A 62,320-nucleotide genomic window follows, 5' to 3' on the forward strand; every position below is an offset into this window, starting at 1 on the left:
AGAATTTACATTCAAAGGTAGTGAGCAATATCATGGATACTCTCTGTGACTAAAGGGGAGGGAGAGAGAACAGGTAGTAAAACCAACTGAGCAACCGCACGTTGCCAAGCTCTCTTCCAGGCAGTTTATTTATATACATCACCTCATTTCCTAAGGCAGCCTGGTGAAATAGGAATCATTATTTTCCACTTTTACAGATGGAGAGACTGAGGCTCAATAAAGTTAAGTAACTAAGGGCCACATACCTAAAAATTCATAGAGTCATGTTTGCTTGATTCTAAAGTCCTGCAGTGTTTCCATAACTAGACAATGCTTCCCTTCATGGAAAAGGAAAAAAATATATATTTTAAACATATCACATTTAGGTAGGCTCCCAAATTATTTAATTGGCATGTACCTGAGAGCCTTCATCAACTGTCAGTGTTCTATTTGGTGGTCATACCCAGTTTAATCTTTCCTCCCCAAAATGTCTGATTCTGGAACACTTAGCCACTGGTGACAGCATGTTACCAACTCTCAGACAGGAAGTTTGCATCAGCTCCCACAGCTGATAGTAGACGCTTGTTAAAGGAGCCAGACCTTGGGCTTTAGACAGGCTTGGAGTAGCAGTCAAAACTGTGAAAGGGCTCTAATTTCTAACTGATGATTCACCTACGGAAGTCTACTTGTTCACATATCTAAGACAGATACCAAGCTGTGAATTGTGGCTCCCTTTTGACTCACCTTTCCATTCCCTGCTCATCCTAATCTCTATGGTGGGTCATTGTCACTGTGAGTAATTTCTCTCCTGATTCTGGTACTTGGGGTCCTCTACTGAGCAACTGATTTTTGCCTCCACGAAAGTGAAGGTTACCCAGGCCTTGACAACAAGCACTTACTCCGCTGCCCTTGGCTGCCCTCTGCTGACCATAACTGGAAATTCTGTTTAACCTTGCAGGCCCTTGGCCCAAGGCCTAAGGCCTGAGATGAGTGAAGCATGGAATGCAAAATTTCAGGGTGTGCCAAAAAAATAAACAACATTATGATGCAATATTTTAAAAAGTCAAAATAATTTTTAAAAAACAAATGATGAAAAAAACATCTAACTGCATCCTAAGATAGTGGATGGAGTTTGGATGTGTTGCCCCCTCCAAAACTCATGTGGAAATTTGATCCCCAATGTGACAGTGTTGGAAACTGATTGAGTCATGGGGCAGATCCCTTATGAATGGATTAATGCTCTCCCTGGGGGAGGGGAGAGTAATGAGTGAGTTCTCGCTCTATTAGTTCCTGCGAGAGCTTGTTGTTTATAGGACCCTGACACCTCTTCTCTCTCTCTCTCTCTCTCACTTGCTTCTTCTCACCATGTGATCTGCTTGTACCCACCGGCTCCCTGCCACTTTCCGCCATGAGTAGAAGCAGCCTGAGGCCCATGTCAGATGCAGCTGTCCCACAACTGGAGGCCAAATAAACCTCTCTTCTTTATAAATTACCCAGTCTCAGGTAGTTCTGTTATAGCAACACAAAACAGACTAAAACAATAGTACTCTTAGCTTATGTGAGGGTACTTCAAAAAGTTAGTGGAAAAATAGAATTAAAAGTTAATACAGATATTTCCGTGATTTTTTTGAAGTACTTTGGTATAGTAAAAATTATAAATGAAAATATTCAAAAATTTCTTAACATTATGTTTACATATTATTAGGAGTAATTTTATCCTTCAGTTTTTTATGAAGTTCAAAACATTTGCACCCTGCTTTTTCTTTGATCAGAACTCTGATAAACATTAAAGGGAGAGTTCTAATATCACAGTGGAAAACCATGCTACCAATATTGATCAATCTTTTCTGTCACTCACATAGACTAAAAAAAAGAAAATAAGAAAATTATTTAGGAGAAACCAACAGCAAAAATGAGAAAGTCCAAGTGGAACACACATAATAGCTGACTCCTACAAATACATACATAATTAAAAAAACAAAAGAAAAAATTTTTAAAAATATCTTCAGAGTCAAGAAGCAAAAAAATCGGCGAGTATGAATCAAGAAAAATCAAAGCTGTTTAATGTTTTATGTTTAATTTCTTGGAAATTAAGAATATCATTAGCCAAACAAATAATATATATTTTTAATTTAATTTTATTTTGTCAATATATAGTGTGGCCGATTATTGTGGCCCATTACCGAAACCTCCCTCCCTCCTCCCTCCCAACAACCTCATATCTGTTCGCTTGTAATATCAACTTGAAGGAATTGTAAATGTTGTGTCTTCTCCCCCCACCCAGTTGTTTCTGTATTTATTTATTTATTTTTAGCTCCCACAAATAAGTGAGAACACGTGAGATTTCTCTTTCTGTGCCTGACGTGTTTCACTTAATATAATTCTCTCTAGGTCTATTCATGTCATTACAAATGGCAGTATTTGATTCTTTTTTATAGCAGAGTAGATATACCACATTTTCTGTATCCACTCATCTGATAATGGACATTTGGGCTGGTTCCAACTCTTAGCTATTGTAAAGAGTGCTGCAATGAACATTGGGGAACAGGTATACCTTTGACTTGATGATTTCCATTCCTCTGGGTATATTCCCAGCAGTGGGATAGCTGGATCATATGGTAGATCTATCTGCAATTGTTCGAGGAACCTCCATACCTTTTTCCATAGAGGCTGCACCATGTTGCAGTCCAACCAACAATGTATGAGAGTTCCTTTTTCTCTGCAATCTCGCCAGCATTTATTGTTCACAGTCTTTTGGATTTTAGCCATCCTAACTGGGGTGAGATGGTATCTCAGTGTGGTTTTGATTTGCATTACCCAAATGCTGAGGGATGTTGAGCATTTTTTCATGTGTCTGTTGGCCATTCGTATATCTTCCTTTGAGAAATGCCTATTTAGCTCTTTTGCCCATTTTTTAATTGGGTTACTTGTTTTTTGTTGTAAAGTTGTTTCAGTTCCATGTATATTCTGGATGTTAATCCTTTGTCAGATGTATATTTTGTAAATATTTTCTCCCACTCTGTTGGTTGCCTTTTAATTCTGTTAATTGTTTCTTTGCTGTGCAGAAGCTTTTTAGTTTGATATAATCCCACTTGTTTATTTTTCCTTTGGTTGCCCATGCTTTTGAGGTCATATTCATGAACTCTGTGCCCAGTTCTACTTCCCGAAGTGTTTCTCCTGTTTTCTTTAAGAAGTTATATTGTTTCAGGATGTATATTGAATTCTTTGATCCATTTTGAGTTAATTTTAGTATATGATGAGAGGTATGGGTCTAGTTTCATTCTCCTGCATATGGATATCCAGTTATCCCAGGACCATTTGCTGAAGAGGCATTCTCTTCCCCAGTGTATAGGCTTGGTGCCTTTGTCAAAGATCAGATGACTGTAGCTGTGTGGATTGATTTCTGGATTCTCTATTCCATTGATCAGTGTGTCTGTTTATATGCCAATACCATGCTGTTTTGGTTATTATAGCTTTGTAGTATAGTTTAAAGTCAGGTTGTGTTATGCCTGCAGCTTTATTTTTTTTGCTCAAAATTACTTTGGCTATGTGTGGTCTTTTGTTATTCCATATAAATGTCTGGATAGTTCTTTCCATTTCTGAGAAAAATGTCATTGGAATTTTGATTGGGATTACATTGAATTTGTACATCACTTCAGGTAGTATGGACTTTTTCACAATGTTGATTCTTCCAATCCAAGAGCATGGGATAGCTTTCCATCTTCTTGTGTCCTCTTTCTCTCAACAGTGTTTTGTAGTTCTCATTATAGCGATTTTTCACATCCTTGGTTAACTCTATTCCTAAGTATTTTATTTTTTTGGTGGCTATTGTAAATAGGCAGGTTTTCTTGATTTTTCTTTCTGCATGTTCACTATTGGAGAACAGAAGTGCTACTGATTTTTGTGTGTTTATTTTGTATCCTGCAACTTTGCTGAAATGATTTATCAACTCCAAGAGTTTTTTTGTAGAGGCTTTAGGCTGTTCCATGTATACAACCATGTCATCTGCAACGAGGGACAGTTTGACTACATCTTTTCCAATCTGGATGCCCTTTATTTCCTTCTCTTCTCTGATTGCTCTAGCTAGTACTTTCAACAGTATGTTGAATAGGAGTGGTGAGAGTGGGCATCCTTGTCTAGTTCCTGCCCTTAAAGGAAAACCTTTAATCTTTTCCCCATCCAGGATGATATTGGCAGTGGGTTTATCATACATGGCTTTAATTATGTTGAGATACTTTCCATCTATACCTAACTTGTAGAGAGTCTTTATAATGAACGAGTGTTGAATTTTATGAAAAGCTTTTTCAGCATCTCTAGAGATGATCATATGGTCCTTGTGTTTGATTTAATTGATATGGTGTATCACATTTATTGATTTGTGTATGTTGAACCAACCTTACATCCCAGGGATGAATTCCACTTGATCGTGGTGTATAATTTTGCATATGTGTTGCTGTATTCTGTTAGCTAGTATTTTATTGAGGATTTTGCATCTAAATTCATCAATGATATTGGCCTGTAGTTTTCTTTTTTAGCTATATCTTTACCTGGTTTTGGTATCAGGGTGATGTATGCTTCATAGAATGAGTTTGGGAGAATTGCCCCTGTTTCAATCTTTTGGAATAGTTTGTAGAGAACTAGTGTCAGTTCCTCTTTGAATGCTTGGTAGAATTCTGCTGTGAATCCATGTGGTCCTGGGCTTTATCTTTTCAACCTTAGAATATTTATTCTTCTCATCAGCACATGGATTATTCTCCAGGATAGATCACATGTTAGGTCACAAATCAAGTCTCAACAAATTCAAAAAAATTGGAATTATCCCATGTATTTTTTCAGACCACAATGGATTAAAATTAGAAATTAATAACAAATCAAATTCTGGAAATTATACAAACACATGGAAATTAAAAAGTATTCTATTCAATGACATATGGGTCCAAGAAGAAATCACACACAGGAAATCAAAAAATTTCTTGAAACTAATGAAAACAGTGATACATCATATCCAAACCTGTGGGATACTGCAAAGGCAGTACTAAGGGGGAAATTTATCACATTAAGTGCTTGCTTCAGAAGAATGGAAAGATGGCAAGTGAACAACCTAATACTTCACCTTATAGAACTAGAAAAACAAGAAAAATCCAAACCCAAAGTTAGTAGACCAAAAAAATCATTAAGATCAGAGCAGAACTTAATGAAATTGAAACCCAAAAAATGATACATAAGATCAATGAATCAAAAAGTTGGTTTTTTAAAAAAGATATATAAAATTTACAAACCATTAGCATGGCTAACTAAAAAAAGAAGAGAGAAGACCCAAGTAACAAAAATTGAAATGAAAAAGGTGATATTACAACTGATATCTTTGAAATACAAGGAATCATTGGAGACTGCTATAAACAACTATATGCCAACAAATTTGAAAATCTGGAGGAAATGGATAAATTTCTGGACACACAGAAACTACCAAAACTGAGCCAAGATGATGTAGAAAATCTGAACAGACCAATAACAATAAAGGAGACTGAAGCTGTTATCAGAAGGCTCCCAACAAATAAATAATTTGATAGGAAGTGCTCAGTTTCTATGGGTTTGAGTTACAAGACACACTTCTGGGTTTCTAGCAACTCCCCAAGGTCTCAAGTCTCCCCTCCAGGCTCTCCCCTAGAGGAGAGTTACTGTTGCTTATTGCACCTATTTTTCATACCAACACCAGGAGATTGAGACCATAATAGGTGGACTATGCAAATCTAGTAGCTGAGCATGCTCAGTTGAATGGTTATATAACCCTAGTAGAGAAACAGAGTCATGACCTTCCATCAGAGGTGCTAAAGAGTACAGAATATTCTTGCACATGTGCAGTACGTGTGAAAGAATTTGGCCAATGAGTGTGTCCTAAAAAGATACCAACTGAGCGTGTGCATAATCTGTTACATAACTGGGAGCCATTGCCTTAGCTGTATATTCATTTGATATTATGAATATGTATTAGATAGCAAAACTATAAAAGTGGAATTCCTGTAGGAGGTGGGGTTGTTGCTCATTTTCTTGGGGCCAACACACACTGCACCTGAAGTGTGTATTTCTTATTTTTTGTATCAAACTTGTCTTTAGCAGGCTGCTGTTCACTCTAAAGCCAGGCTGCACTTTGTGAATGTGTATTTAATTTTGTATTAAACTTGGTGTGGGCCCTGCTTAGTCTCTGGAGCTAGGTTGCACTTTCTCTGTGAAATCTATGCTCATTCATTACACTAAACTTGTTATCTGTTTCTACAGTGACTCTGCTCTTGAATTCTTTCCTGTAGCTGAGTCAAGAACCTGGTAAGAGGACAGTGTGGGTTGAGGCTGGCATCAGGCCTCCCCAGACCCTCTCCTCCAGTATCAGCTTGAAGACTGAATTTATGGAATCCCATTTGACCTTGATACTTGAACATTTATCTTGCAGTTTTTTTGGTTTTTTTTTTGACCAGTAAGGGGATCGCAACCTTCCGCACGTTGTGGTCTGCACCACGCTCAGCCAGTGAGCGCACCAGCCGTCCCTACATAGGATCCGAACCTGTGGCCTCTGCACTACCAGTGCCGCACTCCCCCGAGTGAGCCATGGGGCCAGCCCAAGTTTTAATAATATAAGATTATTATTTTTTCTTTAATAAGTATTTGGTCCTTCAGTAAAGGGAATTTAATATTTGGAATAACATAAATGCTATTTCACTTTGTAGAGTCAGCATATAAACAAAACTTGGAAGACAATAATAATTATGAAAGAGAATCTGACTAGTATGAACGTTGATAATACAAAAAGTGGAAGTCTGAATGCTAAGGTAGCAGAGAGATGTGGAGGGTAATGTCAGACAAATTTTCTCACCTTTATAGCAAGAAATCAAGATATACTAAAATTGATGTAGCAAACTATAAAGTTTAAATGTATTTTTTAAATTATAAAGATAACCTCCAGAAGAACCATGGACAATGAACTATGAACTAAGTTTTTCATATATCAATAGATAATACCTAAAGCTGAAACACAAGAAATGACAGTATATTTAGAGGTACAGTGATAACCACCAATGGAACAAAAAATGTTTTCAAGTAGGGAACTAGATTAGAAGTAGAGACTGGGGGAATGAAGTCAGGTGGAGAATTTACTTTTCATTAGGTACACTCTGTACTACTTTATTTTTTATAACTTGCGTATATATTAATTTTATATCATAATTGTTAAAAGTAAAAACAAAAACAGAAATAAAAACTTTCTGCAACTGCAGCTCTTGGCACTGTTTCCTTCCCTGCTGCAGCCTCTCTCCTTATACTCACAGTCAGATCTTGCTGAGAAAGGAAGACATAAAAGAGGGCAACAGAAAAAGTTTCTGCCCTGAAGATCAGGTTTTCTGTGGTCATTTTGTTTGTCTGTTTGTGCTTGTGTCCTATCTTTTAAATGACCCAACTTTTTGGAATACTAACTTTTGACTACTTTAATCCATTTCTAGAATCTCCTTAAAGTTTTGATAAACTTTTGGAAGCTTCTGTTATTTCTTGACAAGAATAATCTCAACTCACTGGCCCTTTCTGTGATCCTTGTATTATAATTTAAAAAAAAAAAAAATCTTGCCTATAGTCAACCATTGGCCAGCTGGGACCAACTTCACCTGCCTAGGTAGGAATAAAAAGTCTATGGAAGATGATGACAACAACTGTTATCAGAACAAGTAAAATATGATATATTACTAAGTTTAAAGAGTGTTGAGGGAGCAGGGTAATGGTCATTACTCTATCCCTCAGGTTTTCATAGAGAAGAGTGAACTCCAGTCTACTGGAGAGAACACATATGGAGGAATTTGGGAGTAAAGGTTTTCTCAAGACTAACCACAACTTTGTGTTAAAGTGCTGAAAGCATGAGACACTCACTAGATGTAAGGAAACTAGAATATCTGAATTTTCTAAGAAGGAATAATGTCTTAAATGCCACTCACTAAGTAGGTAATATAACAGGTAGTTTCCCAGAAGCATCATTATGACCACCACCACCAACCACCAAAAAAATCCACATAAACACATATAATAAACATGTGGAAGCACAATTGTTGATCACCAACTTCTGCTCAGTGAATACAGATTCACAGGCTGTGGACTCTCGACACTGGTGTAGTCAACTGGCCTTCAGTCAACTGAAACCCAGCTGTCCTCAGGTCCTTGCTCTCTATAACACAGGTACCACTAAGTTCTGGGCCATGCTCTTTGGCTGGCAACAGCCATGTCAAATGAGATTACACCATTCACATAATTCTGGGACCATAATTTTGCTTGTGATAAGTGGTGGTATAGCTGCAGTTTCCCTTGTGACTACTGATCCCTTGGAGAGCTAAACTAATTAGAGATTTGAATTAACTTAATTTTGAAGATACTAAAGAAGCCATATCCATTCCTGTGAAAGACAGCCAATGATACGGCTGTAGTTATAGGAACCCATGGTTTCTGAGACCCTCTGAGATTGAGCCGACTGTATAAAATTGGGAATGAAGGAATTTGGACTTTAATTTCTACAGGTTTTCATTTGCAACGGGATTGAGTTGGGGGGAAGTTGAAAAATGAGAAAAGAGGTTCATATAGTCCAAATTTGGCATGTCTTTATGTTGTTGATCCAGTCTTTATATTCATTTCATAAAGTCTGGTGAGCTATTTTGGAAAACATGACTGGGCATAATTAGCGATAAATAGAATAGGGAATGAAATTTCAGCTTAGAGTGCTGCATGGAGTGATGTCTGACTCATGTTGCTGGAGACTTTTGTGGGCAAAAAGTGAAATGCCTGTCAGCAGTTCCAGAGGGACTTAGTGTAGAAAGCAGCAGGGTTTATGAAAGAGAACACAACAGTCCTGTGAGAATGCAGACTTACCTGCTGAGAGGAACAGCCCACCCTGGCTTGCTTCCGAAATGTTTGTTAAGTCCAATAGGTCATGACATTAATTCTCAACCTTCCTTCATATGCATGCAGCCTTCATGATTTTTCTACATCTGCATGTCACTCATACTAATATTGATATGTTTCTTTAAATATTCAGCATGTACTTTTGAAATCTTCTGCACAATCTTTTGCTCATAATAAACGTGATAAAATGTATTATACATTTTTCTGAATACAAATTAAAATATATACACAATTACTAATTTTTTTTTAAATGCCCATCAACATGCTACCTAAAATCAATTTACATAATGCTAGTGGAACACATGCTGCAATATACTAAGAGAAGAAAAAGCTAGCAAATATTGGGAGGAATGCTCATTACTCCACTCTTCAGGTTTCCACTCGAATGCTGGTGATAGTAAATGGCATTGGCAGAATATTTGGGGCCCCTTTCCACCCTCTCTTTCATTTCATCCCAAGCAGCATAGAAGAAACCTTTCTAAGACTTACAAGAGCTCAAATATAGCACTTTCTAATCCTGCCCCTGGCAGTTCAGCATACAGGGTATAGTCCCATGTTGGAGTTGGGTTGGAGAAGGAAGACTGAAGTTGTCTGGCCATTTCACCCCTGACTACATGGGCTGCTTATTTCACTTAAGGAGGAGGAGTAGCAAACCTTATTTCTGCCTTAGGTATAAGCCTCACTCTCCTACCTAGCTCTACTAGAGAACCCAGTAATTTGTGTAATAACACATACATTGAATTTCAGTCTCATTCTGTTTCCTGTGTTTATTTCTCAAATTGGTTAAAACTCATGAAGTAGAAGAATCAGGATTACATGTTAAGTACTAATTCCAACACATCATTTGGTTACAAAAACAAGTAAAGGAATGAAAGTGTTAATGAAATAAAATAAAATTCCTGTTATACAGCAAAATAGCCTGTGTTAATAAACATTTAATGGCGGCTTATTATAAAAAAGTATTTTTTTAAAAGTTAAATACTCAAATATTCTGTGTATTAGTCTGCTTCTGTTGCTTATAACAGAATACCCGAAGTGGGTAATTATAAAGAAACAAAATTTATTTCTTACAGTTTTGGAGCCTAGAAAGTCCACAGTCCAGGGGGCACATCTGGTGAGAACTTTCTTCTTGGTGGTGACTCTCTACAGCAATGTAGGGTATCACAGGGCGAGAGAATGGCATGAGCAAGAAAGAGCTAACCTTCTTATTTGCCCTCCTTTATAAAGCCATCAGAACCACGCCCATGACAACTCAATAAATCATTAACCCATGACTCTATGAATGGACCAATCCATTCAAGAAGGCACAGTCCTCAGGATCCAATCACCTCCCAAAGGTCTCACCTTTCAAATATCAAAACTGGATTTTCACCCTTTTAACAGTGTTACTGTGAAGATTACATTTCCAACACATGAACTTTTGGGGGACATATTTGACCCATAGTATTGTGACTAGAAATTCTCCAGCTTTCCAACTTGGTGTGAGATTCACATGATATTCTAGTCTTTTTGCAGCTAAGTCTGCAGCCAGGGAACCCTTCCTTGTCCCCTAGTTTCTGAGAGGCAATGAGACATAGTAAAAACAATATTAGCTTTGGAATTGGGCATGGGGATGGATTCTGGATGTTTGAAGTTGGGCAAATTACTTAACCTTCCTGATCTCAGTTCTTACATCTGTAAAATGGGGATTATAATCCTCACAGGATCATTATGAGGATTGAGATAATGCATGTAATGAACTAATTTGATGACTCATTCCTTCTCTGCCCATAAATTTAGCTAAAGAAACTTTCCAAAGGATTCTCTCTTCTTAGTTTCTTCATGGTTTTGCTTTATGGGTTTCCTCTGGGACTCATTGGCCACCAGCAGAGTTGTAAAACCTTCATTTCTTCTCTACCCATGTTCTTCTCCCTCATGGCCCTGAATTGAGGTTTTGGGGCTGTTCTTGCTGCAGAGAACTCATTTGGGACTCAGACTTCATCACTTTGTTTTTCTCATGTCTATCCCCATGTTCCATTGTCAATTTCCAAGACCACAGCCTGTGGCCCAAGTCTCCCACTTCCCCACCAACCTAAATCTCCATTTACTTAGAAGGAGCCAGCTGAACAGGTGTAAAGCACCTCATTGGTGCCTGGCACACCGTAGATGATCAACACCCATGAATTTCATTTCCTAGACCTGGAAGGTATACATTGTACAGCTCTTTTTACAGAGCTGTACTGGCTATTACAATTGTGAACACAGTGATCCAAGAACTGTATTTTAGACATGAATACTTTGGACACGACAGGCTCAATCTTCAAAACCACTAGTTTCTGCCCTTGGTCAGTGAGACTGCCATTTCAGAAAGCAATTCATATCCATGTCTAGGCATCCACTGGATAAGTCCATATCTAGATAGTTTTTAAAGACGTTTGAGATCTTTCCCTTGCAAGGAAATGGAATATGGGTGGTCCAGCTTATACTTGGAGGCCTTTTTCAGCACAGATAAAATTCCAGGATAATAAAGATTACTATCTGATTAGGTTTTTTTGTGCAAACAAGCTTGCATGGCAAAATGGTGCAGATAAATGTAGATGAAAATAGGCTTTGTACAAATAAATGAAACTATATCATGTCTCTGATATAAAAATAGATCAGATGGTAGAGGACAAAAATAGGTGACATGGTAACATAAACTGACTTGTATAATCAGAGGGTCAACTTTGACATTTTTCTCTCTAGGCCTTTTCTAATAGTCTTGTTGCTAGGGCTACAATGTTTTTGCCAGATTGGAACAGAATTGTCAACTCTAATAGAGATTAAGTAGCTTGCCCAACTAGACTTTTTTTTTTTTAAATAAGCATTAGTGAACACTGCTGGCTTTCAAAGTCGTAATCATGAAGAATGGAAAGATCTCTCAAGATCTGTTTTTAGAAAATATAACTGATAAAACTTGAAATTTAGTAGTTTCTATTCCATAGTTATTTCAATATAACCTTTTATCATAATCACACTGAACAAAATAACTTAAAATATAACTTCATTCATTTAAAAAGTAAATAAGAAATTATTATTTGTAAGTTAAACCAAAAATTAATTCCCTGAAGACTGAGTAACTGAAGTTGCTTAATGAACAATTATTCTGAGTAGTTGGAAAATGATGTTTCATAACTATTCACAAATTCACACCTAATTTATTCTTTAGATAATATAGTTAAGGTACAGGATAAAGTCCTCAGTCATTTTGCTCTTCCTATTTACTGGTTAAAGTCATCTGACAATTAACTATCTGAGGAAAGTGTAAATACAAACTCAATAAGACATGGTCAAGTTTTGCAAAGTACAGTAAAGGAAAACCACTGTGCTCAGGACACACAATTGTTAAAAGGATGTAAAAGGTAAGAGGAAAAGGGAGAGGGAACTCTTTTTGATGTGCTTGTTAGGGAGTCAGAGGATGAGCTTCCTTGGCCTGGGACCATTTAAACTTAAAAAAACAGCACAATGGGCTGACCCCGTGGCACACTCAGGAGAGTGCAGCGCTTGGGAGTGCAGCGGCGCTCCCGCCCCGGTTCGGATCCTATATAGGAATGGCCGGTGCGCTCACTGGCTGAGTGCGGTGCGGACGACACCAAGCCAAGGGTTGCGATCCCCTTACTGGTCACAAAAAGACAAAAACAAAAACAAAAAAACCCAGCACAATGGGCATGCTAACTGACCCTATTCTACTGTGCACTAAAGCATGAGAATTAAAGGAAATAATTCTTGTAAAGTGCCTAGTAGATAATAAATGTTAAGTGTCTTTTCCCCCTGAGGTATTTATATTTTTATAGCCAGAAATCTCAATGTTAATTTCCAATAAGAAAAGCTGAATATTAGAGGCAAAAGAAATTCACCTTAATTTGAATATTACAGCATTAGTGACATCTGGTGGAAAACATAGAAGTTACAATGTAACCTTATATAGCTATTCTGATCTTTCATGTATAGTAAATTTAAGATAAATTTTACATATAAGCAACTAAATAAAAACAGAAGGTGAAGACAAAATGTCTATGAAGCTACCTACCTTATTAAAAATTTTGAGTCTATATTCTAAAATATACAGGAGGTTAATGAACATAAGAAACGCTAGTACATTCTAAAAATAGAAACAACACTTAGCATGCATGCTTATATAGTGAAAAAAATGATTTAAAATAGAGGTACAGATCCCCTTATGCTATTCTGAGTCTCTTTTTATACATCATATGACAAAGAACCTCCCTTCTCAAGCTTTCAGATCAAAATTCACTGTGGGGTATCCTAAGAAGTACCTCAAAGAAATAGCCAGTTGTGCTTCACAGAATAGGGAATTGAAATAAAATTAGGAAAGAAATCCAACTTGAGATACTATGAAGGGAAACAACAATTAAGCCTTAAATATCACAACATCAAATGCTCTGAGCTAGGGAGGGGTTTGAATATCTATGACCAAAAGAGCAAACTGTGATCTATTACAGGGTTGGCAAACTGCAACCCTGGGCCAAATCCAGCAGCCTTCTGGGTTTGGTTATTGGAACACAGCCATGCTCATTTATTTACGTATTGTCTATGGCTGCTTTCAAGCTACTACAACCAACTTGAGTAGGTATGTACAAGAGACCAAAGGTCTGCAAAGCCTGAACTATTTACTATATGGCCATTTTCAGATAATTTGCTGATCCCTGGTCCATTATATCACTTTCATCAAACATCCACGTGCCCTTTCCACTATCTCCATGACAGAAGTATACCTCCTGGTCCCACTGAAGTTTGGCTTAGCCATAAGACTTGTTTTGGTTGGTGGAATGCTGGAGAAATGTCAGTGAGAAAGTTTTGAAGCTAAGCCTTAAAGAGTCCTAGCTAGTCACAGCCTCTCCCACGGCAGAATAAGATATGTGGAACAGAACCACCCTGTCCTGCAGACTTGCATGAGAAAAAAAATGCTTATTGTTGATATTCTATCATTGTTTGCTATACAGGAAAAGCCACTAATACAGCACACTGTTAATACCTCTGTTGAAGCGTTCCCACAGAGGTGTGACTTCTCTGATTGACACTAGAAGGATCCTGAAGACCAGGTGTAGTTTAGTCCCTTGTAGGTCTATTTCAGACCTTGATGGGCTCAACTGGAACATGTTTTCATTACTCTTCCTATGGTAAGCAAAACTCAGTCAGAGTCTGGGCCAGGCCTAGAGGCCCACTGGACTCTTGAAATCTTGGCTTCTCTATGATTGACATGGTGTGAAAGCCAGTCACAATTCTTTCAGCTGTTAGTTTAAATGTCTTCCTCCTAAGCTGAGCTTAAGACATAGAAAGAGGGTGGGACAAGTCTACTTGGAGCCATAGGCCAAAGCTTTCCCAATTAAGCTCATAGCTTGGCTCCTACTCAGCTACAAAATGTGTATTTCTTATTGATCATAATTTGTAAGGGGTAAAAAAGATCATGACTGGCTCCTCAGAAACCTCACAAGAGAAAGTACAAATGATATAAAAATGTACAAATTTAACCCTGTCACAATGTTAACTGAATTAAAATGATCAAAGTATTCTCAACCTTTAAAAATGCGATTTCACAGAATTCTTAGTCTTATGTCTCAAATTGTTAAAATGCAAAAAGCTTTTCATTGCCGCTTTTCTTGAAATCATCAAGCTAACACCAGTGGTCCACTTATTCCGTAAAGATATGCAGAATTCAATTTGTCACTGAGAACCCAAAAACATATGCAGAATTCACAAATTTGTCACTGAGAACCCAGAAACATATGCAGAATTCACAAATTTGTCACTGAGAACCCAGAAACATATGCAGAATTCACAAATTTGTCACTGAGAACCCAGAAACTACGCTTGCACTCAGGTTTTCAGACTTTCCTTTGATTCCCTATGCAGTTAATACCCTTTAAAGTTATATCTTTCCATAGCCAGTTTTTGCTGTTTTCAAAAAAGTCAGGAGCCTACTAGCTAATGCAGACTGGTACGAAAGAGTGAGTTGCAGGCAATAGACCATATGGCAGAAGCTCCTACTATTGAGACTAACACTCAAATCCAGAGTATTAATTTCTGGATATAATTTTTAAAGAGAAGTCAGTAGTTTAATAAACCACAATAGTTGATATTAGAATCATTTAGTTTGCCAAATAAAGACACAAATGATTGACATGTTACTTACTGGTGAGCTTTTTTAGGGGAAGAATATTTTATTATTCCCATGGTTTAGCAGAGACAGTCAGGTTTCTCGAAGCAGTCACTACTTTCTGTATATTCAAACATATTTCCTAAAGAGAGGACCAGAATTTTCATCTCCATATTTTTACTGAAGTTCTATTTCTGTTTTCCTTCTCAATCCATACTTCAAATATTAGAGGTTATGAACAGTCCAAGAATTCAAATGAATGTTTTAGTCTTGATAGTGTCCACTTTAAACTTCACCTGATGTTATTTGGAAACCCAGACTTTTGACCGTACCTAATTCAACATCATTTCCATTTATGCATAACTTTTATTCAGGAACAAAAGACTTGTATGTGGCCCTTTCTGTCCTCCTGGACCTCAGTTAGGTAGCTTCAACAACTCTTCAGGTAATGGGCTTTTATAAAAGCATTAACTAACCTGTCATCAAATATTGGTATATATTTGTACAGCACTGAGAGATAAAAAATGTAAGACAATGCCCTTTATTCTTAACAAGCACACAATTGGATCAGAGATATGATTCATCCTGGTGAGATAACAAAGACAAATACATAATTAAATAAACCTGTTTGATTACCATGGTCCTCTGTGGTATATTCTAGGTCCTCTCCCTTGTAAGATCTCAAGCTTCTGAAAGGCCAGTACTTTTATTCATCCTGGCAACGGGCATACACTATTTTGCACATTAATAGATGCTCAATGTGTAATGTTTGAATAAATGTTTATAGACCATGTCCACTTAATAGTGAAGGTTAAATAAGTTAATACATAGGAAGAGCTTAGACTAGTGTCTAATGCTAAGCATTTTAATAAGTTGAATTATTACAAAATGAGATTTTTAGAATAAAGATTAGAAAAGACTTTTCAGAAGTTTGCTTTAAAGTGACCTTGGAAAAACAGGTGAGAACTGGATAGAAAGAATACAACTGATTAGGGGCAGGCCGGTTGGGTTAGTGTATGGTGTTTTAACACCAAGGTGAAAGATTCAGGTCCCCACAGTGGCCAGTCACTAACAACAAGGAAAAATACACCTGATGAGAATATTAATGAAGGCACAGGGATAAGAGTGGTGTTTAAATGTATAAAGAAAACTAAACCGACAATAAGGCTAAGAGTAAAGAAAGGTACAACAACCTAACGTTTGCTAAATTACACTAATTCCAAATGACATTTATCCTTTTACAATATTCTTATTTTAAGTCTACTGTTATGAAATGAAGGGAGTATAATCAAACCTTATCCATTAGATTGAAAGTACCTCAAGACTTCTTCAACTTTATATCCTTAGGCCCTACCTAAGACTTAGTAGGCACAAAAAATCATTTGCTATACTAAATCCATTCTATCATTTAACTGTATTAACACCACACCAATATCAAAATATTTTAAGACAAATTTAAAACATACAAGTTTAACTTTATTTCCTCATTTTCATTTAAAGCTTGATTTTTATAAAACACACAAAAAACATTTTTAAGAGCTCTGTATCACAGGAAATTATACAGAAATATCCATTGCTTCATAGGTTCAAGTTATATAAATTAAAATCAAATAATTGGAAATTTATTCAATATGGGAACTATACAATGAAATAAATGACAAAAGAACCTAATAGAGTAATATTTCATTACTCATGGATTATTATTAGTTACTTTCAGGATCTAAACAAAAATTCTGATTATTCAGACTTCTTTTGCTGTATCTTATATTTAAATATCTCCCTGCCTATACTCTGAGTCAAGCTAGTTGACCAAATGTCTGATTTAGGAAAGTTTTTAGCTTTATAGTAAAAGTTTTTCCATCTACAGTTACCACCTTCAAGGGAACTGACATTACAATGCTGACAAAACCTGTTGGTTCCTTTTGAAAAATATGCAACAAATTCATTATGTCAATCCTATGATAAACTGAATAGGTACCAATAAAAATGGAACAATTATGCACAGTTTGGTAAAGTATAATGTCAGTTTTCCCCTTCCAAAATTAACCAATGAAATGAAACATATCAACCATAGGTGACTTGGTTTCTGGAAAACCACATTTGAGGATTACAATTACATTATCTTCCTCATCTCACCGTCAGTCATTGACAGGGATTTTGTAGGCCACCATGCTATTTACTTTGTGGATTGTAGTAGTAAATGAACGAAGACGAACTTCCTCAGAGTTGGTTATGAACTGTGGTCCTGACTCTTCCCATTTTTCAGGTACAACCAAATCTTTGTCTGTATAAATCAGCAGATCAAATGAACCTAAATTGGGGTTAAGATCATTAAAGTACATTATTTTCCAGAAGTAAAACTACCCTCCCTGTCTCTCTCACATTGTGAACTACCCATTGTTAGAAAACATAGTTTAGCCTGGTCTCTGATGACTAGTTAACTTATTTTTCTCAATGGGAATTTATTTTAGTACAGAAAATATTGTATTCTTCTATTTTATCTTATTAAAACTTCAATTTTTTTTCTTTAAAGTCATTAAAAAATATTTAAAGTATACAGCCATATGAGAAAACATGAATGTAAGCCACAGGAAAGCTAACACCTTGGTTCTGTCACATTCTAGTGCCCAAAACAGTGTATGGCATACAGCAGGTACTTGGTAAATATCTGATGAATGAATGAATAATTAAGATTGAAAATGGAGACAAAATTATAGATACAGTCTTAATTATACACATAAAAATGTGTAGAAAATAAAAATAGTGAAAGGAATTACATCGAAATGTTCAAGAGTAGGTGTTGTGAAATACTTTTTCCTTCCTTTTCAGCACTTCCAGATTTTCTAGAATGCATACACAATAGCCCTCACTTATGCATGGTTTCACCTTCTGCAGTTTCACTTTCCATGGTTTCACTTAACCGTGGTCAGAAAATATTAAATGCTAAATACAGAAATAAACAATTCATAAGCTCTGTAATGCCTAGATGTGAATCATCCTTTTGTCTAGCATATCCATGCTGTACAGGCTACCCAGCTATTAGTCACTTAGTACCTATCTCAGTTATCAGATCAACTGTCACAGTATCACAGTGTTTATATTCAAGCAACCCTTATTTTACTGCATAATTGCACCAAAGCACAAAAGTAGTGATATTGACATATTGCTATAATTGCTCTATTTTATTATTAGTTATTGTTGTGCCTAATTTATAAATTAAACTTTATCATAGAACATAATGCATTATAGGATTCAGTACTATCCATGGCTTCAGGAATCCACAGGGGGTCTGGGTCTTAAAACGTAAGGGGCAACTACTGTACATCACTTTCGCTTTATAATGCTTTCCCCCAATTTATATTATATGTTACTGATAATTAAGAAAAAATTTAATAAAAGGGTAATTCTTACAGCAGTAGCTTAAGTCTTTCCTCAGTAAATTTAAGTCAGAGAAATGTTGTATAATACTTACAAGAAACTTCCAACAGTGGCAGAAATGTCACTGTGGCTGTGATCTGTCTGATCACTGAACGGATTTCATCCTGGATAGCTTTCTGAGACTTTTCTCTGGGTGCACTATCAAAGAAACCAAATCAATTAATTCATTTTAGGTTTTAACAAGTTATTTAAAACATATTGGTAAGTAAGCTTATTTATCTGATTAATTGCTTCCAAAATCAAACAAGTAACACATTAAAAAGATTTCTAAAAAAATGAGCAAAAGTATCCTTAGTACCTATAACCCAATAGGCACAAATACATATTCTAATTATTTCATTCATCCTTTTAATCATCTTTTAGGGATGATCTTAGTATCAGGTCATTTAGTATCAGATGACTAGAAAATATGCCAACCACTTCAAGATAGGAAAACTTAGGCATCTTTAAAATAAAAGTAACAAGTGGTATCTAAAATATTTATTTTGAATAATCATTTTGGCATATTTAGTAATGCCTAAATGTCTTAATTTCTTATTGCTTCAAATAAAATATTAAGTTGTATATCAAATTATTTTCAAGCTAAAAATTTCCTAAAGTAGACCAAAGGCTTCAGAAGCAAACTACATTTCACTATGAGAAATGGTTTTGAGTTTACAGAAAAGCATGTTTAAGACATTGCTAAAAATTAGAATATAAAGATGGGCATTTCCTATCCAGAGAGTCTGGAACCTTCAGAAGCCTATGAAGTATCTTAAGAAGTTCATGGCATTAAATTGAAGCACAGCAGAGCTGCATCTTAAGCTGGACGAGTCTAGCTGGGATCATCCCTTATAGTTAAAAGTACCTCTGAACAATTCATAAAATGACTCAACTAGTATTATATCATGTGTAGTTTTGCATATACCATCATAAATACTAAAGTATGAAATTCACTGATTTAGACTAAAAGCAATTATGTTAAAAGTATACTATCTATATAAATCAATGACATGGTAAAGTATGCACAATTCTTTTCTGTAGGTGAGTGATCTTAGAAAATATACCTTAGACACAAACTATACTTTATATGAAACTAGTTCAATGTAATTTGCTTGGTAAAGAAAACAACTTTTGAAAAAAACGTATCAAAATGGAAGTAACTTAATTCATACTTACCTGTCATCTTTTGCAGTCTTGTCACACTCAATATCAAATTGCCATCTTTCAAGGACCTCGCCACTTTCAATATTTGAGATGACTACCACCAGTTTCTGAACTGAACACTTATATAACCAGTCTGCGAAAAATTACAAGGCATGTTTTTTGGTCCGCTGCATTGCAAAGCAACTCTCTTCTCTGGTCTCACTTCCTATCCTCTGTAAATTCCTACTACCGGTATTTTAGACCTCCTCCCACATACAAGAAAACTTGCCCCATCAATCATCAATAATCTAGGTTTGTTTTCAAATTCTCAGTATTTATACCAGGTACAGTACTGGATGCTGAGGATAGAGTATTGAATGTGTGGAACTTCTATCCTAATCCAAGGTAAGAGCATAGGAGATGGGCATTAATGTAATCATTACACCAGTAAATGTGAAATTATAATTGTAATGTCTGCTACAAGAGATACATGGTGTACTGAGAGCATAAAATAGGAAAATTTAACCTACTCAGTGAGGTCAGGGAAGGCTTTAGTTCAGCATTAAACATGCAAAAGGAGAGGGAAGAAGGTACAGGACTTAAATACTCAAAAGGGAAGAGATGTGACCAGAGGACTGAAAGGCCAGTACAACTGCAGTGAAGAAAGGGAGAATGAAGGTAATTCTGGCAAGATAAATAGGGGCCAGACCAGGCAGGGCCACGTGAGTCTAAGTTTTAAAATTACACTTCAAGAACCAGAGAACTTATTACTGTGTTGAATCAGGGTGTGACATAATTAGACTTGTATTTCAAAACTATCATTCTATGATCTGAAAAGTGGACTGGAGGGTGTAAAGAGGGGATCTAGGGACACTAGCAAGCAGTTAATAATTCAAGAGATAACGAAAACTTGTAAGAGGATAGACTGATAGAGATGGAGCAGTAGACAGATTCAAGAGATTTCATGGTTAAAATTGTTCAGATTTACTAGGTTAGCTATGGAGTAAGGGGAAATATTCAGGGGTAGCTCTCAAGTTTCTGACTTATACTTCTGGTTGGACAGCTGAGCCATTCATTCAGAGGGAAGGGAACTGGAAGGACACCAATTTTTGAGACGATCCTAAATTAAGTTTTTAGTATGCTTGAGTATGAATTATCTCTGAGATACCCACATAAAGATATAGTCATTGCATATTTGGGTCTGGAGTAAGGAGAGATTTGGATTAGATACAAGTTTGTGAGTTCACTACACAAAAGTTGTTAGTGAAACTATGCACATGTCAGAGACCACCTACAGAGAAATTATAAAGAGAAAAGAGACTGGGCCTTGAATTAATCTGGAAAATTGGTATAGCATATCCAGGAGTCAGCAAAGTTTTCTTGTAAAGAGACAGACAGTAATTTAGCAATATTTAGTAAATATTTTAGCCTTATGGACCACCAAGAACTCTGCTGCATATTCTTTTTTAAACAACGCTTTAAGATGTAAAAACATTCATGCTTAGCTTGTGGGCAGTACACAAATAGGCCACAGGTTGGATTTGGCCTATGGGCTTTGCTGAACCCTGGTGTATGTATATCAACAACTTTTTATTAGTTTAGCTCTGAAAAGGAGATTGGGTGGTAATTTGTTCTTTTTTTTAAAACTGCAGAGAGATGAAACTAATGGGAAGAATTCAACTCAAAACAGAAACAGAAAATACAAGAGAGAAGAAATAGGATAAAGTTCCTAGAGGAAATAGGATTAAAAACAATTTGCCTGTATTTTAACAAGAGCAATTCCTCCATTTTAACAAAACTAGAAGGGAGAAATTAAATAGGAAGGTCTAGATATGCATAAGGTGAAATGTCATCAGTATGGTCACAAAGGAGACAACTCAAGAAAACCAATGGCTTAGGCAAGGTGTGCTTCTCTAGCAAATTAAGATGAAGACACAGATCCAGGATTGCCCAGAGGTTCTAGGCCAAATAATTTGAGTGCAGCCCTATGAATGACCATGGGTGATTCAGCCCTGACTCAATTTTGGATGCAATTCTAGAAGGGGGCTGCTCCTATGATGTGTTTCCTGTTTGCAATTGAGAATACAGGTCTATCCTCTTACCCCTGACAGAGGTGTCATCTTGCTATTCTGACAGCATTAACCTACCAGAGCAGAAATTCTCAACCAAGAGCAATTTTGTCCCCCACGGGACATATGGCAATACATGGAGACATTTTTGGTTCTCAGAGCTAGGAGGTATGTTACTGGGATCTGGTGGGTAGAGGCCAAGGATGTTGCTAAACATCCTATAATACACAGGAAAGCACCCCACACTAAAGAAATATTCAGGTCAAAATGTCACTAGTGCTGAGGTTGAGAAAACCTGTACTAGAGAATAAACCCTATCTTCCTTTGCCTGTTGATGGAGTTTGGATGTGTTGTTCCCTCCAAAACTAATGTGGAAATTTGATCTCCAATGTGGCAGTGTTGGAAACTGATTGAGTCATGGGGGCAGATCCCTCATGAATGGATTAATGCTTTCCCTGGAGGAGGGGGAATTAATGAGTGAATTCTCGCTCTATTAGTTCCCACAAGAGCTCGTTGCTTAAAAAGACCCTGGCATTTTTTTTTTTTTTTCTCTTGCTTCCTCTCGCCATGTGATCAACTTGTACCCGCCGACTGCCTGCCACTTTCCGCCATGAGTAGAAGCAGCCTAAGGCCCATGCCAGATGCAGTTGTCCCAGAATCGTAAGCTGAATAAACCTCTTTCTTTTATAAATTACCCAGTCTCAGGTGTTTCTGTTATAGCAACACAGAATGGACTAAAACAGAAAATTGGTACCGAGGAGTGGGGTGTTGCTATACATATACCTGAAAATGTGGATGCAACTTGGAGCTGGGTAATGGGCAAAGGTTGGAGGAGTTTGGAGGACTTAGAAGAAGACATAAAGACGAGGGAAAGTTTGGAATGTCTTAGAGACTTATGTGGTGGCAAGCAGAATGCTGACAGAAATGTGGACAGTAAAGGCCACGTGGATGATGAGGTCTCAAACAAATGAGGGACTTATTGAGAACTGGACAAAAGATAACCCTTGCTACACCATAGCAAGGAACCTGGCTGCATTGTGTCCATGCCCTTGGACTTTGTGGAAGTTGGAACTTAAGAGTTGTGAACCAGAGCATTTGGCCAAAGAAATTTCTAAGTAGCAAAGCATTAAGGATGCTGCATGGCTACTTCTAACAGCCTACTCTGAGTTATGGCAGCAAAGGCATGATGTAAAGCCAGAATTTAAAAGGAAACAGAGGGAACAGATTTGGAAAATTTGCAGCCTGGCCATGCTGTAAAGAAACAGAGAGCCAGAGAACAATGCAAGGGTGAAGCAGATAAACTGGTTGCTAAAGACATTATCTTGGCAGTGAGGCAGCCAGATGCTAATAGCAGAGAAAATGGGAGGAAAGCCCTGCAGGCATTTGAGAAGCCTGGAAGGGTGCCCCACCCATCACAGACTCTGAGGCCTAGGACAGAGTTAACCTGGAGGACAGACCTGGGGTGCAGCTGCCCTCAGGATCCTGCTCCCTGCATCCCAGCTACTCTGGCTGGAGCAGCCCCAAGTGTTGTTCGTGCAGCAGCCCTGGAGAGTAGAGGCCTGAAACCTCATTGGCATCCACGTTGTGTTAACTCTGCAGGCCAGCAGGACATGGGAGCAGTGGAGGCACGGGAGCCTCCACCCAGATTCCAGAGGATGTATGGAAAAGCCTGGGGGCCCAGGCAGAGACCTGCCGCAGGGGCGGAGCCACTGCTGAGGCCATCTACTAGAGCAATGCCGAGCAGGAAAGTGGAGTTGGAGCCCCCACCAGGGAAATATCTAGTAGAGCCAAGGCAGCGGGACCACCATGGAGACCCCGAACACCGGCCTGGAAAAGTTGCAGGCACCAGCGCAGCCCACTGGGCTGCACCTGGCAGAGCTGTGAGAATGAGGCTGCCTGATGCTTTAGGGGCCCAGATGCCCAATTGTGCCCAGGATGCAGGAGTTAGAGTCAAAGAACATTATTTTGGAGCTTTAGGACATAATGTCTGCCCTACTGGGTTTCAGACTTGTTTGGGGCCTGTTTTTCCTTTCTTCTGTCCTATTCCTCTCTTTTGGAATGGCAATGTGTACCCAATGCCTGTTCCACCATTGTATCTTGGCAGTAGATAAATTAGGTTTTGACTTTTATAGGTTCAAAGCTGGAAGGAATTTTACTTATGGTCTCAGGGGAGACTTTGGACTTTTTAAAGTTGGTGCTGGGACAAGCTAAGACTTTTGGGATGGTTGGGATGGAATGATTGTATTTTGTATATGAGAGGAACATGAGTTTTGGGGGGCCAGGGGTGGAATGATGGAGTTTGGATGTGTTGTTCCCTCCAAAACTAATGTGGAAATTTGATCTCCAATGTGGCAGTATTGGAAACTGATTGAATCATGGGGGCAGATCCCTCATGAATGGATTAATGCTTTCCCTGGAGGAGGGGGAATTAATGAGTGAGTTCTCGCTGTATTAGTTCCCATGAGAGCTCGTTGCTTAAAAAGACCCTGGCATTTTTTTTTCTCTCTTGCTTCCTCTATCCATGTGATCTGCTTGTACCCGTCGGCTGCCTGCCACTTTCTGCCATGAGCAGAAGCAGCCTGAGGCCCACGCCAGATGCAGCTGTCCCAGAAACCTAAGCCAAATAAACCTCTTTCCTTTATAAATTACCCAGTCTCAGGTGTTTCTGTTATAGCAACACAAAATGGACTAAAACACCTGTCAATCTTGAGCCCTGACCTGCACAGGTGTTGAGGATTCCATTCCTATTGATATAAATGGCAGGATAATGTTAATAGCTTATCTAGAGGATAATGCAGCTTGAAAGAGAGATATCAAGCTAACAAAATTCAGATGGCCATCACCAGAACAGTATATTAAAAGTGAGGTTAATAAAAATACAGTAAGAACTATAATTTAAAGAATAAAGCTATATTTGAAGCAATTTTAAAAATTCTGAAAATAAAAGATTTCTAAATTTAAAAAGAAATTTTTTCTTTTTTTTTTCAAAAGAAAAAAAGACGGTCACTGTAGTGCTTTTTGGAACTAGTATTATGGAAGATCCAATGGGGGAGAAACATCCTATAAAACAAATTAAAAATGAGATCACTAAGTGGAGAGAAACATGAAAGAGATACTAATAGGAATTCTATGAACAGGGAAAAAAAGAAATAGATGGAGGACAAGTATTGATCCAACAGGTAATATAGCAATTTCTTGAGCTAAGCAGCAACAAAAAAAGTGTTGAGTTAGAAAAGGTTTATTGAGTTTTCAAGATGGCGGCGGCTGCGGCGGCTGGCGCGGAGTAGCTGAGGTGGAAAAGGTGGCCACTGAGCCTCAGGCAGCCGGGAAACTTGTGGACCTTCCTCTGGCCATCTCTTAAGGGAGGACTGCTGCTGCTGGCCGGTCGTGGGGGCTCAACGCCACTTTGCCCCCGGCAGGAGAGGCTGCCTCATTTACAGGCAACAGCTTTGAAGTGTGGAGCAGGAAAAGAACTGATTCTTAGCTGCAAAAGCGAGTCTTGAAACAGGGAACACGGCGCCAGGGCTGCTGTGGATGCAGCCAGGATCCCGGAGGCTGGGGCCGCACTGAAGGAGGCCAGCTGCCCTATCCAGGATTCGAGGTTTCAGGCCGGCATTAAAGAAGACTCCTGGGAGCGCCCGAGCGGCGCCGCGACTGAACAGCCCGAGGCGGCAGCGCCGAGAACACGGAAGGCAACAAACCAGAGACAGAGCGAGCGCCCGACCTGGCACAGCACTGTGAGTGATCCCTGGCAAAGCTCTGTTCGGGGGGTGGATGCCCACGCGGCTCCCCGCCTGCACCACCAGGCCACTCATTGCCCCGGTGCTGCCTCCATTTTCCCAGGTGCGGGCAGCTCCGCCCTGCTCGGCCATCACTGAGCCCATTTGCTTGGCCTGGCGCGGGGCTTTCCGGACCCTGCGGGCCGACCTCCTCTCCCACTCACTCCACGGTTCTCTGGCAGGGCTGGGGGTGTGGGGCGTCCCGACCAGTTTTGGGAGGGCTAGGAAGTACGGGCGGGCCGACTGTCACTCCACCACACCCTGGACTCCGGCCCCGGTAAACTTCCTGTTACTGGGAGGCAGATACCATCTCTGCGACCACCAGTTTGGAAAAAAGCCTAACGAATTTCTGGTTGGGAATAGTGTGGTAGGAGAGTTCCCAGGTCTGCTTGAACCTGCCGGAGAGCAGGCTGCAGGCGGGCACTAGACTCGGTTTATACCGGGGGGAAACAAAGGTGAACAAGACCCGAGAAAGATCTACACAGTGCTACAAAGGCACCCAGAGAGACTGGTCGTCTGTGCCTAGCAGAAACCTGGTAGACTTCCTGGGCGAGGCGGTGCTGAGCAGGGTCTTGAAGGCCCAGCTGATAGACGAGGGGTGCAGAAGACACGCCCCAACCCAGCACAGTGTGCACAGAGGGGGGAGACGTGCGGCCAGGGAGGCGGAGACTCGACAGAAACCACACACCCGGTGGGGTCGCCACTGCACGATCTAACAGCCTGGGCCAGAGCACACTGAACGGGGAGAAGTCCTGTACAGAAAGTGAAAGCTCAACAGAGATCACACACCCTGTGGTACGTGATCCACCAGCCCAGCAGAGTACAAGCTGACCAGAAAGGTGGATCCCCGGAGAAGCCCAAGACCCGAGGCAACCACACACACAAGACACTAGAGGCCAACTGAGCAGTCACGGCGGGAGCCATACCAAATTGGCAACCACAGCAACATCCTAGTTAGTCATTAGTCTTAAACCGGTGGACTGTGAAAACCCCTGCCACAATGAATAAACACCAAAAAAAAGACACCAGAAATACAAAAAATCAAGAAAGTACACCACCAAAAGTTAATAAATCTCATACTCTAGATCCTATAGAACAAGAAGCCCTTGAAATAACTGACAAGGAATTTCGAGTGATAATTCTAAGGAAACTGAATGAGATACAAGAAAACTCAGCTAGACATCATGATGAAATGAGGAAAAGTATACAGGATCTGAAAGAGGAAATATACAAGGAAATCAATGTCCTGAAAAAAAATGTAGCAGAACTTGCTGAACTGAAGAAGTTATTCAGCGAAATAAAAAACACAACGGAGAGTTTAACCAGCAGGCTTGTCGAAGTTGAAGAGAGAACCTCTGAACTTGAAGATGGGCTGTTTGAAACAACACAAGCAGACAAAAAGAAAGAAAAAAGAATCAAGGACATGGAAGAAAATCTGAGAGAGATATCAGACAACCTCAAGCGCTCAAATATCCGAGTCATGGGTATTCCAGAAGGGGAGGAAAATGGAGATTCCATTGAAAACATATTCAACAAAATAGTGGCAGAAAACTTCCCAGGTATAGGAAAAATCACAGATCTTCAGATCCAGGAAGCTCAACGATCTCCAAACGTATTCAACCCAAAAAGGCCTTCTCCAAGACATGTCATAGTCAAATTGGCAAAACTCAGAGACAAAGAGAGAATCTTAAAAGCTGCAAGAGAGAAGCGTCAAATCACCTATAAGGGAGCCCCAATCAGGTTAACATCAGACTTTTCATCACAAACCCTAAAAGCTAGAAAGGAATGGGATGATATTTTCAAAATACTAAAAGACAAAGATTGCCAGCCAAGAATACTCTACCCTGCAAGGCTATCCTTCCGAAATGAGGGGCAAATAGTATATTTCTCAGACAAACAAAAACTGCGGGAGTTCACTACCACAAGACCACCCTTACAAGAAATCCTCAAGGGAGTACTGGGTTTGGTTCCTGAAAAATAACTACCACTGCCATAAAAACCTAAGAAAAATCTAAACCCGCTAGTACAATAAAAATGGCATTCATGAAGAGAAAACAAGCTAACAAAAACACTATCTACAACCTAAGGAACCAACAAACAAAGAAACCAAACAGTAAATCAGAAAGCAAGGAACAAAAGACACCTAAGACAACCAAACAACCAATAAAATGCTAAGAATATCTCAACACCTTTCAATAACAACTCTTAATGTTAAAGGCTTAAATTCCCCAATTAAAAGACACAGACTGGCTGACTGGATCAAAAAGCAGGACCCAACTATATGCTGCCTACAAGAGACCCACCTCACCCATAAAGATTCACACAGACTAAGAGTAAAAGGATGGAAAAAGATTTACCATGCAAACAGAAAAGAAAAACGAGCTGGAGTGGCTATTCTTATATCTGACAAAATAGACTTTAAACTAAAAACCATAAAAAGAGACAATGAGGGACACTACTTAATGATAAAAGGACTGATCCATCAAGAAGACATAACAATCATAAATATGTACGCACCCAATGTTGGAGCAGCCAGATTTATAAAACAAACTCTATTAGACCTAAAGAAGGAAATAGACACTAATACCATAATAGCAGGGGACCTGAACACTCCACTGTCAATATTAGACAGACCATCTAGGCAAAGAATCAGTAGAGAAACACAAGATCTAAACAAGACTCTAGACCAATTGGAATTGGCAGATATCTACAGAACATTCCACCCAACAACCTCAGAATATTCATTCTTCTCATCAGCACATGGATCATTCTCCAAGATAGATCACATATTAGGTCACAAATCAAGTCTCAATAAATTCAAAAAAATTGGAATTATCCCATGTATCTTCTCAGACCACAATGGATTAAAACTAGAAATTAATAACAAACAAAACTCTGGAAACTATACAAACACATGGAAATTAAACAGCATTCTACTTAATGACATATGGGTCCAAGAAGAAATCAAGCAGGAAATCAAAAAGTTTATTGAAACTAATGAAAACAATGATACATCATACCAAAACCTGTGGGATACTGCAAAAGCAGTATTGAGGGGAAAATTTATTGCATTAAATGCTCACTTCAGAAGAATGGAAAGATGGCAAGTGAACAACCTAACACTTCACCTTAAAGAACTAGAAAAACAAGAACAATCCAATCCTAAAGTTAGCAGACGGAAAGAAATCATTAAGATCAGAGCAGAACTGAATGAAATTGAAAACCAAAAAACAATTCAAAAGATCAACGAATCAAAAAGTTGGTTTTTTGAAAAGATAAATAAAATTGACAAACCATTAGCATGGCTAACAAAAAAAAGAAGAGAGAAGACTCAAATAACAAAAATTAGAAATGAAAAAGGCGATATTACAACTGATTCAGCTGAAATACAAGGAATCATTCGAGACTACTATAAACAACTATACGCCAACAAATTTGAAAATCTGGAGGAAATGGATAAATTTCTGGACACACACAAGCTCCCAAAACTGAACCGTGAAGACGTAGAAAATTTGAACAGACCAATAACAATAAAGGAGATTGAAGCTGTTATCAGAAGGCTCCCAACAAAGAAAAGCCCAGGACCAGATGGATTCACAGCAGAATTTTACCAAACATTCAAAGAGGAATTGACACCGATTCTTTACAAACTATTCCAAAAGATTGAAACGGACGCAAATCTCCCAAACTCATTCTATGAAGCAAACATCACCCTGATACCAAAACCAGGTAAAGATATAACCAAAAAAGAAAACTACAGGCCGATATCCTTGATGAATATAGATGCAAAAATCCTCACTAAAATACTAGCAAACAGAATACAGCAACACATACGAAAAATTATTCATCACGATCAAGTGGGATTCATCCCAGGGATGCAAGGTTGGTTCAACATACGCAAATCAATAAATGTGATACACCATATTAATAAACTCAAACACAAGGACCATATGATCATCTCTATAGATGCTGAAAAAGCATTTGATAAAGTTCAGCACTCATTCATGACAAAGACCCTCTATAAGTTAGGTATAGAGGGAAAGTATCTCAACATAATTAAAGCCATATATGCCAAACCCACTGCCAATATCATCCTGAATGGGGAAAAGCTGAAAGCTTTTCCTTTAAGAACAGGCACTAGACAAGGATGCCCACTCTCACCACTCCTATTCAACATAGTGTTGGAAGTACTAGCCAGAGCAATCAGAGAAGAGAAGGAAATAAAGGGCATCCAGATTGGAAAAGATGAAGTCAAACTGTCCCTGTTTGCAGATGACATGATCCTATATATCGAACAGCCTAAAACCTCTACAAAAAAACTGTTGGAATTGATAAATGATTTCAGCACAGTAGCAGGATACAAAATCAACACACAAAAATCAGTAGCATTTCTTTTCTCCAATAGTGAACATGCAGAAGGAGAAATCAAGAAAGCCTGCCCATTTACAATAGCCACCAAAAAAATAAAATACTTAGGAATTGAGTTAACCAAGGAGGTGAAAAATCTCTATAATGAGAACTACAAACCACTGCTGAGAGAAATTAGAGAGGATACAAGAAGATGGAAAGATATCCCATGCTCTTGGATTGGAAGAATCAACATAGTGAAAATGTCCATACTACCCAAAGTGATATACAAATTCAATGCAATCCCCATCAAAATTCCAAAGACATTTTTCTCAGAAATGGAAAAAACTATTCAGACATTTATATGGAACAATAAAAGACCACGAATAGCCAAAGCAATGCTCAGCAAAAAAAATAAAGCTGGAGGCATAACACTACCTGACTTTAAGCTATACTACAAAGCTATAATAACCAAAACAGTATGGTACTGGCATAAAAACAGACACACTGACCAATGGAATAGAATAGAGAATCCAGAAATCAACCCTCACACTTACTGCCATCTGATCTTTGACAAAGGCACCAAGCCTATTCACTGGGGAAGGGACTGCCTCTTCAGCAAGTGGTGCTGGGACAACTGGATATCGTTATGCAGGAGAATGAAACTAGATCCATACCTCTCACCGTATACTAAAATCAACTCAAAATGGATTAAGGATTTAAATATACACCCTGAGACAATAAAACTTCTTAAAGAAAACATAGGGGAAACACTTCAGGAAATAGGACTGGGCACAGACTTCATGAATACGACCCCAAAAGCACGGGCAACCAAAGGAAAAATAAACAAATGGGATTATATCAAACTAAAAAGCTTCTGCACAGCAAAAGAAACAATTAAAAGAGTTAAAAGACAACCAACAGAGTGGGAGAAAATATTTGCAAAATATACATCTGACAAAGGATTAATATCCAGAATATATAAGGAACTCAAACAACTTTACAAGAAGAAAACAAGCAACCCAATTAAAAAATGGGCAAAAGAGCTAAGTAGGCATTTCTCTAAGGAAGATATCCAAATGGCCAACAGACATATGAAAAAATGCTCAACATCACTCAGCATCCGGGAAATGCAAATCAAAACCACATTGAGATACCATCTAACCCCAGTTAGGATGGCTAAAATCCAAAAGACTATGAACGATAAATGCTGGCGAGGCTGCGGAAAAAAAGGAACTCTCATACATTGTTGGTGGGACTGCAAAATGGTGCAGCCTCTATGGAAAATGGTATGGAGGTTCCTTAAACAATTGCAAATAGATCTACCATACGACCCAGCCATCCCACTGTTGGGAATATACCCAGAGGAATGGAAATCATCAAGTCGAAGGTATACCTGTTCCCCAATGTTCATCGCAGCACTCTTTACAATAGCCAAGAGTTGGAACCAGCCCAAATGCCCATCATCAGATGAGTGGATACGGAAAATGTGGTACATCTACACAATGGAATACTACTCAGCTATAAAAACGAATGAAATACTGCCATTTGCAACAACATGGATGGACCTCGAGAGAATTATATTAAGTGAAACAAGTCAGGCACAGAAAGAGAAATACCACATGTTCTCACTTATTGGTGGGAGCTAAAAATTAATATATAAATTCACACACACACATACACACATACACACACAAACGGGGGGGGTAAGAAGATATATCAACCACAATTATTTGAAGTTGATACAACAAACAAACAGAAAGGACATGGTTGGGGGGGAGGGGGGGAGGGAGAAGGGAGGGAGGTTTTGGTGATGGGGAGCATTAATCAGCTACAATGTATATCGACAAAATAAAATTTAAAAAAAAAAATAAATAAAAAAAAAAAATAAATAAAATTTATTTCAATAAAAAAAAAAAAAAAAAAAAAAAAAAAGAAAAGGTTTATTGAATCACAGGCAATATTTTTTAAAAAGACAAATAGAAATAGGTGAAAAATAAGAAAATTCTACTGGGGGTTCTGTTATTTATTTTGTGGGGTTTTTTTTTTCCAGTTTTTTGGAGTTTAGTTCCCTGGTTGAATCCAATCTTATTTTCTTTGCTTAATCTAATGATGACATTAGACTCTAAGCAGTTACAGACAAATTAATACAGTATATTAATGTGTAGTATATATTTTCTCAAACAGATAATGAATACCATCATAATCATGTATAATTCCAATTTGTTCCATTTGGCCACATTAAATGCAAAAGCCACTTCAAAGAAGTCGATGGATACTGTTTTGTTGAGCCACATCAGATTCCTAACATCAAAATATTCAGTCCACTGTAAATGTAGCAGGGTAAGGGTGGGGTTTCTTTAAATTTGTATATTATTTGCTTTCTCTCAATTGAGAATCACTATATTTGAGATGGTAGTGTGTTTTATACTTCTATGCACAAAGCTGAAAAATGACCATTTGAGATGCTAGAAAATGTAGATTCTAGAAGGTCTGAAAACTCACAATGCTTCCAATGATTACATACCTTTTAGTTGTTCCACCACATTATTTAGGTATTTTATGAGCTCATGATCAGTAGTTACAAGCAACGTGAGTCCATATTTCTGCACTCGAGTGAAGGTTTCAGATGGATATATGCCTCGCTGATATAAAATGCTGTTGATGCCAAAAGCTGAAAACAAAATAAACGTTAAAGAAAAGTCATTATCACGTCGTACCTCTGGAAAATAAAACACACTAAGATGTGGCTGTAGTTTCATTAATGCTATAAAGCTGTAAATGCCTGCACACACGTTTGTATGTCTTGTTGAAAACAGAGTAGGTACAAATGGGCACTAAAAATCCTTAAAATCTTGCTTCAAAGTAAGAGACACCTGCATTCAAGTGGCAATAAAAGAAAAATGCCAAACTGTTTTAATCTACCATTGCCAAATTTCACTTCATCATAATCCAAATCCAAATTCAGATTGCGTGGTTAGAGGATGTCAAAACACCCTTTTGCATCTAAGTTAGCAACTAACTGACTGACTAATCCAATGCTCCAGGCAAGCCTCTCCCCCTTTTTCCTCCTTTTCTTCTCATAAAGTCTGCCAGGTTCTATCAGAACGTATAGCAATGCCCGGTCCGGGACAGCGCTTCCCAAAGTCTGGTTCATCACCGCCAGCCTGAGAATCACGGGGGGTGAGGGTGGGGCCTGGGTACAAATACACACTGGGTCCCCCCAAAGTCACACCAAGCCCTAAGTCTCGGCGGGGGCGCAGAAATCTGCACTTTAGAGAGACGCTCCAGGAGAAGAGATTACACCGCGAGGCAGGCCTCGGCAGCATCCAGGCCTCCTCCTCCATCATTAGCAACACGTCGAGAGAAGGCGCCTGCATCCGCCTCTTCCCAGATTCGTCCTGTGGAACAGGAGGCCCGGGTCGGAGAGGGCTCACCCCGTCTGGGAGGCCGAACCGCGGGCCTATCGGGCCGCCTGGGCTTAGTTCTCCCCGCCCTCCGACCTGCGCGAGGACTCACAGAAGAACTCGGCCACGATTTCGGCGCTCCCGCGCAGGGTGATGCCCTGCTCCCGGGAGAGCTGCAGCGCCATAGCCAAGACCGCGGACAAGAACGCACACTCCCACCCCGCAGAAAGCTACCCCGGCGGCTCCCGCTGCAGTTCCCCGCCAATCGTTTCAAAAGTAACGACGCAGCACGCCGTAGAGCCCTTTGCGCAGGCGCGACGAGCCTCTAAGCCCCTCCCCACGCGGCGGGGTCCTGCCCTTTCTCTCTGTTCTCCGCCCTCGCGGGAGCAGCCGACTCGCACAGGCGCAGTTGGTCGTTTCGCGTAGATCCCGTTCCGGGTTTTCACGCGCGGGTAGGTGACTTTTCGGAGACTGGCCATCTCTGGCTGTGGTCAAGTAGATGGGACGAGGGAAGAACACGGAAGATCCCGATTTTAGTGGCCTCTCCCTAGGCCTGTGGACTGAGCGACCAAGGAGCACAATATCTGTATTTTCAAACTGATAAGAACTTTGCGTCATCTGCGCCTGAAGTGGTCCCAGTGATCGCTAGTGGAAACTTCTGTCATTTGCTTTGAGAATTTGTAAACCAACTGCGAGTGCGGTAGCCAAGCCGTAGCTTTAGAGGGCTTGCTTTCTGCGTGAGAACTCGGCTTTCCCGAGAAGTAGGGTTAGGGATTAAAGGGACGAACCACATTTGCTTTTCTGTCCCCTGTCAACGTCTTTCGTGGGCTTAGGGCTTCCATCCGAGGCGGGGCAGAGTCTGGGAGGTTGGGGTCTCTGGCTGGTGGTCCAGGTTGCGCCCTGTCCACTCCGCCCACCCTTCAGCGGCTGGCCAGGAATAAGGTCACCTAACCAAAAAAGCCCATCAACAGTGAAGAATTTTTCAGTGAATTTTGGTTCACAATGACTTTTCATGTTAGGGTGAGAAGTATTAAGGAGATAGGGCACAGTTAATGTTCTTTGAACATTTTTTTGAAAGAATTTTATTCTTAAAGCAGCTAAAATGTCCGAAAATTTTTCATATCTACCAAACATACTGTTATTTAATTATATGAGAAATGCCCGTGTATTAGTTTTCTATTATTGTATAACAAATTACCACAAATTAGTGGTTTAAAAACAGCAGCCAGTTATTATCTCAGTCCTGTAGGTCAGACGTTTGGGCATGGCATGGCTGGATATCTGCTCAGTCACATGAGACTGCAAGTCAAAGGGTCTGCAAGTAGCATCTCATTTGAGGTTTGGGATCCTCTTCCAAGCCCCCTGGTTGTTGGACTGAGGTCCCTGTTGTCTTGCTAGCTGTTGGTCAGAGGCCAGTCTTTTGTGTTTGCCCAGTAGCCCTTCCGTAGGCCTTCTCACACCTCCAGTCTCTCTAACTTTGGGAGACCCTGATCTCTGTTTAGGGCTCACCTGATTAGGTCAGACCCAGTCAGATAATCTCCCTTTGGAGGAACCTAATCCCTGAAGTGACATTCCTTCATATTCATATGTTCTGCCCAAACTCAAAGGGAGAGGATTATCTAGGACGTGCTCACTAGGAGCCAGGAGTTTGGGGAACCATCTTAGAATTCTGCCTGTCTTAGTGTTATATATCAGATTTTGATCAATTTGAAGAGTGAAAACACAGGTATGATAAATAATAGGCTGACTTGACCAACTAAAATATTTTCCTTACACCCTTTAGTCTGGGTGTGTGAGAGTATATGTATAAATCATAAATTACAATCTTTGATGTGAAGAACAGTGATGTCAGGGAAAGTGAGGAATAAGGAGCAAGGAGGTTGGATGTCCTTTACCCTTTTCATTGGGAGTTGGGTTAGGGCCAGAATTTTACCATCATGCTGGTAGAACATGGTGCCTACCCTTCTCCATACAAAAATTGCCTCTCCCAGGAACTTTATGTTAAAACTTAGCACTTCAGGAAAGACTTTTGTGGGTTTCATAGTGCTATAGATTATAAATTATCTGAAGATACAAATAATTGTTAGTATAACCTGGAGATTCTAGAAATTAAAAGGTCAGCAAAATATATGATTTTTCTGTGTATAAAGGAAGCATTTATTAAATATATGTACTCTATGAAGATATATAATAAATATAAGGTTTAGAAGGAATGGTCCAATCCTTTTGTGGATTTCGTAATCTAGTTTTGTTTAAACATGTACCCAGTTGTCCCTCTGTATCCAAGGAGGATTGGTTCCAGGTCCCCCCACAGATACCAAACTCCACAGATGCTGAAGTTCCTGATATAAAATAGCATAGTGTTTGCATATAACCTATGCACATACTTTAAATCATCTCTAGATTCCCTATAATACCAAATACAATGTAAATGTTATGTAAATAGTTGTTATTCTGTATTTTTTTAATTTGTATTTTTATTGTTGTATTGTTATTTTTATTGTTGGTTTTTTAAATCAAATATTTTCAAGCTTTGGTTGAATCCTTAGATACGAACCCCTTGACATGGAGGGCAGATCGTAATTTTTAAAAAAGAAAAGAAAAATGGAATCTGATATTTGGCTTTATCTGGCATATGCCTGCCTCAGCAGCCCCCTTTCCAATTAGTTTCCTAATCTGTCTGCTCCTTTTAGTAATTTGGCACTCATACTCTTTTCCATCTCAAGGCTGTCCATCATGTATTTTCCTGTGCCTAGAAATTTCATTTTATCTGTTCAGATTCCTAATCATATTCACACCCTTTCTTAACTTAAATGTTACTGTATTAAAGGTATTTTCTTTGACCCCTCAGACTGTGTAAGGACCTGCTCTTAAGTATTCTCAAGGCATTTCATACTGCTACTTCAGAGTATTTCTTTCATTGTAAATAATTATGTAATGATTTGTGTTATAGCTTCCCTGTTTTCCTATGTCAAAAATAAAATCATATCAAGTTAGCATAAATCTAAAAGTTTATTGTCATACAGAAGTACAGATCTCAATCTGGTAGTCTTCAAGTGTTAAGAAGTTTGCTTTGCAGCTTCATGTTTATGAAGCATATTTTGACCTCTTTTGTGATTGGCTGTTATATATGAAGGGTTTTTTTTTTTTTTTTAGGACAAACAGAGCTACTTAAGCAGATTTTACTATAGCTGATTGGCTTAATTTCACTGCATCATAATGATGAGGATGTAAATCTTATATATTTTGTTTGTTTGTTTGTTGTTGACAGCTGGCTGGCATGGGATTGTTGTTATTAGCACTGTGCTCTAACCAGTTGAGCTAACTGCCCAGCCCAAAGCTTACATTTTGTGTTTATGATCAGAGATAGCATTTTAGGGAAAATCAGGATGACTTAAGTTTTGGTTATGTGGTTATGGGCAGTTGGCCTTGGAATATATTTAAACTGTGACCTCCGTTTTTATTTTTCTTTAAAACCTGTGAGATCAATGATAGCATTTAGTGGATTCTCTACAAATATTTGTTGAATGAATGATCATTTGCATATTTGCCTAGGAAAACTTCATGGAAGAACCGAAAACAATTTCTAACTGGAGAGCAGTTTGGATAGATGAGTGATGCCACTTTTAGGGAGCTTTGAATACCCATCTGAGTTTATTGAACTAGAAGTACCAGGGATTTCTAAGTTCTTAGGATTGACATAATTAAAAGGGTATTTTTTCAAGTATTAATTTACTAATGGTTATAGAATGGATTGTGTACAGGACAGTTTAGAGTGGTGGTCCTCAAACTTGATATGTAGAGGAATTACCTAAGTATTTTGCAAACTCTTGTATTTTATTCCTCCTTCCCCAAAGGTGGTTCAGTCCGATATGATAGTCACTAGCTACTGGTGGCTCTTAAGCACTTAAAATATGCAGGTCTGAACTGATATATGCTGCATGTGTAAAATATCAGATTTCAAAGACTTAGTACCAAAAAAATAAATGAATGTAAGGTAGCTTGTAAATTTGTTTTCTAATTGATTACATATTAATATGATAGGGTCAGCCAGTTAGCTCACTTGGTTAGGGCTTGGTGCTGGTAACACCAAGGTCAAGGGTTTGGATCCCTTAATGGCCAGATACACACACAATAACAATAACAATAATAGTAATAATAATAATAATAATAATAATAGTAATAATAATAATAATAAAAATAAATGTTTTTTAAAACCCCGATATTTTACATGCATTGGATTAAATAAAATATATTAAAATAATTTTACTTGTTTCTTTTTAGTAATTTTTAATGTGACTACCAGGACATTTAAAATTATATATTCAACTCATGTTATATTTCTATTGGACAGTGCTGGTCTACAGTATAGAGTCTAGGGGATGACATATTTTAACAAGCATACCAAATGATTCTTGTGCAAGTCCTTAGACCACCCTTTGAAAAGCAGTGGACTATGATGAATATTTCAGTGTTCAGGGCTAGGACATTTTGAAAAAAGAGCTGAGTTGATGATTGATAAGGAAGAAGAAAGAAATGGTAGTGCAGATAAAACCCAAGGTGTCAAGCCTGCAACACAGTGTAATATTACTCCAAGCTATGGTGGGAAGAACTACCCAAATTCTGAGCTACTTCTAGTTCTTATTTATCACAATAACACTTAAGATTCTAGAAGCTTTGGAAAGACTTTTTCCAATGAACTTTTGGGAATTTGGTTGGGCATTGACCCCATCTTACCAAAACATGAACACTTATCTTTACAAAATGTTTCTTAAAAACTTGTTTTCGTTACTTGAGTTTACTTTTCTTCACAAATCAATGAAATCTTTTTAATGTGAATTGTTTAGGAGAAGACTCTTCGGACGTGGAGAAGTATAAATTAAGACTTTTTTTTCTGAGGAATATTCAAGCAGAATGTATAACCAAACAAACTCATATTAATAAAAGATAACTAAGAAAAAGTATGTCATAAAAAGGCCTATATTTTATATTAGGGTGCTAAAAACAGAAATAACTCATTAAATCTTCTAAAGCTAGAATCAAATGGAATTTTAGAATGAAAGTAACTTGATTAATGACTTAGTTGAACAATCTTATAGATAAGGAAATTGAGGTCCAGAGTGGCTATATAGTTAGTCTAAGATTCAATATCTAGTTAGAATATTTAATAGAGAATCTAGGGTTCTGGGCTTAGTCTCCTTATAAATTATATCTATTTGAAGAGATGCTGGAAAATGCTCTTATATTGTTAAAGGTTATTTTGAAAAGAAGAAAATTTAATTGATTTTAGGCTAAGGATTTTTATCAGAAGCTTGTACACATAACTAGTCAAAATGGCAGTTTCAAACCGTAATGAAGTTTATGGAGCTACACAAATATTCGCAATTACCAGAAGATGGCACTGTTTACATGTGAAATAGTACTTTGTAAACATTTGGTACATACAAGGGTACTTGAAAAAGTTTGTGGAAAAGGTAATTAAAAGTTAAAACAAATCTTAGGGCCAGCCCGTGGCTCACTTGGGAGAGTGTGGTGCTGATAACAGCAAGGCCATGGGTTCGGATCCCTATATAAGGATGGCAGGTTGGCTCACTTGGGAGAGTGTGGTGCTGACAACACCAAGTCAAGGGTTAAGATCCAAATACCAGTCATCTTCTTAAAAAAAAAGAAAAAGATAATATAAATCTTTCCATGAACATTCTGAAGCCCCCTTATATATATGTATGTGCTTCAGTTCAATGAGAAATGTAGGAAAAATGAATTTAGTAGTTTCTAAGGTATTCTTACATGTGGAATACCTAAGAATGAAATGTTGAGTCAATATATTACAAAATTGGTATCCTCCTTTTAAACATTTAGTATATGTACACATGTATACTGGAAACATATATATGAGGTTATATATATTTATATTTAACTTGCATATTAATTTGTTGTCACATGGAAAAAGAAATCAGTTTAGGTAATTGAATCATCCTTATAGACTTATGAGCATGTTCTATCAAATAGCCAGCAGTTATTTTATTCTTGAGGCCAACATCTTGAAAAGAGCAGTTTATCCTAAGTTTTAGTAGAACAATAGGGGATATTTATGATAATTTTTACAGGACATTTACCTACCAAATTTTGTGGAAAAAACCCTTTTTGCATATAAGGTGTTTCAGTTTGGGGAATTTGCTTTAAAAAAAAAAAAGATTTTGTCATAAAACTTAGAGTTATTCTATTTTTTTTGTATCATATACATTATTTTTCATTTTATGTGAAGGGTAAGAATTAAATCAGTAATTTTGTACTCTGATTAAGGTTTATTTTTTAAATTTAATGAATTCTTATATTTTTTTTCATAGGTTTAAGAATTAAATTACATAGTGTAAATCTCTTTTTTTTGACTGGTAAGGGGATCGCAACCCTTGGCATGGTGTGGTCTGCACCACGCTCAGCCAGTGAGCGCACCAGCCATCCCTCTATAGGATCTGAACCTACGGCTGCGGCGCTACCAGCGCCTGACTCTCCCAAGTGAACCACAGGGTCGGCCCATAGTGTAAATCTCTTAAAGTCCCATTTTTTCCTCTGTACTTTCCTCCTAAGGATTCTTTAATCATTGGTTTGCATGCTCAAAAAAAAAAAAAAAAAAAGCATGATGAGTTTGAATCATGACATTTTATTAATAAGCATTGGCTTAATAGAGTCAACAAATATATCTCCATACTGGCAAAATTCATAATTTTTAATAATCCACTTGCAGACATAGGATATTAACATTTTATCTTGAGTTAAAATTAAGTACTAAATATTATTGAAAACGTTAATAATTCTATAAGTTCTTGTAATGAAAAAACATAGGTAGTTCATCATTAGAAAGTATTACCATGTTTCATTATGATTGTATTTTGATATTTTATTATAACTTTATTATGTTAGTGATGTATAGTCACTTAGTCTTTTCATAGCTCAACTATAATTTGGTACCAAGAGGTATAATTTGAAAGGTAGATGATAATTTATTAATATTTAAGCCTCATAGATTTAACGTATATATGGATTATATAATATATGAAATATATATGTGTGTATGCACATATACACACACGTATATACACATACACATATATATAAACACATATGTATGAAGACTGGATTCTGCAATCAATTGGATTTGACAGCCCAATATATTTTTAAATATAATTGAAATTCAAAAGAGCTCAGAACAGTCAGATATGGAAACTACCAACACAAATCCTCTGTGAAGATTTAACAAACTGTGGTTCCATTATAATTAATAAAAATTGATTTAATGTGTTAAATCATTTTATAATTACATATTAAATTTGGTCAGACATTTTATGCCTGTAGTAGTACAGTTTTAGCCGATTGCTTCTGAATGTATCGTGTATGGGATTGTTTGTGTTGTTGCTTAATATGTAAATACCAACTAATAATTAAGATGTTAAGTTGAAAAATATTTTTTAAGGAGCTTCATACATAAAATAAATAGACAATAAATTTAGGCCTTTCTCAATACCATTTAAGAAAACACTTATGGGAAGAGAAAGCCTTCTAAAAACATAAAAAGTCACTTTGCTTTATTTGTTTATATTTTCGATTTAGATAAACTTGGCTTTTCAACTGGAATAGTTTTCTTATAACTTGCCTTTTATTTAATAGCACCTTCAAACAATACAGTGGTTAAGCCATATTTATGAGATTATGGAACAGTCATGCACATTAATTTCATTATTTATATTGGAATTTTCCACTTATAAATTGAATATGACAATGTGTTTTTTTATTCTTGAATAATGTACATAACACATTTAACATCAACCAACAACAATAAAGGCTTACCAAACTCCAGTTTTTGTTTTAAAGTTGGAGATCAAGAGGATTAAAAATTAAATGGTGTATTTTTATGATTGCTTAGTCCTAATATGGTTATAAATACAGATGCTAATTTTTTGCACTGAAATAGATAGCAATTCTGTATTTTAAGTTAGTGTTTCAGGTGATCCAGGATATGTCTGTCTTAATCTGTGTTACATTATCAGCAAAATGGAAGAAAACTTGAAAAAGTTCATTTAAGTAGTATATGTCCAGGAATATTCTCACAGACTCTAGTATGAGAGCAACAGACTATAGCATTTACATATTTTAAAATATTTTCACAGAATTTTGAGTGTTAAATGTAAGGTGTGGTTACAAATTTGCATAATTAAAAGATTATTAATAAAATATATTCCTTTTTTGGGAATTTTACATTAAGATTCTTATTAACTTTGAGGTGCTCTTATTTTGAGAATAATATTCTTATTAATTTTGAGTTAGGATCCATTGAAATCATAAGAAATTATAATATTTAACTCTCAAGAGCAGCCAAAAATACTACTGTGACATAGAAGTTGAATGTTTTAGGAAATTATGAAATTATGTGTTTCAACTCCAGGGATGCCTGTCTGCCTGCCTGCCTGCCTTAGGAAAAAGATCAGGAGTGTGGGAAGAGCAGGTTATACATACATCTATGCCCCAAGTACACTTTCCTTTTCCTGGTGGGAGATTGGAACTTGCAGGAAGGTTATTTGAAGGAGTCTGAAAATATGAATGTACCGCTTCTCTTTCTCAAAACTCTTGTCTAAAATTGTATATACTATCAGTAACAGAAAAAGTGATGAATACACCTATGTAAATATTGGTTATCTCTAAATCGTAAGCATTTTCCACAGTGTTAGGCAATATATATATGTGTTATACATAGTTGTTATAAATTAAGAAGATGAAATAAGGAAATATTTATTTTAAAAAATAATTCCTGTTATATCATTAGAAAATAAATTATTTTTACTTCCACTAAACATTTTAATCACTATATTAAGACTTATGTAGTGAATATGCATCATTTTTAAAAATCTTGATTTAATTATTTTTGAAAGAGTGATTTAAAAGTCTTATTCTTCAGCTTTAATGATTGGATTTGTTTGAGTGTTTTTGGAGGTTTGTAATTTTTGTCCATCAGAACTAAAAAAAGATACATCGCAAAGATATGAAGATCCAAATGGAAGAAAGTGCACTATTGCTTATTTCTTTTTATTTACCTATATTAGCAATTATGCAAAGGTTTTGTTGAAAAGGAATTATTAAATTTCCATTTTCCCGGTGCCCATTAGGTGGTGTTACAAGCTAATTAAGATGTGATGTATTTTTATCATTTTAACAAATGTGTCCAAAAACAAAGGCTTAAGCAGTTTTTTTTTTTGACCCATTTGTTAAAAATACAAAACATAATTACCTTTCTGTTAGTTTGGGAAATGTGATGGTTACTTTTAGTTGTTAACTTGACTGGATTAAGGAATACCTAGAGAACTGGTAAAGCATTACTTCTGAGTGTATCTGTGGGGGTGTTTACAGAGGAGATTGGCGTGTGAGTCAATGGACTGACTGGAGAAGATCTGCCCTCAATCTGGGCGGGCACCATCCAGTCAGATGGGGGCCCAGATAGAACAAAAAAGGGAAGAAAAGGATTTCCCACTTTTCTGTCCTGGTGCTGGGACACACTCTTCTCCTCCTGTCCTTGGACATCAGGACCCCAGGCTCTCTGGCCTTGGGACTCTAGGACTTAGACCAGCATTCCCTATCTCCACACCCTATCCCCAGTTCTTAGTCCTTCTTTTGGCCTTGGACTGAGAATTACACCATTAGCTTCTCCGGTTCTTAGACTTGGACTAAGACATGCTACTGGCATCCCAGGGTCTCCAGCTTGCAGATGGTTGCAGATGGCCTGTTGTGGGACGTCTCCTTTCATATATCTATATACTGTATACAGACACATGAGGGCACTTCAACAAGTTTGTGGAAAAATAGAATTAAAAGATAATACAAATCTTTTCATGAACTTTTTGAAGTACCCTCATATATCCTATTGATTTTGTCTCTTTGGAGAACCCCGACTAATACAGATTTTGGTACCAGAAGTGGCCTCTGATAGTTTTTATTTAACAGTAGCCTAAGACCTTCTAAGTGTGCCCTGAGCCAGAATCTTCCATCCTGTAGCCATAGAGCTGAAATTGCTGAAAATCAAATATAAGCCCTCATCATGCGATTGGCTGAATTACAAGGAAAGTTAAACTCTTAGCCTCACAGGGTGTCTACTGGTAAAACGAGGGCATTGGTTGGGAAAGAATAGGATTCTGTAAGTTGGGATAGGGACATGTGGGAAGACCCTGGTGAGGCTGGGAATTTTGAGCTCCTAAATTCTGATGAATCTTGTTTGCTAGCAGAAGTGGCCTCCCCAGCCCCATCCCCCAGCAGCATCCCCGCCCACAATGGTATCAGCCTTTCAACTCTGAGGAGATTATTGGCCTCGCCTGAGTCAGTTAACAAGCAGGACAGTGCTGATTCTCCTCAGGACCCACCCCTACCACCCCTCTTTGCTTCTAGATCTATAACTAGACCCAAGTCTTAACAGGCCCTTAATAGTGAGGTACAAAGTGTGACTGATGAGGAGATGTGCTACACTCTGAAAGAGCTACTTGAGTTTTCTAGTTTATACAAGCAGAAGTTGTTGGAGTGAGCAGGACTGAAGACATGTTAGGACCTAAAATTGCATGAGCTGTAGGAAAATTTTAAAAGAGCACAGTTTTTTTTTTCTTGGCATGCATTTCTCTGAGTTCCCTCTTTTCCCATGGTTATTTGATATTTTGAACCTTGGTTATAGGGCAAGATGACATTATTTGCATAAATGTAAAGTTGTTTTCCAGCCAATCTGATGCTGCAGAATTGCATGTACTACCCAGACCCTGAGATATCAGCAAAGATGTGAGCAGAAACCAGATGGAGCCTTGGAAAGACCTTGCACAGAGCCCCCACAGATCACATCTTCCTCCCTCTTGCTTTTTATTTTCCCATGTTCCATTCCCTCAGCCCCTCTTTAAAAACCCCTCAGTAAACCTCACTCTTTGAGATGGATTTAGTCTGGCCATTCTCCTTCAAGTTTATTGGAGAGATGAGTTAGCCTAACATCTCTCCTCAGATCACCAGTATTCCTGAATAAAATCTGACTTCCATTTTCACCAACATTTGATTTTTGAGTGTTTTTTTTCTTTTCTTTTTTTGGCAGCTGGCCAGTATGGCCACCATTGACCTTGGTGTTATCAGCACTATGCTCTCCCAAGTTAGCTAACCAGCCAGCCCTTGAGCAGTTTATTTTTGAGAGGGGGCAGGCAGCCGGACCTATGAGCTCTGTAACAAAATCTGGGGATCATGTGTGGGAATGGATATTATGCGGGATAATTGTGGAAGTAACAAAGTTGGATCAGGACACATTTTTTGATATAGTTTATCTAAGCAGAGAACCTGCATTTAATGTTGCAGCTCAGGGGTTAGGACAGATGCTAATAGTTTGGTTAATTGGTTGGCTAACACCTGGGTCGAGAGATGTCCCACCGTGAATGTTAGAGATGCCTGATCTCCCTTGGTTTACCTTAGAGAAAGGGATTCAAAGGCTTAGGGAGATTGAAATGCTAGAATGGATTTGTCACTTAAAACCTACTCACCCACACTGGGAGGGTTCAGAAAGCATAACTATCACCAGTGCTTTGAGAAGTACATTTGTGGGGTAGCCCCAACATCCCTGATGAGATCTGTGATTGCTCTTCTCTGTAGGTCAGACTGTAAAATGAAAACCGCAGTCACTCAGTTGGAAAACTGAAATGCAATGGGAGTAATTAGATCCTGGGGTGGTAGGCACCAAATGGTGGCATTCAATTGTCAAAGGCAAGGTGGATGTAGTTACTGTAATGCACAGCAGAGGCAAAGCAACAATCAGAGTAGTCTAATTCGTGTGATTGATGGATTTGACTGGTTAATCATGGTGTTTCTAAAAATGGAATTGATAGGAAACCTGCTAAATTCTTACTTGATCCGTACAAGCAGAAAACTTTCAGATCAATTGAATGGGTTGTTTCCACCTTTTAATTAGTTTTAGATCTTACTCATAATTAGAAAAATTGTAAGTAGTTTAAAGAAATCTGTTTCTAAGTTTTTCAATTGTGCAAATGGAAAGTTTTTTAAAAAGTAGTCAACGCAAACATGCTTTCTCAGTAGCATGAATGGCTTCTGAAAAATATTTACTTGCTCATTTATTTTAAAATGTCATTCTTTGAAAAACAGAATGAATGAGTGTTAATTTTTTTGAAATTCTTGTTTGATAGCACAGTACTGGTTGTTACCTGCAAAGAGAAGGGTCCAGTAAATCTGGAATGGTTGACCTTCATTTCCTCAGGATACCTATCATGACCTGTGACTTTCTTATATGCAGTCTGTGTGAGTAGGCAGCATCAATCCATTTTTTAAATTTTAGTAAAGCTTAATTTATTTTCTTAGATTAAAAAATAAATGTAAATAGAAATTCTAACATTCCTTCCTGTACACTCAATGGATTGTTTTGTGCATATGAGTATATATTCCACATTGGAAGTCACTGGTTTAGAGGATGTATGCAGAAATCCTATTGGTTGAGAGATAAGGCACCCTTAATTGGGAATGGTAATGTTTCTTTCTTGTACCCCCTCCCATGTAAATATGGAATAGGTGTAACTAGGATGGCTGACCTGCATGCCTGTGTGGAAATTTGAGCTATCATTCTCCATGCTGGCCTCTCTCAGAACAATCTTATGAGGAAAATACATTCTTCTTATTGGGAACGAGTGCCCCAGATTTTTGAGCCCCATTTATTTTCTGCTTAAATCTGCTCAAGCACAGAATAAAAGCCCTCTTAGGAATTTTAACAAATTCTTATGTGATAAAAAGCTGACTTGGATCACATGAAGAAGAGCTTTACTACTAGTAGCATACAGGTGAAGTGTCATGGCACTGTCTAAAGAGGGAGGAATCTCTAAGCAATCTACCAACAGCAGAGTTCACAGCCAGATATGCTAAAAAGGGATGTCAGCCTAGCATGTTCTAGAGAAACTTTTTAGAAGCAGAATATCTGGACAATTTAAGAAGAGTTTCACTAGGATTCTTTTCCTCATCTGTTAAATGGGGGTAACGATGGTACTTGCCACATAAAATTTTTATTAGGATTACATGAGATAATTCAAGTGAAGCTTTGGCTTAATGTTAATATATCATGTTATTCTTGTTGTTTTGTTATATTATTGTTGTTGTTATTTAGATAGCTTTCCCCCCACTTTTCCATGGTACGTGTTTAGTCTAGGATAACCAAAGGAAGCCATAGATAGAACAGCTTAAGATGGGGACAGACACTCTCTTTCTATTCTTACATATAAGATATAATGATGATGGCTAACATTTATTGAGGACATCTTATCTGCCAGGCACTCTTTCACCTGCTTTACATGAATCAGTTTATTTATTCTTTCACAAGCTCATGAGATATTACAATTACCTGTGTTTTACAGCTGAAGAAACTAAGGTACAGAAGGAAGTGAATAATTTATCCAAGATCACCAAGCTAGGAGAAGTGGAGTCAAATTTAAGCAATCTTGATGATAGCTGGATATGAATACTAAAGTATGGAAGGTCTGACTGTATTTTAGATAATCTACCTTGAAGCAAACTGTAGTGGATCCTCATGCCATGTCCCTTCCTCCATCCTTAATGTGAAACTCCTGGGACCTAACTAGCAATGGAACCCAATGGAGCTTAATGGCTGGTAACTTAGTGTTGGAGCAAAGAATAGAAGCCAAAAGTGAGGGAAGGGATAGGATCCAGGGTGGAGTATTGGTTCTTTTGGCTAAGAGTGGACAGCCAAAAGGGATTCCCTGATTAGGGCTGCAACAACAGGTATAGTTTTTTTTTAATTTTTTTTATTTTGAGCATTACACAAATGCTCTGGCCAAGGTATAGAATATTAGTTAAAATCCAGCCTATTGCTTGACTTGCCAACTCTACTGATAGTTCTGGCAAAAGGAAATGAGATGTACTGTACAGTAGAAATGTAAAGAGATGACAAATTTGAGAGGGATTTTGAAATTGTGTACAGATATGTTTGGTTGAACTTTGAAGAATAAAGTCTTGATTCTTAGAGGTCATAGTGGAGTTGTATACTTGGAGATGATAGCTAAGTTTGCGGCATTGAGTTAGTTTTCTTTCAAGAAACTTTAGGCCAGGAAGAAAAAAGATTTAGGGAGGGATTTGGGGGTAATAACTAACAAAATGACAGATGGAGGAAGAAGAGGCAGTGAAGGAAACAGAAAAATTGGGAAAGTAGGAAGCAAATCATGAGAAGTGAATATTATAAAAACCTGGCTAGTGAGTTTGGGTTAGGTGTAAAAATATTATTTTAGTAGTTTAGTACACAGTTCCACACAAATAAGAATGACTGGGGAAAAGTCATTAGATTTTGTATTTAAAAGATTTTTGGTGAACTAAGAGGAGGCAATTCAGGTCAAATGGTAGGGGATGGAAGTCTTTTGCAAGGAGTTTGGAAGTGAGGGATGAGGAGGTAGAAGCAGAGGCATGTAAGACAAACTGAGAGGAGGGAAACAAAATAAGCAATTGCTGGGTCTTGTAAATTTTGTTTTTAGGCTATTTAAAGGAAAGAGAGCCAGAAGAAATACAAAAACTGAGGTTGAAAGTTGGAAAGATGTAACTAATAGAGCCACACACCTGAGGCTCCAGAAAGCACTGGCATCAGACACCCAGATGGAAAATAAGCCTTGGAAGAGACACCTCCCTCTGGGAAATTGAGAATAAGGTGTAGAGGAGAGGCGAGGTCATAGGTAAATTCTTAATTTTGATGAAATGTTATGTGAAGGATAATCTTTAGCTTCTCAATGGAAAAGGAGGCAAGATCAGGAAGTGTGGAGAGGAAATGTAAGGTTAGATAAGTGAAAAGAGTTGGAAAGATTTTTTTAGCAGCCATTGTGGGGGATGGGATGAAAAGTCAACCAAGGAGAAATAAAAATACTGACCACTGTTCCTCAACAGATGTTTATTGGGTACTGTGTATCTCACGGTGTGGTGCTGTGTGGATGCAAGAGGAAAACAACAGAAAAAAAAGGCTTTCTTTGCCAGGTGAATCTAGTTGTGGAGTCAGTACACAAAAATATCTGCACATAAGGAGGTATGAGATGAGAACTAAATGAATGAGTGCAGTAATTGCAAAATGAATTTAAAGATACCTAAAGGAATGTTTCTTGGAGGACCTAAAAGGTTCTGAGAACTTCCACAGGCAAAGTTGGGTATCAGTCAGGGAAGGTTTAATGGAGAACACGGAGTCCAGTCTGGGCTATAAAGAAAAGGTAAGAAGAAAACCTTTTTAGATGTAGACATATAGGAAGGACATCATAGGCACAGAACTTAAAATCAATGGAACAAAAGCGTGGAAACATCAAACCAGCTCACTTTTCCCCAGGACAGTCTTCATGTAATAAGATCACATCTGAGTCCTTTTTCTAGATAGCCTGAAGTGGCAGTCTAAATGTCTAGAGTTTCCCAGGAGACATTAGAGAGCTCCTGAAGAAAGTTTTTATATAATCATATTGAGAATAATATAATTAAAGTTGTGTTTTAGTAACGTTATCACAGCAGAGGTAAAATACAGATTGGAAATGTATAGTAACAGTCTAGGCATGAAGCACTCAAGACTTCACTATTTAAATTCTAGTGAATGCTATAATTACCAGGAAAAATCCCTCGTTTTTCCTCACTGTCATAGATTCATCAATTTCCCCCTCCTCTCCCCTTCACCCCCATTTTCCGGAGTCTTTGATTTCTGCTCTTTTAACTCCTCCAAATTTTCAGTCTTCTCTTTAGCTCCTATCCTTTCTTCTTGGCCTTGTTTGGTTTGTCTTTCATTGCTCTTTTTTGTGTGAACTTTCCTGCTCTCTGTTCTGATTTTATTCAGTGCACACATCAACCATATCATAGAGAATTCTGATAAATTGATGGCCTGTGTCATTCAGTTCCTAAAGTTACTGATATATTTTATAATATTTGCTAAGCTTTAGTGACTACTAATGTTTTACGTCATTCCATTATATAAGCTCACTAAAGTATTTCTGCCTTCTTTTGATATTGTGACTAACAGATGAGTATATTAAATTTAATGTGGTTTTATTTGTGAGTGGAAGATAAGGATAGTAGTGCTTGTAACCCTGTAAGTTTCTTATTTCTAAGTTTTCACTCAATTTTAATTAAATTTGAAAGTCTTTAAAATTAAGGTCAGAAATCAATATATATAATAGTTTGATCTTTGTGCTTTCCTTAAAATGCCAAAATATTGTTGTTGACTTCTATCTGGATAAATTGTTTTTCTGTTTAACAGATTATCTATTTCTGCCTTCCCTTACAGAGACTTAGTGTCCAAAAATTGTAAATATTAAAATATATGCAGTGAAAGGGTGAAAAGTGAATAATAAGGAGTCTTGCTTCTGGAATGCTGATATATCTGCACACACATAGTGTGTTCCCTATACCATTTGAACCTATAGTAACCTTCTTTTAAAAGCATCATTATAGTAGTTGCTAAGTATCTTAAAATTATTTTTAAGTTACTTAAGGCTTTAGAAAGTAAAAATTCTGAGTAATTAATGCTTAGTGCAAATTGTACTGAAGGCAAAAAGAAAGCATCAAGTAGTAAAATTCACTTTTTAATTATAAATGAGATATTTTATGAATGATTCAGTAATTGCACTGCTGCCTGAACTTCTACATGAAAGCTTCTTCCCTTTTTTTTTTTTTTTTTTTCAGTAAAGAGGACAATAAAACTTGGTTTCATCTTGAGAGTTCAAGAAGGGAGGGAAAAAAATGAATAGCAAAGTCTTCTTTCTGGAAAATGGATCTATTTTTAAGTTCAGGAATAAGCTATTTAAAAATTTTGTGTAGAAAGTTATATATAACTTCATAATCAACTTGATTATTTGATTTATTTTGTAAGCAAAGCATAATGTTTCTTACAGCTTGTGAATAACCACTTTTTGCAAGCATGACAGAGTAAGTGACAACAAAGAGAGTGAACAATAATGGGAGGGGGTCATGAATCTGTATCTGCGTGGAGGAAGAAAGCAGTACTTTTGGGGAGTGCAATTTACATGAGCATCTGGGTCTTTTGTCATGTTTTGGATGGATGACCTGAGTCTGATATATTGGTGAATAGCATTAACAAAGGTCTGCTTGTCAAAGGCTAGGAAGAAAAATGCAATTAGCTACAGCAATGAGGTGATGTCTGTGTTTGGGGAGGGAAAAAACAATACCTAACTGGCAATAGAAAACACTGAAATGATACCATCAGCAAAAAGGCCAGATTTGAGTTTGTGTGTGTGTGTGTATGTATCTGTATGTGTCTATTATATAGTCATCTTAACTCTGTGGGATATGACCAAAAAAAGTCATTTTTTTGGTAATGTTTTGTTTATATGGTGAGAGTGAATATTACCTGTTACTGAAGAAATGACCTGGTGAACTCAGTGCATTTGTAACTCATAACACACTAATTTCACCAACCTGACATCCGCAGTACTCTGTTTCTGTTGAAAGAAAATTATCATTAAACAAAAGTGCATTGGAGTCCAAAAGAAGTTTGCTCTTTTCTTGGTCTCATTTTTTTTCTCTATAAACCATGCCATCCAGAGTAGAGAACCATATCTAATCTCCCAATTAGGTCAGGCCCCAGGATAATCAATCTCTTTAACAGCAGATGCCTTGTTTTAGCAAATGAATGCCTGGTTTCAAAAGCAGTTTTGTATAGAGAGAAGAGTGAAGTTGGCATGGGTGATCAGAACTCTTTTAAACTCTTTAAAAAGCCCTGTAGATTGTTTTATGCCCACACTTTGTGAACTGAAGTAAATGCTGTATATATTCATCTTGAAATGAAAGTCCCCATGGTGGGGACTTTATACAGCCTGTGAAAACATCTATATGCATATAAATGGAATTATTTGAGGTCCAAAATTTTTAAGTCCATTTCAATTAAACAGTGATTTTGATAAAATCTAAAACTAATTTATATGTTTTTAGTAAGTGCTCTTTATTAAGTATGCTCCTTAATAACAATAACTTAATTATTACATTAGCATTGTTCAAACTGAAAATATAATAAGTTAACACGATTCTCATGTTTATTGCTTGGACTACCTTTATCTTAGTTCATAAATGCCTCTCTTCATATCTGATCCCTTTTCAGTTCATATTCATGTCATATGTAAATGGGCAGTGTGCAAGACAACTTTGAAATCAAGAAGAAATAATTTAAAATTAAAGTTTATAAACAATGTATATTAAGTCAACACTATAGATTGACTTTATTTTGCTCACAACTCAACTCATTTAATCTAAGATACATTGAAGTATAGTGAAATAATTTCCAGTATAGTATAACTTTTTAATAAACCTCTTAGGCCTCAATAAATTATTTTAGATAATCATTGTTCAAAATCTGATTGCTGGAAGTTGTCAGTGATACCTAAAGGAATACATAAAATAATTCAGGCCAGAACCTATCTCCTCTTTAAGGAGAGCAGATTACTAATCAAAAGCGTCAAGTTGAATCATTTGCAAGGTAGGTGAGGAAAAAAAAGTATCACTGGCATATTTTGAGTTTCATCATTTCAACTTTATTGCATAATGATCAGTTCTGCCAATTTTTGTTCCCTCTTAAAAATTGCTTCAATCTGCCTAATCTATGGAAAGTTAATATTTTACATAGTAAAGACTGTTAAGACATTTAAGGAAAAATTAAAAGCAGATAATCATTAATTTAAGAAACATTTGATGCTAATTACTTCTTACCTTTCCACATGACTTAACTGTTGGTAAATGTATGGAATTACATCACTTTTTAAAGTGAGATTTTAGGCTAAATTGGTAGATAAGGTAGAGATCCTGTGGGATAATTAGCTGTCTGTACAAGACTTTAAAAATACAGACATTCTTTGCAATGCAAATACCAGAAAACACTGTGACAATTCACTTTTGCGTATTCTAATTTGGAACAGCATTTTAATATTAGTAGGATGGTTTAAGTATATTAACAATCTTAAAATTTTTAGCTGGAAAACAGTTTGATGTCCAGATTTGTTACTCACTCACATTTTAGATTTGAAAGTTAATGATTATAACATATAAGGCAATTCACATTGGATTTAATGTAATTAACACAGGCTTATACAGTAGCTTTCTTAATCGATCCCAGGGATTTTCAGAGTCCAGGAATTTTCAAATTGATATTCTTTCTTATCATGGAGTTCTTGTAGCTAAGTTTATACATGGGTTATTTCTTCTTTACACACATGTACACACACACACAGTCTAATATTAAAAATGAAACCCAAAAAGCCTGAAAGAAAATATTCCAAAAGGTTAATAGTGTCTTTGGGTGGTGGACAGATTTGGGTGATTTATAGAATCATCTTTATTGTATCATACAGGCTTACATTTTTTATGATTATTTTATAAAGGGAAAAATATAGTTATTTTCAGTTTCAAAAAACATACACATTGCAGTCCCAGCATAGGTGATATATTGTTTGACAATAATTTTATAATAAGTCTGACAATAATTTTTTCCTGTTATCTTGAATGTCTGTAGAAACCTGCAAGGGCAAATATCCTGTTCTTTCCTTGGCATTACTAATTTGTCAATTAATTACTAACTGGTCATGGTGTTGATATAAACCACTCAGTAGCAGTTACAGTGTAATAATTATAAACTGTAAGGAGTAGGTTGTGCTTAATCTATCCCAGAAATGATCTAAGATAACAAACAGTAAACATGGTAAATAGAAATTGTACCTGTCTAGGATCTCAGGACCCCTTTACACTCTTAAAAATTATTTAAGACCACCCCCTCCCAGGAGCTTTTGTTTAAGCAGATTATATCAATCAGTATTTATCATATTAGAAATTAAAACTGAGAAATTCTTAAAATATTTATTTCCTAATTCATTTAAAATAACAGTGAAAACACATTACATGTTAGCATACATTATATAGATTTTTCAAAGCCAAACAAAAAGATACATATGAGAAGAGTGGCACGGTTACATTTTTGTAAATGTCTTTAATGTATAGCTTAATAGAAGACAGCTAGATTCTTTTATCTGCTTCTGCATTCAATTGGTTTCATTATGGTATTTTCATTAAAGTATATGAAGAAAACCTGGCTTTACACAACTATGTCATTATAAAACAGAGGAGTAATTTAATAACTTTTTTCAGATGATTGTGGATATTCTTTAATATTACACTAAATCTCAACAAGTGATAGTTTATTAAAAATTTGCTGTACTGTGAAATCTGAAACCATATAAATAAACTTTTAAGACTGTTTCTCAAAGAAGAGTTCTGGTTTTTTTTTTTTTTTTTGGCAGCTGGCCAGTACGGGAATCTGAACCCTTGACCTTGGGGTTATAACACTGCGCTCTAACACTGAGCTAACTGACCAGCTCCTCAAGGAAGATTTCTGCAGTCTAACTTTTGCTTTAAAAAATAAATTGTAATATTTCTATCATAGTGAAATAATTGCAAGCACAATCTGAAGGGTATTTTAACAGTTTAATTTTCATCAGTTATTTTCTAGAATATTCAAGCAGTGCTCAAATCTCTGATTCTAATGTTTTAATTCTTAGGTACACTGACCTTAAAGTTTATTATTTATTATATGGACTAGCTCTCAAAACCTTTGCTTTTCATCTTTTTAGAGGTAACTTTATGTATATGAATTAAGCAGATATGAGCAGCAAAGGAAAAAAAAAAAAAAAGGTTTGATCAATGGTTTTTGTCATGGTGTTCTACTATTCTAGATTTCTGTCTTCTCTGTAAGTACAAAGGAAAGTAATTTCCAAACAAAACCTTTGCTTGAGACCTGAGAATCAAAATGTTGATTTCTAAAAGAAAATATTTGTTTCAGTGGCAAATGTTTATTCCAGAAACTGAAGCCAAAATACACATTTCCTTTTATGACACTGTATAATATGTCAGACATTATTTAAAATAATTTAAAATGTTCCCACACATTGCTTTTGATTTTGTCTCCTTTCTTTGTAAACATTTGTACAAAATGTCTTAACAATTAACTGATTATAAAAACTCTTCAACATTTCTTTTCCTTCAAAATTGGTTGTTTCCACTACCAGACCTCCTTTTTTGAATGACAGAAATAATGATGTCACTCTTTATTCCCACATCAAATGGCAGGGCTAGAGGATGTGACTGTCTTAAATATTCAAGATTCCAAGGAAACCATCTTTTGCCCTCTGCTACTGTCCCAGAATAGATCAGCCTCCCTATTGTGCACTGTCATCCCTGCCACCTTGGATTTCCCCTCATTGCACTCATTGCATGCCTTGTTCTCCATTATATGTCCATGACCAAGCACGGTGTTTGGCACATAATAGGAAATCTGTAATAGTTACTGAATAAATGAATAAATGAATACTGCTGAGCATTTGAGGTACTTTAGATTCCCCAGAATATTTTTCTGTACTTCTTATATTTTTGTGTTCCTCCATCCTTCTTGAAATTGGCTTCTATGGTAAATCTCACTTTTTAATTTTTTCTCACCTCCTAAAGTGTTCTGTTCTTGTTTTCTTCTTGCCTTTTTTTCATGATTTTTTCTCAATTTCAAGTTCCTTAAGGCAAGCAGAAAGATCTCTCTTGCCCTTTACGATTTCTCTCTGTTTACAAACTTTCTCTCAGTTAACTGTAACCTGTGTGATTCTCTAATCTAAATCTCCAATTTCAGTCTCTCCCTCAAACTGTGGTTCTGCATCTTCTAAGTATTCTCTATACGGTTCAACCAGATGTCCATCCTTTTAAACCCAATAGGTCTGTGCCTAAATTTGTCATCTTTCACACGAAATCAATTATCCTTTTTGTTTATCTCTGTGTCCCAGCAGAAGTGCTCCGCTTTCTACTGATGTGTTGCCTTCATCTTTGCTTTCACTGAGTCCTATCATGTTTATTGCTCAGAGTCCATGTCTTCATACCAATTACCATCACATTAGCTCACATCTTGGCTATCCCATTTCTGTCCTGTCATGTGTCATGGTAACATTTACATTGCCCATTCTATGTATTGGTCCTCTTGGCTTTAATCCATCCTGCACGCTGGTGAGAGAGTAACCTTTCTAAATCATTGGCTTTGGCGGGTTTCTGTTTCTTGCCATATTAGTCTCTTTACAGGACATCCTGATTGTTTACACAACATGGCTACTGGCTTCTACCAAGAGAAGTGGTTCAAGAAAGAGCAAGGAGAAAGTTGCAATGCCTTTCATGATCTAGCCTTGAAAGTGACATGTCATTACTTTGGCTATATTCTGTTGGTCACACCAACCAACCCAGATACAATGTGGGAGGGGACTATACAAAGCATGAATATCATGAGAGAGGCGTCTTTGAGGCCAGCTACTGCAGCTGATTCATAATGCACAGCTGCTTTGGGTGTTTTTAAAGACCGTAGCCTTAGGGCATATTAAAATCAATACCGCTGACTTAAGACACTGTCTTTCCACAGTTTTTTAAAATGCCAGGACTTGAGTAGTAGAATACAACACCACTGTTTGACTTTCTATTTTCCTATACCCCTTTTAGGAAAGTTTGATGGTTTTTTTTAACAAGGTAACTTGCTTATTTTCTTTCTTTATTTCATGCACTGATAGTCCTGTTTATTGAATCTGAGTTTTGTTCTTTTTTTGGAACCCAGACACTTGCTTCTCTAACATCCTTTACTAGATCCCATCCTATGAGTCTCATAATAAGAGACATAAATGAATTCTTGGTTGGCCAAAAGTATTGTATGAATATTATCCTACTTCATCGTCCTGACAGAACTAAACTGAATCTGTCATTTTCTTTCATGGCATCATTTTTGTAGCAGCAGCAGTATTAGTAATAATCGTAGTCATAGCAATAGTAATAGCTAATATTTATATTGTTTTAGAATGTCTTATATTCCCCCTACTTCCTTAGAATCCCAGTTTCATAAATTTTGTGGGTCTGTACGTCGAGACACAGGTAATAACTGGATCACACTTGCAGTAGCTGTGTTACCACGAAGATCACCTAACAGTACCTGAACTGTCTTATGGTCTTCCTTATAGTGCCCTATTACATATTTCCAGTCTTTCTGAATGCACTTGATATAGCAATATGTAGTGCATTGATGGGTATACTAAAAGCTCATTTCTGCACTGTTTTCTGGATCCTGGTTCCTTTTTAGGTAATTACTTTGATCTGCTCTTGAATATCCTGCCACTATTCGTTCGATGTCTTTGGACATATCTCACTTTCTGTTCTGATAACACCTAAATCATCACCTCCTTTGTCTGATAAACTCATTAAGAGCAGTAGCTGTTATACTTGGGTACATCGCTTTTAGCCTTTTGTATCTATCTAGCCTGGCCTCTGCTTCCCTCATTTCCCTTTTCCCTTGTGTGTAGTCTATCTTTTACGATCTTAATCTTCTAGTTTTCTCCAGTTTAATGATACTGTCTTCCTTTCTTTGTTATTATTCTCAAACTGCTTCTGTTCTGCTAATAAGATTGAAGTTTGATTTTCAAACCTGTCCCATTCCTTCTTAATTTCTAGAGCAAACCTTATTTCTAGAGTCAGAATGTTTCAGGAACAACCCTGTTAAACTGTTTTCTTAGACATCAGGTTACCTTATTTTCAGAGTTGTATCACTGTCTTAAGAAAAGAAGGTGATTTATTCTCTTTATAATAAGAGCCTCCTCCATTTTTGTTTGTTCATTGATAAAATCTATCACCATTCTCTTGGCGAAATGATGGTTTGGATCTCTAATATCAAAAACAATCACCAGAATGAATGCATCAAAGACGATTTATGTTATGGTCGGGGGAGGGTAACTCTTGAGGCCATAGACTGACCCACATGATTCCAGAAGTGAACCCCTCCACCAATTTCTTTGCCCCTGTTTAAACCAGAATAAAAAGGAAAATAATTTGGCATAACTGATCTACAGCTGCCCATCAAGGGCCTGCACTAGGAATTTAAAATTCCACACACAGTATTGTAGCCCTTATGGAATTTTTTAGCTTTGGGTTTTTTTCAAGTTATGAAGATATTTTCCATTAATTTATCCAAATATTTCACCTTTGTGAAATCATTTATTCTAGAGCTAATGTGAGATTATAATATAACATTAAATTTAATTAAACATCAAAAAATCTTTAATACAGAAATTAAAATAAAAATATTACAATATGTATAATAGGGTCAGCAGGGAAAACTTGCTGAAGAATTAATTCAAATACTATATCTTTTTCCTTTTCAATATCTGTCAATAAAAATGGCAGAGTGGGTCCCCACGGTGCCAGTGCATGACCGAGCAGGTAGGCCTAGCTGCCGCTGGACTCCATCCCCAGCCTGGCCGAGCACCCACCGACCAGAGAGGCACCCCACCGGAGAGGCCCGAGTCCTGTGGAGACCACCTGCACTGCGGTGCCAGTGCACAACCGAGCAGGAAGGCCTTGCCACCACCAGACCCCATCCCCAGCCTGGCCGAGTGGTTGCCAACCAGAGAGGTGCCTCCCTGGAGAGGCCCAAGACCTGAGGTGACCATGTGCCCAAGGTGCCAGTGGGTGACCGAGCAGACACTGAGGCAGCCATGCCGAATTGGCAGCCCCAGCAGCATCCTAGCCAGACAATAGTGTCGAACTAGTGGACCGTGAAATCCCTTGCCACAATGACTAAACATCAAAGGAAAGATACCAGAAATATGAAAAATCAAGAAAGTACACCACCAAAGGGTAATAACTCTCAAGCTCTAGATCCTATAGAACAAGAAGCCCTTGGAATTTCTGACAAGGAATTTCAAGTGATAATTCTAAGAAAACTAAATGAGATACAAGAAAACTCAGCTAGACAACATGATGAAATGAGGAAAAGTGTACAGGACATGAAAGAAGAAATGTACAAGGAAATCAATGCCCTGAAAAAGAATGTAGCAGAACTTGCCAAGCTGAAAAATTCATTCAACGAAATAAAAAACACAATGGAGAGTTTAATCAGCAGGCTTGCAGAAGCAGAAAAGAGAACTTTTGACCTTGAAGATGGGATGTTTGAAATAACACAGGCAGACAAAAGAAAAAAGAAAAAAGAATTAAAAACATTGAAGAAAATCTAAGAGAGATATCAGACAACCTTAAGTGCTCAAATATCCATGACATGGGTATTCCAGAAGGGGAGGAAAAAGGAGATTGCATTGAAAACATATTCAACAAAATAGTGGCAGAAAACTTCCCAGGTATAGGAAAAGACACAGATCTTCAGATTCAGGAAGCTCAAAGATCCCCAAATGTATTCAACCCAAAAGGTCATCTCCAAGACATGTTATAGTCAAATTGGCAAAACTCAAAGACAAACAGACAATCTTAAAAGCTGCAAGAGGGAAGCATCAAATCACCTATAAGGGAGTCTCAATCAGAATAACATCAGACTTTTCATCACAAACCTTAAAAGCCAGAAAGGAATGGGATGATATATTCAAAATACTAAAAGACAGAGATTGCCAGACACGAATAGTCTACCCTGCAAGGATATCCTTCAGAAATGAAGGGCAAATAGTATATTTCTCAGACAAACAAAAACTGCAAGAGTTCACTACCACACAACCACCCTTACAAGAAATTCTCAAGGGAGTACTGGTTTTGGTACCTGAAAAATAACTACCACTGCCATAAAAACTCAAGAAAAATCAAAACCCACTAGTAAAATAAAAATGCCAACAATGAAGAGAAGAAAAAAAAAAGTTTATCTACAACCCAAGAAACCAACAAATACAGAAGACAAACAGTAAATCAGAATGAAAGGAACAAAAGACACTTAAGACATCCAAACAAAAATCAATAAAATGCTAGGAGTAAATCAATACCTTTCACTAATAACTCTTAATGTAAAAGGATTAAATTCTCCAATCAAAAGACACAGACAGGCTGACTGGATTAAAAAGGAGGACTCAACTATATGCTGCCTTCAAGAGACCCACCTCACATATAAAGACTCACATAGACTAAGAGTGAAAGGATGGAAAAAGATTCACCATGCAAACATAAATGAAGAACGAGCTGGAGTGGCTATTTTTATATCTGATAAAATAGACTTTAAACTAAAAACCATAAAAAGAGATAATGAGGGCCACTACATAATGATAAAAGGATTCATCCATCAAGAAGACATAACAATCATGAATACATATGCACCCAATGTCGGAGCAGCCAGATTTATAAAGCAAACTCTATTAGGCCTAAAAAAGGAAATAGACACTAATACAATAATAGCAGGGAACCTGAACACCCAACTATCAATATTGGACAGATCATTTAGGCAACAAATCAGCAGAGAAACACAAGATCTAAACAACACTCTAGATCAATTGGACTTGGCAGATATCTATAGAACATTACATCCAACAACCTCAGAATATTCATTCTTCTCATCAACACATTGATCATTCTGCAGGATAGATCACATGTTAGGTCACAAATCAAGTCTCAACAAATTCAAAAAAATAGAATTATCCCATGTATTTTTTCAGACCACAATGGATTAAAATTAGAAAACAATAACAAATGAAATTCTGGAAGCTATACAAACACATGGAAATTAAACAGCATTCCACTTAATGACATATGAGTCCAAGAAGAAATCAAACAGGAAATCAAAAAATTTCTTGAAACTAATGAAAACACTGATACATCAGACCAAAACCTGTGGGATACTGCAAAAGCAGTACTAAGGGGGAAATTTATCACATTAAATGCTTACTTCAGACGAATGGAAAGTGGCAAGTGAACAACCTAATACTTCACCTTAAAGAACTGGAAAAACAAGAACAGTCCAAACCCAAAGTTAGCAGATAGAAAGAAATCAGAAGGCTCCCAACAAAGAAAAGCCCAGGACCAGATGGATTTACAGCAGAATTCTACCAAACATTCAAAGAGGAATTGACACCAATTCTCTGCAAACTATTCCAAAAGATTGAAATATAGGCAATTCTCCCAGACTCATTCTATGAAGCAAACATCACACTGATACCAAAACCAGGTAAAGATACAACTGGAAAAGAAAACTACAGGCTAATATCCTTGATGAGTATAGATGCAAAAATCCTCAATAAAATACTAGCTAACAGAATACAGCAATGCATATGCAAAATTATACACCACAATCAGGTGTGATTCATCTCAGGGATGCAAGGTTGGTTCAACATATGCAAATCAATAAATGTGATACACCACACCAATAAAATCAAACACAAGGACACTTATGATTATCTCTATAGATGCTGAAAAAGCATTTCATAAAATTCGACACTCGTTCATTATAAAGACTCTCTACAAGTTAAGTATAGATGGAAAGTATCTCAACATAATTAAAGCTATATATGATAAACCCACTGCCAATATCATCCTGAGTGGGGAAAAGATGAAAGGTTTTCCTTTAAGAACAGGAACTAGACAAGGATGCCCACTCTCACCACTCCTATTCAACATAGTGTTGGAAGTACTAGCCAGAGCAATCAGAAAAGAGAAGGAAATAAAGGACATCCAGATTGGAAAAGATGAAGTCAAACTGTCCCTGTTTGCAGATGACATAATTCTATATATTGAATAGCTTAAAGCCTCTACAAAAAAACTCTTGGAGTTGATAAATGATTTCAGCAAAGTAGCAGGATACAAAATCAATACACAAAATCAGTAGCTTTCTATTCTCCAATAGTGAACATGCAGAAAGAGAAATCAAGAAAACCTGCCCATTTATAATAGCCACCAAAAAAATAAAACACTTAGGAATTGAGTTAACCAAGGATGTGAAAAATCACTATAATGAGAACTACAAACCACTGCTGAGAGAAATTAAAGAGGACACAAGAAGATGGAAAGCTATCCCATGCTCTTGGATTGGAAGAATCAACATTGTGAAAATGTCTGTACTACCCAAAGTGATGTACAAATTCAATGCAATCCCCATCAAAATTCCAATAACATTTTTCTTAGAAATGGAAAAAACTTATCCAGACATTTATATGGAATAACAAAAGACCACATATAGCTAAAGCAATTTTGAGCAAAAAAAATAAAGCTGGAAGCATAACACTACGTGAATTTAAACTATACTATGAAGCTATAATAACCAAAACAGCATGGTACTGGCATAAAAACAGACACACTGATCAATGGAATAGATTAGGGAATCCAGAAATCAACCCACACACTTACAGCCATCTAATCTTTGACAAAGGCACCAAGCCTATACACTGGGGAAGAGACTGCCTCTTCAGCAAATGGTGCTGGGATAACCGGATGTCCATATGCAGGAGAATGAAGCTAGATGCATACCTCTCACCATATACTAAAATCAACTCAAAATGGATTAAAGAATTCAATATATATCCTGAAACAATAAAACTTCTCAAAGAAAACTTAAGAGAAACACTTCAGGAAGCAGGACTTGGCACAGAGTTCATGAATATGACCTCAAAAGCACGGGCAACCAAAGGAAAAATAAACAAATGGGATTATATCAAACTAAAAAGCTTCTGCACAACAAAAGAAACAATTAACAGAGTTAAAAGACAACCAATAGAGTGGGAGAAAATATTTGCAAAATATACATCTGACAAAGGATTAATATCCAGAATATACAAGGAACTGAAACAACTTTACAACAAAAAATGTAACCCAATTAAAAAATGGGCAAAAGAGCTAAATAGGCATTTCTCAAAGGAAGATATACGAATGGCTAACAGACACATGAAGAAATGCTCAACATCACTCAGTATTCGGAAATGCAAATCAAAACCACACTGAGATACCATCTCACCCCAGTTAGGATGGCTAATATCCAAAAGACTTTGAATGTTAAATGCTGGCAAGGTTGCAGAGAAAAAGGAACTCTCATACATTGTTGGTTGGACTGCAACATGGTGCAGCCTCTATGGAAAAAGGTATGGAGGTTCCTCAAACAATTGTAGATATATCTACCCTATGACCCAGCTATCCCACTGCTGGGAATATACCCAGAGGAATGGAAATCATCAAGTCAAAGGTATACCTGTTTTCTAATGTTCATTGCAGCACTATTTAGAATAACTAAGAGTTGGAACCAGCCCAAATGTCCATCATCAGGTGAGTGGATAC

The 62,320-nt window shown here is 37.2% G+C and overlaps 1 protein-coding gene across 1 annotated transcript; it reads right to left on the reverse strand.

Moving 5' to 3' along the window:
• Positions 1 to 16,747: 16,747 nt before the first annotated feature.
• On the reverse strand, positions 16,748 to 33,460 carry MAD2L1 (mitotic arrest deficient 2 like 1). Its single transcript, XM_063108632.1, has 5 exons — positions 33,318 to 33,460; positions 32,326 to 32,472; positions 19,637 to 19,757; positions 18,513 to 18,616; positions 16,748 to 17,351 (listed from the first exon to the last, which is right to left on the reverse strand). The coding sequence occupies exons 1-5, from the start codon at positions 33,388 to 33,390 to the stop codon at positions 17,179 to 17,181; spliced, it is 618 nt and encodes a 205-aa protein (XP_062964702.1). The 5' UTR covers positions 33,391 to 33,460; the 3' UTR covers positions 16,748 to 17,178.
• Between the last annotated feature and the right edge of the window lie 28,860 nt (positions 33,461 to 62,320).

The sequence above is a fragment of the Cynocephalus volans genome, chromosome 9 (genome assembly GCF_027409185.1).
Source record: "Cynocephalus volans isolate mCynVol1 chromosome 9, mCynVol1.pri, whole genome shotgun sequence".
NCBI lineage: Eukaryota > Metazoa > Chordata > Mammalia > Dermoptera > Cynocephalidae > Cynocephalus > Cynocephalus volans.

Excerpts from the sequence above, each read along its gene's own strand:
- MAD2L1 (XM_063108632.1), bottom strand. The coding sequence starts at position 33,390 with ATGGCGCTGCAGCTCTCCCGGGAGCAGGGCATCACCCTGCGCGGGAGC. Across the intron at positions 32,473-33,317 it reads AATCGTGGCCGAGTTCTTCT|CTTTTGGCATCAACAGCATT; the intron begins GTGAGTCCTCGC and ends TTTTGTTTTCAG. Across the intron at positions 19,758-32,325 it reads TGTGGTGGAACAACTAAAAG|ACTGGTTATATAAGTGTTCA; the intron begins GTATGTAATCAT and ends AATTTTTCGCAG.